The following is a 70,751-nucleotide window of genomic DNA, read 5'->3' as shown; positions in this document are numbered from 1 at the left end:
AAGGTTGCCTATCTCCACTTCATTTAGTTGTTTTTCTGGGGTTTTTTCTTGTTCCTTCATCTGGTACATAGCCCTCTGCCTTTTCATCTTCTCTATCTTTCTGTAACTGTGGTTTTTGGTCCACAGGCTGCAGGATTGTAGTTTTTCTTGCTTCTGCTGTCTGCCCTCTGGTGGTTGAGGCTATCTAAGAGGCTTGATGGGAGGCTCTGGTGGTGGGTAGAGCTGACTGTTGCTGTGGCGGTCAGAGCTCAGTAAAACCTTAATCCACTTGACTGTTGATGGGTGGGGCTGGGTTCCCTCCCTGTTGCTATGGCGGTCAGAGCTCAGTAAAACCTTAATCCACTTGACTGTTGATGGGTGGGGCTGGGTTCCCTCCCTGTTGGTTGTTTTGCCTGAGGCAATCCAACACTGGAGCCTACCCGTGCTCTATGGTGGGGTTAATGGCAGTCTCTGGGAGGGCTCACGCCAAGGAGAACTTCCCAGAACCTCTGCTGCCAGTGTCCTTATCCCCACAGTGAAACAGAGCCACCACTCGCTTCTGCAGGAGACCCCCCAACACCAGCAGGTAGGTCTGGTTCAGTCTCCCCCAGGGTCACTGCTCCTTCCCCTGGGTCCCGATGCACACATTACTTTGTGTGTGCCCTCCAAGAGTGGGGTCTCTGTTTCCCCCAGTCCTGTCAAAGTCCTGCAATCAATTCCCACTAGGCTTTAAAGTCTGATTCTCTAGGAATTCCTCCTCCCGTAGCCGGACCCCCAGGTTGGGAAGCCTGACGTGGGGCTCAGAACCTTCACTCCAGTGGGTGGACTTCTGTGGTATAAGTGTTCGCCAGTCTGTGAGCCACCCACCCAGCAGTTATGGGATTTGATTTTACTCTGATTGCGCCCCTCCTACCGTCTCACTGTGGCTTCTCCTCTGTCCTTGGACGTGGGGTATCCTCCTTGGTGAAGTCCAGGGGCTTCCTGTCAATGATTGTCCAGCAGCCAGTTGTGATTCTGGTGCTCTCGCAAGAGGGAGTGAGAGCACGTCCTTCTACTCCGCCATCTTGGTTAATCTCCGCTAACTTCATTCTTAATGGTTGCCTAGTATTCCACTGTTTGGTGAACTCTAGTTCACTGAAACCAGTTTCCTATTGTAAGGGCAGCACTTAGGTGGCTCTCAATCTTTAAAAATATGAGAAACTATGCTGCAATAAATATTCTTGAACTTACATACTTGAGTGGTTGTCTAGTTATTTCCTTAGGCTAAATTCCTAGAAGAGAATACTGAGTCAAAGGGTCAAAGGATAGACTTAAAATTTTTTTTGGCTTTGAGAAGAATTAGGACATATATCTACTTGTAAGTCCCCTCCATTTTTCAATACGACATATTTTAAACATTCACTGTAGTTAAATACACAGTGTCTAGCACTAGTTACATCTTTCTAAAACTACAGTCATTTGTGACCACCCGCCCCATACCTGCACACCACAAGTACTATAATTTGTTTTATATATTTAAACAGTCTACTCCCTTTTTTTTTGGCTTCGCTGCGCAGCTTGTGGGATCTTAATTCCCTGACCAGGGATCGAACCTGGGCCCTCGGCAGTGAAAGCGCCGAGTCCTAACAACTGGACCACCAGGGAATTCCGCCCATTTTTAAACTTAGATTTTAAAGGGAATCTTTTTCTGTCTGATTGTAAATAGAGAGTAGGCATCAAAAAACTTCAGTGAAAGCAAAACAATGTTAGTAAATTCCAGACTGATTCTCTTCCCTGCAGAAGGAGGCTCCAAGTGAGGACAGACTTATTTTTAAAGCTTTTGGTACCTAAGTGTCATTCTCCAGAAAGCAGTGCAGGGCTTTATATTCTTGGTAGTAGTGTCTGCACATGCCCTTACTCTCACCAACCCTGAGAATCAGGGTTGCCATCTTCCTGACCTCACACTTTTTGTGGAAAAGTAGGCTGGGGCACTAGGCTGGGACTTGAGAGAAAGAAGAGGAAATGGTAACGGAGCCAGAGAAGGAGTGGTTAGGTAGCAGGGGAATCCAGAGAGTGGTGGGCAGAAACTAAGTTTAAGGACAATGTCAGGAAGGTGCAGAGCCCACTTTGTGCCTTATCTCTGCCTAAGATCTTGGGTCAGACAATGATTTCTTACATATGACACCAAATGCACAAGCAACAAAATAAATTGGACTTCATCAAAATTAAAAACATTTGCTCTCCAAATGACACCTCAAGAAGGTGAAAAGACAAACAACAGAACGAGAGCAAATATTTGAAAATCATATATCAGATAAAGGACTTGTGTCCAGAATATATAAAGAACTCTTTTAACTTGGGACTTCCCTGGTGGCGCAGTGGTTAGGAGTCTGCCTGCCAACGCAGGGGACGCGGGTTCGAGCCCTGGTCCGGGAAGATCCCACATGCCGCGGAGCAACAAAGCCTGTGCACCACAACTACTGAGCCTGTGCTCTCCAGCCCGCGAAGCACAACTACTGAGACCGTGTGCCACAACTACTGAAGCCTGCGCACCTAGAGCCCATGCTCTGCAACAAGAGAAGCCACAGCAATGAGAGGCTCGTGCACCTCAACGAAGAGTAGGCCCCGCTCTCCGCAACTATAGAAAGCCCACACGCAGCAACGAAGACCCAACGCAGCCAAAAATAAATAAATATAAATTAAATTAAAAAAAAAGAACTCTTATAACTCAATAATGACAATTTAAAAATGGGTTACAGTCCCATAAATCTCTGAACCTCTGCTCATTTTTTAGTCTATTTTTTCTCAGTTGCCAAGATTGAGTAATTTCTGTTCATCTACCTTTAAGTTCACTGAATCTTTCCTCTGTCTTCTCCACTTTCCTGTTAAGCCAATCCATTGAGTTTTAAATTTTGATTATTGTATTTTTAAGTTCTAAAGTTTCTGTTTGGTTCTTCTTTATAACTTCTATTTCTTTGCTAAGACTATTAATTTTTTCATCTGTTTCAAGAAAGTTTGTCCTAGGGACTTCCCTGGTGGTCCAGTGGCTAAGACTCCACGCTCCCAATGCAGGGGGCCCGGGTTCGATCCCTGGTCAGGGAACTAGGTCCTACATGCTGCAGCAAAGAGTTTGCATGCCTCAGCTAAAGATCCTGCATGCTGCAACTAAAAAGATTCCACATGCCACAACTAAAAATCCCGCATGCCACAACGAAGATCCCGCATGCCGCAACTAAGACCCAATGTAGCCAAGTAAATATATAAATAAGTAAATAAATATTAAAAAAAAAGAGAGAGGTTGTCCTTGCTTGTTGCAGCATTTTTAGTACTTACTTTAAAATACTTGTCTGTTGTAAATATGTGTCATATATTCCAACATTTAGGTCATCTTGAGTGTTGGTGTCTGTTGAGTGTCTTTTCTTATTCAATTTGAGATTTTCCTGGTTCTTGGTATAAGTGCTTTTCTATTGTATCCTAGACATTTTGGGTATTACGTGATGAGACTCTGGATTTTATCTAAATCTATTTTAACAGATATCCTCTGATGCTGTGCCAGTGGGAGAAAGAGGGTGCTGCCTCATGGTTGTCAGGTGGAGGTAGAAGCCCAGTTTCCTCACTTGGCTTCTGTTGACATCTTGTTACTGCTGGATAGGGTTGGGAGTTCAGGCTCCCTGCTAGGCCTCTTCTAACACACATTGGCTGGGAGAGTGTGAAACACATTATTACTGCTTCCATTTGGTTTCCAGTGACATTGTGATGGAGAGCTGAAAGTCCCAGGTCAAAGTCCCAGCTCACCAACAGGGAATAAACCTACCTAAGGGGGTAAAAGACCTGTACACAGAAAACTATAAGACACTGATGACAAGAAATTGAAGACGACACAAATAAATGGAAAGGTATACTGTTCTCATGGATTGGAAGAATTAATGTTGTTAAAATGACCATACTCCCAAGGCAATCTACAGATTGCAATCTCTATCAAAATACCAATGGCATCTTTCACAGAACTAGAAAAAATAATTCTAGAAGTTGTAGAGAGACACAAAAGATCCTGAATATTCAAGACAATCTTGAGAAGGAAGAACAAGCTGGAGGTATCATAATCCTTGATTTCAGACTATACGACAAAGCTACAGTAATCAAAACATAATGATACTGGCACAAAAACAGACACCTAGATCAATGGAACAGCATAGAGACACCAGAAATAAACCTATGCTTATGTGATCAATTAAGCTATGACAAAGGAGGCAAGAACATACAATGGGGAAAAGGCAGTTTCTTCAATGAACTGGGGATAAGATGACACAGGAGTTACTGTTAATGCTGTGATCTGGACATTGTGATTATGTCAGAAAATTTACGATTTTTTAGAATAGTATACTGAAGTTTGTGGGGGTAAAATGACAAAATGACCAGGATTTGCTTTAAAATACTTCAGGGAAAAAAGAGGGATGGATAAAGCAAAAATAAGAAAGTTGAAAATTCTAGAATCTGGGTATGAAGAGTTGATTATATTGTTTTTATCTATTTTTATGTTAGAAAAATTTTTCATAATTATAAAAAGGAACCAGATTAGAAAGAACTCAGATACCAAAAATGTAGTTTTCAAACTAGCAGCATTGGCATCACCTGGGAGCAGGAATATCAGACTTAGCAAATAACAATACAGGATGCTCAGTAAAATTTGAATTTCAGGTAAACAATACATAATTTTTAGTATCAGTATGTATGTTCCATGCAATATTTTACTTACACTAAAAAATTGTGAAAATAGTTTGGCAGGTTTTTTTGGGTTTTTTAAATAAAACTAAACATGTAATTACAACCCAGAAATTGCACTCCTGGGCATTTATTCCAGAGAAATGGGGTCTTACTTACACTCACATAAAACCTGTACAAGAATGTTTATAGCAGAACTTCCTTGGTGGTCCAATGGTAAAGAATCCACCTTCCAATGCAGGGGATGCGGGTTCGATCCCTGGTTGGGGAACTAGTTTCCCACATGCTGCCGGGCAGGTAAGTCCGCGTGCCAGAACTATTGAGCTTGTGCGCCTCAACTAGAGAGCCCACGGGCCACAAACTACAGATTCCACACGCTCTGGAGCCCACGCACCACAAATAGAGAAGAGAAAACCCGCTCGCCACAGCTAGAGAGAAGCCTGCTCACCACAAGGAAGAGCCTGCGCGGTGCAACAAATGATCCCGCATGCCTCAATGAAGATCCCGCGTGCTGCAACAAAGACCCAACGCAGTCAAAAATAAATAAATAAAATAAATAAATTTTTTAAAAAAAGAAATACATTATTAAAAAAAAAAATCCAGTAGGAGGGGGAAGTGGGTGAGAGTAAATATGGTTGAAGCTGGGAGATGGGTAAGTGGCTATTTATTATACTGTCCTCTTTATACTATTCTGTCTACTTTTTACATGTTTAAAACATTTTATAATAAAGGTAAAATAAAGCAATCCAATACAATGATATAAATCTGATTTAAAAACTTCAAAAGGCTCTCCATCTCTCTGAGGACAAAAACTTCAGGCCATGAGGCGTAGAAAGCCCCCATCTTTGTGCCCGGGGCCCACCCAGACCAGTTAAGTCTGAATCTCTGTGGGTGCAAGCTTCAGCAGTGGTCCCCAAAGGGTGGTCCTCAGCCTAGCAGTATCAGCATCACCTTGAAACTTGTTAGAAATGCACATTCTTGCGCTCTGCCCCAGACCTGTTGAATCAGAACCTCTGGGGTTGGAGTCCAGCAACCTGGTTTTTCAAAAACTCTGCAGGTGATTTGGTTGCTGATGCAGAGCTGGAGGGTCCAAGAGTCAGGCCTGAGGAAGCTGACGGAGGTGGTCTTGAAGGACAAGCTGGTGAAGGAAGCGCAGGTCTGGGGTCCACAGATCCCGGGAGAGAGACTAAGGTCATGGCCCTGAGCCCTCTGCTCCCACCATTGTCAGTGTGGATGGTGGGGCCGGTGGGGCTGACTGGCTTGCACTCTCTTCAGAGAAGGAGGCTGGGTGTGCACAGGACTGTGGTGGGTTGGGGATCCCCATGGCCAAACAGGCTGGGAAAAAGAAGAGCGCCTTCTCCCCTGTGAAGGTTTATAGGGTGCTAATGAGACACCTCAGGGTGATGGCTCTCGCACCAGGTCCTAGAGCAATGAGCTGAAGGCCAGGGTTTGAACCTGAGTCTCCCGATTCCATGCCCAGGGCTGCTCCTCTCTGCATTCTTGTGCTTGTCTACTGGACCCCATTATTAGTACCCTCTACATCCTGTGTTCTGGTTTCAAGGGGAGTGGGATGGGGGTTCATGTGTCTGGGGACCTTAGATTTTTAAAAAACAACTCTAGGTTCACTCCACCCATCTTTTAATTTTACTTCTTTAATTTATTTATTTTTTATAAGTCTTTCCCACAGACAGATGTTTCCTTGCTGGTCTCCCCTTGGCTCTGCCCCCCACCTCTTTTTTCCATTTCTCCATTTTTGATGACTAAGTCTCTACTATGGAGACCACCTCTCTCTGGGGCATTGAGCCTTCCACAGAGGAGGTGGGAGCAGTGGAGAGACCCCTTCTCCCCAAAGGAGTGCTCTAGGCTGGACGTGGGCAGAGGTTTTCTGAATCTTGCTCCTTTGGGTGCAGGAGCTCCTTGGATGCATTTGAAGCCTGAGGACCCTCCCCTTCTGTGACTTGGAAGATTGGGGAGACCCCTAGGAAGGTTCTAGAAGACTTCCCACCCTCACTCCCATCCTATCCTTTGGTGAATGTGACCTGGCACCCACTCCCTGGGGGAAAGGCCTCTTTGATGTGTGGACACTGGACTTCCACCCACCTAGGATGTCCAACTCTTGGTTGTGGGAAGGGAGGAGCAGGCTGACCCCTTCCTGCCAGGAGGTGGAAGTGTGGCTCTTCAGGAGCGATGGCGGAGCCTCTCCCCTGGGAGAGGAGCTGCATACATGTGCTGGGTGCAGCTCCAGGGTGATACGGGACCGTCCCCTGCAGTGAGGAAAGCAAATGGGAAAGACCAAGGCCAGGGAAGGCCAGGTCGCCTTGGGGCGAGGCAGCCTGCTCTCCTGCATTTTTAGCCAAGGAGAAGGTATCACTTCCGAGGAGGGAAGGGATAGAGTGGGAAATGGTGACCAGGGGCAGTGGACAACTTGAACCTCTGGATGTGAACTAGAATTTTCTAGTACCCCTTTGGGTCTCCTACCTGACACCTGATAGCAGGGGGCTGAGGCACTGGGCTTCCCTGAGCAGGCAGGTGGGGCAGGGAAGTCCTCAGGTGACAGAGGGACACCTGCGGAGAGAAATGGGGAAGAGCCTGGGAGCTCACTGGAGTCAGCTATTCGGGGAAAGGAGTATGTCCATCTCTCTGTGGGGGGAGGGTTGTCTTCTGGCAGAAGCAATAGGTGGGTCACCTGGGAAGGTGCTTGTGGTAGAGACATCAGGGTGGGAATTCTCATGTTACCCCCTTCCCCAGGCCCCTTTGTCCTTTGTTGTGTTACTCTCCGCCTGCACCCCCCCCCCCCCAATCCTTTCTCACTTTTCCCTGCCCTGCTTTGTAACCTGGGAGACTGACCTCCTTGGATTGATCACTGGGAGGGGGATGAGGGAGGGGGGACTTGCTGGCGGCGTCTCATTGCGTTTGGCTAGTGGGAGGCACTAGGGGGAGACCTGCTGTGGAAGGAGAGAGGACGCGATGCTTCTCTCACATTCCTTCCCTGTCAGTGTCGGGGTCCTCCCCTTGTCCCCTCAGGTCTGGTGTGTGTGTGTGTGTGAGTTTACGGGGTAAAGGCTCCCCAGTGCCTCCGAATCCCCCGCTGTTCCCTTCACCCAGTCCTCACCCACATAAATAGCCCCCTGTTCACAGCTCTGTCCTGGAACCGGCTCAGTGGAATTCTGCTTCCCGCTGGGACCCTCCATCCCTCGTTCCTCTCTTCTCCTCCCTGTCCTCACAGGGGCTGGACGAGAACTGAGTTTCTCACGGGCTGGGGGCGCCGGGTGAGGGTGCGGTGGGGAGGCCCGCCCCCCGCTCAGGACCGTGCTCTTCCTCAGCGCAAGCTGGCGGGTGGAGTCTTCCGCTTCAGCCTCACCTTCCAGCCTCCTGGGAGTCAGCCTTCTACTCCTCCCTGTACCTTTGAACCGCTGGCTCCAGCTCTCTGAGTCAACGCCTTGTCAGCAAGGAAGACGTCTCCTCAGAGAGGTCAGGCTCCGACCAGCCATTTTCAGCTTCGTCCCAGGAATTCAGAATTTCCCCCGAGGAGCCAAAGCTGAACCTGAGGGCACTTCTCCAGCAACTGTGCCCAGGGCCTCCCTTAGCTGTGTTTTATCTTTTGTGTACCTGAGGGGGTCTCTTGTTTTGTGATTTTCTCCACTTCTTCTGTCCTGTCAGGTGGCCAGGCTGTGAGGCTGCCTGAAGCAAGAGACTTTCTTTTTCTTCCCGAGATGCTGGTCAATAAATGCCCACTGAACCAGTGAGCGTAGGGAGTGTCCTATAACCCTTTAGTACGGATGCCAGGAGAGGTGAAAGGGGAGGGGGCAGGTGGAGGAGGAAAGCTTTTGATTTGGGGGAAATGGCAGAGCCGAGGCTGGGCCTTTTGCAAAGTCAGGATGTGTGTGTGCGGGGGGTGGAGGGGTCCATGAAGGGGGAGATCCTCACCTTCTCAGGCTTCAGGGAGCAATGAGATTGGGGAGCGTCGTGGGATAGACGCGTGAGTGGGGTCTGGGCTGGGCGGAGATGCTGACGTTGTCCCAGCACTGTCCTGTGGGAACTCAGTTTTGTTCTTAAAACGAACACTATTTTATTAAATATAAATAAATAAAATAAAAATAATAGACAACATGAATAAGAGCTAACTCTTCAGTGAGTCAGTAAATATTTGAATTAAGTCCCCCACCCCAGGACCCTCTCTGGTGTCCCCTCCTGTCCTCACTACCCTTTAGCAAGGCAGGGAACCCCTCATCTGACTTCTGCCACCAGAGACTCATTTGCCTGTGCTTTAACTTTGTATATCAGGGATCCTGTAGCGTGCCGTCTTTTGCGTCTGGTTTCCTGTGTCCCGGTCCACTTTTCTAAGATTCCTTGTCTGCTTCTCCGTTCCTTCCCTCAGTGTCTCCACCCGGGAAGCGCTGTGCCAGTCCACCCCGCTGGCCACAAGGGGGCAGCAGAACCCGATGGAATCTGGGCGGACCCAGCGGGGCAAGCCTTCTCTTGGCCCCTGGGCTCCTCCTCCCACCCAGGTAGCACCCTCTTTCTGGGCTGCCTCCCAGGCAGCTGCTGCAGATGGTCCTGCTGCTTCCCTCTCTGACACCTGCTGCTTTAGAGAGGATTTCTGGACTGGAAGTTTGCAGCTTGGGTCTCCAAACTCTTTGGATCACCCACTCCTTCTGGTAATGTATTTTGAACATGCAGCTATCAAATACACACAAATGTTGTACAGATTATAAAAACAAACACAAGTAACACATGAAAAGAGATAAGACTAAAGCATTTATAACAGAACTTGGAATATTTCTTCTGCCTCCCCTCCTGCCCCCAGATCCTTGGAGCACCCCTGGGGCTGGTTCACCCCTACCTGGTGGCCCCTGTTTAGAGCTCAGCTGAGCTTTGTTGGTGGGGGGGTGTGTGTGTGTGTGTGGAGCCTGTGGGTTTGACACACAAAGGTCTGACCCTGGGCAGGTCCCCTCATATTGTTGAACCTCTATTTCCCAGCTGTAAAAGGAGGAAAGTTAAACTTTCCTCTGAGGATTATAATAAAGTATGTAACGTTCAGAGTAAAATGGCACTGGGTGAACAGCGTGCCTGAGTATTTGGTGACACTCATTAGAGAGCAGGGCCCGGCCTCAGGGCTTCAGCCTACAGCTCAGCCTGTGGAGACAAGTCTCCTGACACGAAGGAACAGGGCGGGCATCCTGGGGGCTGTTAGAATCGGCCTCTGAGGGTTGGTCAGGGCCTCTCCTGCCTTTACTGCCCAGGTCTCTCTCCTCGGATTCTCTCAGGGACAGAGGCCACAGTGCCAGAACTCCAGGCCTTTCCTGTAAGTTGGCACTCAAATCCCTCCGAGCAAGACTTGCCTGGTTAACTCTTGACTGTGGGTGGGCCTGACCTATGGGATTGAGAGAGTGAGTAAATACTTCCCAGGTTGCTGAGTGGGTCACCCATGTGGGCAGTACAGTAACTTTCTCTGCAAAATTCACTGCCATCTCAGTGACTGGGGAACGTGCTTGAGACACTCTGGGCAGATGTGTCCATTCAGATGTCTTGTCCCAGATGTGCCAGGGCTGAATGCTAGGGGGATCCTACCCCTTCCTTTTCCCCCCTCCCTCCCTTCCTTCCTTCCTTCCTTCCTTCTTTCCTTCCTTCCTTCTCTTTCCTTTCTTATACTATCTTTTTGTTTCCTTTCCTTTTAATCTCTTATTATCTTTTGTTTCTTCATTAATGTAATAAAATTTATTACATTTTCCGTAAGAATGTCTTTCTCCCCATTCTCCCTCCTTTACCTTTACACATCTCAGGGCTTGGGCGGGAGTGATGCCTCTTCATGTCCCCAGGAATCTCAGACTTTGGAAGCAGAGTGGATTGTCTACTCAGAGGGTGGTGGGGTAGGTGCTATGGTCCAGGTGGGCTCTGCAGCCAACCTCTGGGTGGGCCCGGGCAGCACCCACTCTTGGGAATGAGTAAGGGGCCTAAGGAAGTCTGTGAGCCACCTTTGGTTGGATATTTCAGTTTTGGAGATGACAGCCTATTCTGGGAGGGGCTGTCCTTCCTCAGCAGAGGGGCAGAAGTGCAGGTTCAGAGAAAGGTCATGGCCCCAATTGTGCCCTTGGGGGTCTGCTCAGCAGGCTTCCAGGGCAGAGCTTAGCCCACCAGCCAGGGTCATTGTGGTTAGAGAAGGAAGGAAGCACTTTAACGTTGAAAAAAAATCATTGCTTCGTGTGTGTGTATGTGTGTGTTCCTATTTTTCAAAAAAATAAGTATCAAAGGAGTTGTTTAAACTTTTCCTACAGTGTAAATTAATCCAGTGAACACTTCAACTTAACAGTGTCAAGTAAAATAAGCTTTACCAGATTGCATGTTTAAAAAAAAGGAGGTTAATTCTTTCCACCTACTGTGACATTTTTAAAATTAATTTTTATTGGAATATATTTACTTTACAATGTTGTGTTAGTTTCTTGCTGTACAGCAAAGTGAATCAGTCATACGTATACATATATCCATTCTTTTTTAGACTTCCTTCCCACTTAGGTCACTACAGAGTAATGAGTAGAGTTCCCTGTGCTATACAGCAGGTTCTCATTAGTTATCTATTTTGAACATAGTAGTATATGTATGTCAGTCCCAATCTCCCAGTTCATCTCACCCCGACTTCCCTTCTTGGTAACCATAAATGTATTCTCTACATCTGGGACTCTATTTCTGCTTTGCAAATAAGTTCATCTCTTACATATAAGCAATATTATACGATATTTGTTTTTCTCTTTCTGACTTACTTCACTCTGTATGACAATCTCTAGGTCCATCCATGTCTCTGCAAATGGCACTATTTCATTCCTTTTTATGGCTGAGTAATATTCCATTGTATATATGTACCACTTCTTCTTTATCCATTCATCTGTCGATGGACATTTAGGTTGCTTCCATGTCTTGGCTATTGTAAATAGTGCTGCAATGAACATTGGGGTACATGTATCCTTTCGGATTATGTTTTTCTCCGGATATGTGCCTAGGAGTGGGATTGCTGGATCATACAGTAATTCTATTTTTAGCTTTTTAAGGAACCTCCATACTGTTCTCCATAGTGGCTGTACCAATTTACATTCCCACCAACAGTGTAAGAGGGTTGCCTTTTCTCCACACCCTCTCCAGCATTTATTGTTTGTAGATTTTTTGATGATGGCCATTCTGAGCAGTGTGAGGTGATACCTCATTGTAGTTTTGATCTGCATTTCTCTAATAATTAGTGATGTTGAGCAGCTTTTCAGGTGCCTCTGGGATATCTGTATGTCTTCTTTAGAGAAATGTCTATTTAGGTCTTCCACCCATTTTTGGATTGGGTTGTTTGTTTTTTTGATATTGAGCTGCATGAGCTGCTTGTAAATTTTGGGGATTAATCCTTTGTCAGTTGCTTCATTTGCAAATATTTTCTCCCATTCTGAGGGTTGTCTTTTCCTCTTGTTTATGGTTTCCTTTGCTGTGCAAAAGCTTTGAAGTTTCATTAGGTCCCATTTGTTTATTTTTGTTTTTATTTTCATTACTCTAGGCAGTGGGTTGAAAAAGATCTTGCTGTGATTTATGCACTGTAACATTTTAAGAATCACAGTTCATTTTACATCACTGTGCTTTTATGGCTTAGGTGTTTATCTGAAACTCTTCTGAAAGCACTTGAAGCAAATAAAAGATAAGAGGTACCATGTGGCTGTTAAAGAAGAAAGTAAAATATTAAGCCCATTAGCATTAGGATAATTTATACTTTGAGAAAGAAAAATCATTTGTGGCTAGTGAGCTGTCTTTCTTGTTAAAGCAGCTGGAACATGACCCTGATGTCTGGGAGAGGGCAGTGAAGTATGTTGTGTGATATCCATCTTGCCAGTGTGTTCCAGTGTCCGTCCAGCGTGCTTCCAGAAAATCTTCCCTGTACTTTGTCATCCGTACTGCTCTTCCCCTCCCAGTATGGAATCAAAGGCTGGCGTTCAGGGTGAGATAAGCTTTCTGGCCAGATCATCTTGTGGCATTACGGAGTCCAAGGTCCCTTCTTGCTCCTGCTTCCTGTGGAGTTGTGTGTGGAGCTGGGGGCTGGGCTGGGCTGGGTTTGAGGGCTGGAGGTGGGGGCGGGGCAGCCTCCCTGCAGCTCTAGCCCCCCCTCCTCTGTGAGGGGCCTGGACTAAGTGTCCTCAGTGGCAGGGCTCTTGTCTTACTTCGTGTCTGTGTGCATGTGTGAAAATGAAGTGGCATAAATTTGATTTGTGTGGCTCAGTTCCTGGCACTTAGTAGGTATTCAGTAAAATGTAGTTTTCATCAAATTCCTCTAATGTTTCTCAGGCCTTGAAAAATCTCCTTGTGGGGAAGGGATTGGTGGAGGTAGTGGGGGGTGAAGGTTAGGCAGACCCGGAGGCTAATATCTGTTCTCGTCTAATTAGGTACTTTTGTGTTAATGTGGATTTTCCAAATATTCCCGAGTGTAAGTAGATATTAGCAAAAATGGGCTTTTGGGGGATGACAAAGTGCGCTGTGTTCGGGTATATCCAGAAGCTCCGGGTAGTGGCTCACGCCAGACTTCGGGCAGAAACCAAGCATCCCAGACATAAGCGGGTCGGTCAGTCCTTGTTCCATGAAGACAAATATAACAGGCCGTTCAGAACAAGCCAGAGTGAACACAGGTTGAGAGAGATTTGCTGGGTGTGTGGTTGTCAGTCTGGGATTCGATTTCCTCCACTGTAGAATGAGGCTAATAATGCCAACCACCAGGCAGAAGTGAGGTGGGAGAGACACTAGGAAAGTCACTTTACTGTGAAGCCCCGACACTGGGCAGGCTTGAGGAAGCATCAGAAGTGGTTGAAGCTGATGTTTCTGGCCAGGGCTGTACTCAGTGATGCGTTTATTTCTGGGGTAGGTAAGAAAAAAGAGGGGCAGATGGTGTGGCTCTTGCGTCTGCCCAGGGGCTGACTTTCAGGGTTAACAGTCTTTGTGTTTCTGTGGACTAAAATGTTTTCCGAAAGTGGGCGAGGCTGAGTAGCCCCTGCGCTGCTGAAGAGACTCCTGAAAATGAGCTCAAGTAATGTTTATTGAGTGTTTACTACGTGCTGGACAGGCGAACAGGACACCCAGTGGCTCCTCTCCTGGATTCCCCAGACATTCCTCACCTGAGCACAGGTCAGGGCTGTGGAGGAGACAGGGTGCCACCAAAACCCCAGAAGCATGTGTATGGGGCACATAATGGGGATCAGGAAGTCAGCAAAGGGTCCCCTGAGCAAGGTCAGTTTAGGTGAGAGCTGGGCAGTGAGGAGTTTGGGGGAGGAGGGGGAGGGCAGGAGCATCCAGTGGCAGGTGAGGAGGTCCTCGGCTGGGAAGGCTCGGGGAACTGGAGGATCTCACCTGAGGCCAGTGAGGGAGCACCTGAGGGAACCACGGGATGAGGTCAGGGAGGACGTTGGAGGCCTGGGAGCCACAGAGGAGAGGTTAAGCAGGGAGGTCCCTTGAGGGGTGAGCCAGAGAGTTGACAAAAGACGATGTGAGAGGATCATGACCTTGGAAGGCAAATGAACTGGAGGAGGTGAGGCTGGAGGTGGGGTGGGGAGACCCATGAGGAGACCACTGCTTGAGCCAGCTGAGAAATGAGGGTGGCTTGGAAGTCGGTGCTGGCCGTTGACGTGAATTTGTGAAAAATCTTGAACTTTTTGGAAGTAGACTGGGTGGGAGAGTGGGCTATGAAGAATGCCTCTCAAGTTTCTGGCAGAGGAAACTGGGTGAACACAGGTGCCCTTTACTAAGTAAGGAAGCTGCAGGTAAGGGAGGGGCAGGAGAGGAAGAGCCAGTCTTCTTGGCTTTTTTTTGGAGACCGGCCTTTCCTGGTGTTCACTGCAGCCTGTCGGGGAGGGGTCTGAATGGCTGTACCCAGGCCACGGGTGATATAAAACCTTAGCAAGCCTTAGGGCACTGTCCATTCAGCATGGGCAGGGCCAGGGTCCCGGAGCTGGTCGTGGAAGCTCCTGAGGCCTGGGGTTAACCCCTGGGTTGCCAGGTTGTGGGGAGCTCCTGGGCCATCTGTTGGGGAAGAAGAGGAAACAGCCACACTGGGGGCTGTGTTCCGGGGCAGTTTACCAGCTGACGTTGATGGTCTCCGCAGCGAGCCCCTGGTGCCGACAGGCCAGGCAGGGGGCCAGCGAGTAGTCCTGGCTGTGCCACACACATGGTCCCCGCTCCCGAGGTTAGGAGCCAACCTGGAGGGCAGCACTTGTCCAAAGTATGGTTATCGAGCCTGTGAGTCTATCTGTCCCCCTCAGGGTGGTTTCAGCTTACTTGTATCTACTCTCTTTTGCTGCTCTGATCCTGCTGTTTCCTTCTTGATCACTGGCTGACTGTCCAGAGGACAGGGCAGAGTCTGCTGGGATTGCTTTTTCCAAGTTTCACTTTCAAATAGTGGAAGGAACCAGAGAAAGGTGGACTCAGCTGTCTGGGATCGTTTCAGCGGGGTCCCCACGGTCTGGTCTCTGCAGACACCCCTGTGCCAGGCTCTGCTGCTTCTCCACTCTCCTGGGAGCCGCCTGCCCCTCAGACGGGAGGAACTCAGATTTGGATCTGGAATTAGGGTTTGGGGCTCAGAGTGACGAACTTCAGGTGCAAATTTTGAGGGCAGATTTGGGGTCTGCTGGGGTCCCTGCACCTTCTCACGCTGCCGAGTTTAGAGACGCTTCAGAAGCCCCAGCCTTTCAAAGCAGGTAGGTTGGTTTTGAAGACACTTGTGGGCCAAGAAGAGAAAGCAGGTTGCAGCTGGCGGTGAGGAGGCGGATGAGCAGGAGGTGGGGCTGGGGGCAGGGGTGGGCGGTGCTGGAGGACCGTGTGGTTCTAGGAAGACCCAGGACAACTGCGGTGAGGGGTGTGCCTTCCTTCCTTCACTTTAATGTTGTGTCTCTAGCACTTACTAGTAATAGGCCCTGTTCTAATTACATGTAGTGACTCTAGAAATATAAATTCATGTGATTCTCATTAAAACTCTGGGCTCTAGATGCTGTTAACATGCACATTTTGTAGATGAGGAAACAGGCAGAGAAGGTTGAGAAACTTGGTTAAGGTCGTCACACAGACAGTGCCCCAGCTTTCGGGGACTCAGCAGTCAGCCCCAAGAATCTGTCCTTCCCAGGACCCTAAGCTGCCTCGTCCCCCACCCTGAACACTAAGTCATTTCTCTGACCAGGACTCATTTATCTCCTCGGCTGCTCTGTTTCCACTGGGATCTTCTACCCCAATGCAGAAATCTTCTTCAAAGACAGTGAGGTTGAGGATGAAGCTGTCAGTGGGGATTGACTGGGCACCTGGGTGCAGGGCCATGTCCTTGGTCCCTCTCAGGAAAGGGCTGGGTGGGATTGAAGTTCAGGTCAACTAAACAAGCAGCAAAGGCAGCACAGGGTACCTGTGATGGACCCACAGTCTCCTTGAGGAGGACGTAGTTTGTCTCTGAGGTGTCTCAGTGACTCCTGGTCACTCTGGGGGCCACAGAAGGACAACAAGTGGGAGCTGGCCTGTGCTTCGTGGTGAGGGGCCCGAGGATGGGTCTCTGTCCCGGGGCATCACCGGTGGTGGTGAATAATGGGGAGATGGAGGACGTTTCCACCACGGGGCCCCTGGTGCTGAGAAAGGAAACACCTGGTTTTCTGGGCAGAGTGGGTTGTGCTGCAGGTGCCATTGGGGTGGGAAGGGAAGGACTGTGTTTTTCCCAAGCAAACCTAGTGGTTGTCTAGCCCCACAGAGGCCTGCTACAGGGGTGGGAAGCTCCAGACCCAGGGCTTTCTTGGTGTCAGGGCTGTGGGAGGCCATCACCTCACCAGCATAGTGATCCGGTAGGGGGGCTGTGCTCCTGGGGGGACTGTTGCTGGCCCTGAGCCCTGCCTCCCCTCTGGGCCCCCAGAGCTCCGGGCTGGCCCTGCCTCCTGCCCTGTCTCTCCAGCTCTGAGGAGATGGAGGATTTCTCCAGCTGCTGTGTGCTCTGCCACCTCACCTCCCTGCTCCTCCTCATCCAGCTGCCCACTGGGGGGTCCGCAGGTGAGTGTACCCCACCCCTCATCCTGTGTTCTCTTGGGTGAGTGGATCCCTGGGAGCTGGGCTGGTTCAACTCCACCAACCATCAGGAGTTGGTTGTGATTTGAGGAGTCCCTTGTCTAGAAAAATCATGATGCTTCCCCAACCAGTAATTGTTATTAAATATTTAACAAGAGTCTCTAAAGCATATAATAAGGGTAAGGGACCTTGACAGTCGTTCAGTTATGAACTTATGATGTTTTAAAACATCAACTGTCAAAAATATGACCATACTTTTCCATTTAACTTTTGTTTCCCAGCTTTATTGGTATTGAAGTTCTTATTCATCCATTAATTCATTTCATTCTACATATATTTATACGGTGTCGACTACGTGTTAGGTGCTATACTTGAATAAAACAGAGAGAATCCCTGTCTTTTTAGAGCTTACACTCTAGCAGGAGGCCATGAATAATAAATGCAAGAAACAGCTATACTAGACAGTTTGTTAAAAGAGATGAGAAGAGGACTTCCCCAGTGACACAGTGGTTAAGAACCTGCCTGCCAATGCAGGGGACTCGGGTTTGATCCCTGGTCCGGGAAGATCCCACATGCCGCGGAGCAACTAGGCCCGTGCACCACAACTACTGAGCCTGTGCTCTAGAGCCCACGAGCCACAACTACTGAAGCCCGTGCACCTAGAGCCTGTGCTCCGCAGCAAGAGAAGCCAACGCAGTGAGAAGCCCGTGCACATCAATGAAGAGTAGCCCCGCTTGCCGCAACTAGAGAAAGCCCGTGCTCAGCAACAAAGACCCAACGCAGCCAAAAATAAACAAAAAAAAGAAGAGATGAGAAGAGGGGGGCAGTGAAGCAGTGTGCGGGGGTGGGGGGGAGTCAGGGGTGTGGAGGTGGGTAGCAGGCAGCAGCGTGTTCAGTGAGGTGGTCAGTGAAGACGAGATGAGAGCAAAGACCTGGAGGAGGGTGTGAGCCTGTGAGGGGTCCCTTGGAAGGATGGTTTCTGCAGGAGAGAACAGCCAGTGCAAAGCTGCCCGTGTGCCTGGGATGTTCAAGGGACTGTGGAGGCAAGTGTTGGCTGGAACAGAGTGAGCGAGAGGGAGAGAAGCAGGAGTTGGGGTCAGAGAGGCCCTGGGGGTCCTCCCCACCCGGCCTGTGGTCCACTGGGGGGACGAGAAGCCATGGCAAGGCTTTGAGCAGAGTAAGGCCATGGTTTCCAGGTTGAAGAGCCGCAGACGTGGGAGTGGGGAGAGGAAGACACAGGGAGGGAGTCTACTGCCATCCTCCAGGTGAGAGACGATGGTGACTCAGACCAAGTCTGAGCAGCTCAGGAGTGAGAAGTCGTTCTTTGGAGATCCAGCGGGGCTGTGCTGCAGAAGGGTCATGCCGTGGCCCATCCACGAGGCCTCAGAAGGCCAATGGCTCTGAGAAGATATCGGTGGGGTGAATATGGGCTCCTGTGGGCGACGAGAGTAAAGGCAGGTTTTTAATGAAAATAGCATTTGCGTCCAGTTTTTAGTGCACTTGTAGTTCAGCGGAGGAGAAAGTCATGAGCACAAATAATAAAGTTAGGGGTGGCAGTGGGGATGTTTCTGGGTGCGGCTGAGTGATCAAGGAGTTCTGTCCTAGGCCACAGGTATTCTCTTTGGTCAGGGTTCAGTCCTGTCCAAGAGGGGCCAGGATAGAGCTATGGTTCTCAAAGTAAGGTCCCTGGAACATCAGTATCAGCATCTCGGGGAATTCTTTAGAAATGCAGATCCTTAGGCCCACCCCAGACCTATTGAATCAGAAGCTCAGGGCGGGGGTGAGGGGGCAGCACTGTGTGTTTTATAAGCCCTCTTGCTGATTTTGCTGCATGCTGAAGGTTGCCAACCACTGACTTGGAGTTTTCCATGAAAGAGTGTGAAAACAGCAGTACAGATGGATGAAGGATTCTCTGTGACATCACTTCTGGGTCATAAAATTGTGGTCAGAATGTCTTGCCGAAATTCAGAATCATCACAGCTCAGTCCCTCAGGTCATGATGGCTCATGTTATCCAACACCTGTCCCCAGCCTGCCCGGGCCTTCCCACCAGACTGTGTGTGTTTCCGGCCCTCACTCTGTGTCCCTCTGTCTTTCTCACTCCTATGTCTGGGTCCACAGAGGAGTTCTTCGTGACTGGCCCCTCGGATCCCATTGTGGCAGTGCTGGGCGGAGACACCGTGCTGCCCTGTCATGTATTCCCACCCATAAGTGCAGAAGACATGGAGCTGAGGTGGTTCCGCTCCAAGTTTTCAGAAGCCGTGTTCATCTATCAAAACCGAGTCGAGCGGAATGAGGAGCAGATTGCTCGTTACGTAGGGCGGACCTCGCTGGTGAGGGACTTCCTTGCCCAGGGGGAGGCTGCCGTACGCATCCAGAAGGTCCAGGTCTCAGACAATGGGCTGTACACCTGCTTCTTCAGAAAGGGAGGCTTCTACGAAGAGGCGAGTTTGGAGCTGAAGGTGGCAGGTTGGTGACTTGAGTTATGTTTTTGATCCTGGAATATTGGAGTTGGGAGGAACTTCAGGGACCATGTAAATCGGCCCCTCATTTTACAGATAACAGGAGGCTCATCCACTCATTCCGTTATTCAGTACAAATATATCGAAAGCCTACTCTGTGCCACATCCTATTTTGGGCACCTGGGATACATCAGTGAACCAAACAATGTTCCCTGCTCTGTGGAGTTTATATTCTAGAGGCAATCCATAAATACTAGATAAATAGGTTTTAGAGGATATTAGGAAGTGGTAAGTATTTAGGATAAGAGGCCAGGAAAAAAGTGGAAGGGGACCAGGGGTGAGGAGGGCTTCAGTGTTGCATGGGGCCTCAGGCTGGGCTTTTTTGACAATTTGAGCAGAAGCTCAAAGGAAGTAGGAATTTAGCCATGTGGATATCTGTGGGACCAGAGTTCCCAGCAGAGGAAACACCCGGCGTGAAACCCTGAGGTGGGAGTGTGGCTGGTGTGTTCTGAGCACACAAGCCGGCCCTCATGGTGGATAAGATGAGTGAATGGGAGGGTGGTAAGAGGTGACGATAATGGAACGAAGAGATGTTCCTGGCCGAGGGTGCACAGAGAAGGGGTTGGTTAATGCTCTCTGGGGCGATCAGGAGGAGTTCATAGGTAATACACACTTGAGCAGGCACTTGAGTTCACCAGACCAGGCTCCAAAAAGCCCTTGATGCTGATGGACTGGAACATGAGAAGGCAGGGGCCACAGAGAGCATGGTGATCGCAGTTACTAGCAGTTAATCAAAGGGTCCTTGGGGCTGGAGTGTGTGGTCCCTGAGGGGCATAGGTAGTGGAAATTGGGGGGAAGAGGAGAGGAGTCTGGGGGGGAAGGCAAATTCCAGATCATAGAAGAGTTTGCATGCTGTGCTATGGGATGTTGATGGATTGCTGAGGAAATTTTAAACAGAGCAGTGCCTGGAACGTTCCCTTTGTCAGCTGTGAGGAGGATGGATGAAAGGTGAGCCAGGCTGGAGGCATGGGTGCAGTGATGAGGTCAAGAGGATGACCTCACATAGAGGCAATGGGATCACATAGAGGGACCGGGGGATCAGACATCAGTGGGGTTTAGAAAGCCGACCCAACTGAGTGAGTGGATTTGGGGACACAGTTTGGAGGGGAAGAGGGGACTGCAGAAGCTCCCAGGGTTTTGCCTTGGCTGTTTGTTGTTTAGTGGTAGGAATATTGAAAATTTTGTGTGTCGACTGAAGAAACACACACAACCTAAGAGCTGTGAGCTGAGTTTTATTCAGGGTCTTACTGAGGGCTATATAATCCGGGAAACAGTCTCTCAGTAGCTCTGAGAAACTGCTCCAAAGAGGTAGGAGGAGAAGCCAGTTTATACAGGATTTTGGCCATGAAATGTGTGCAGACAAGCATACATCTCGGTGAACGTTTACTGCTAGTCACGAGGATCAGACACCTCAGTTAATGATTTTAGTGCTTTTCTATGTGTGAGAAGATGCAAGAACTTGGGTTCATTAAATTTTTTTTCCCTGAGATATCTCTAACTATCTAAGGGACCTGTTTTTCCAAAGCACAGAGTGCCTTATCCTATTTTTTTTGTCCTGAATTCCTTTTGGGGTGTACTGTCAGTGAGTGGCTACAGTGCTAATGACTTGATCCTTGTAGAATTGCGTGGTGGGCAACATTCTTTGTTTTACATGTGTTATCTGTTGCCATGATAATGCTGTGTAACAAACAGCCACAAAAATCACAGTGGCATATAACAATAACCATTTATGTAATTCAGGCATGAAAGGAGTACAGCTAATCTGGACTGTAATTGACTAATCTTACTTGGGATTATTTATACACCTTTGGTGATGTTGGGGAAATACAATTAAAAACAAAATCTCCCAAACCAGAAATCATCCTCACAAAGTTAGTAGAGAAAGAATACAGTTTTATTACTGAATGGGCATTAAACCAGAGTCTGATACACATCACAGGACAGATACACAATCTACTAAGAGATCGCAAAGACAAGAGAGAAAGCTCCCCCTTTTATAAAGTCAAGCAGATACATCCCATTACATACATGTTTTCAAGGTAAACACTAACTAATCCTCAGGTCAGAGGACTTGATAGCACCATCTGTCACATAGTTCACCCTAAATTTTCCTGGTAATTGAGGTGACTATCTATGTTAGCTAATTGGCTTTATCCAGAGGAAAAACAATTTCTTATGCCTTTATGACAGAAGGTGGTTTTACAGCTTGGAGTTCAGTGTCCACTGAAGTTAGGCTCCTACCCTTCCACAGGGCAGGCAAAAATTGGGTGCTATCTCCCTTAACGTTTCTATTTCAAAGAGATGGCTCCCAGGTCCTAGAGAAAGGCATTCGTGGGTCCCAAAGCTGGCAAGAGGCCTATCTAGTTTTCAAAAAGGATTTATACACATTTCAAAGTGGAGGGGGGGACTTCCCTGGCGGTCCAGAGGTTAGAACTCCACCCTTCAAATGGAGGGGCTGCAGGTTCGATCCTGGGTTGGTGAACTAGGATCCCACATGCCACGTGGCGTGTGGCCAAAAAATTAAAAAAAGAAAAAAAAAAAGGAAGTAGGGAGAAAATACCTACAATGACAGGTTTTCTAAAGCAAGTGTTCTAAGGAAAAGGATGGGAGAGGAATCTCTTCCTTTATTTTCAACGCGGAGAATGACGCCTCTTAATTTTAATTCTTATTTGTCCTTACAGTCAGCTGAGGAGGTCACCATAAGGACCTTTGCTGGGTTTGTTCAAATGGGTATTGGTTGATCTAGGAAAGCTTCAGCTGGAAAGGCTGCACCAGACCAAACATGTCCTCCCTGTGGCAGAGGGTAGCCCAATGGCACAAGGATGTTACAACCTCTGCTTGAGTCACATGGCCTAGTCTCTCACTGGCTAGTTGAGTCACCTGACCCGGCCCAGAGGCAGAGTGTGAGGGCATCAAAAAGTGTGTGGCCGAGGGCCAGCTGGATATAAAGAGGGAGTGAAGATTTGGGAATCTTTTTACAATCCATCTATCACAGATGGGGCAAAATCATGTATTCAGTTCTGGAATTTTAAGTTGGAAATGTATGTGAGGAATCCTGGCGGAAATAACCCACTGGATGTGGATATACGGGAGGGGAGTTCAGGGGATAGGGTTGTCATCTGATCTAATTTTGGTGGTGATTTTCAAAGAGAGGCAGTGGGTGTGGAAGCCGGTGCCCTGGGAGAGTGTGTGAGGTGAGGAGAGTCGAGGATAAGGATGGGACCTGGGACCACATTTCTCCTGTTTCCACTGGGCGTCAGCCCTTGCACCTGCATGACTGGGGAGAAGAGCCCCAGCCCTCTGAGCCCCCAGAGGTCCCCACACTCCTTCCTTGTGTTCCCCGTGGCAGGGCGGCTGCCTTTCTCCCTGCAGGGGACAGCCTCCCCCAGAGCCCCAGAATGCAAGGCGAAGGGCTCCCACTGGAGTTGTGCACACGTAGGCACTGCTGGGGCCCCAGGACCCAGGCGGCCCCCCTGGGCTCTACATCTTGCCTCCCGCAGGTGTGGGCTCTGCCCCTCAGGTGCGCATCACAGGGCCCGAGGAGGATGGGGTCCGTGTGGTGTGCACGTCCTCAGGGTGGTTCCCGAAGCCCCAGGTGCGGTGGAGAGACCTCAGCGGAGAGAAGTCCCTGGCGTTCTCCGAGACGCACACCCAGGACGCTGAAGGGCTGTTCGGCGTGGAGGTGGCTCTGGTGGTGAGAGACAGCTCTGCAGGGAACGTGACCTGCTCCGTCCTCAACACTGTCCTGGGCCAGGAGAAGGCCATGGCCATCTTCATCCCAGGTCAGCGCTGCTCGCTGGTCCCCGCAGGGCTGGGGGAGCGGGCCGGGCGCTCCTGAGTGTCCTGGGCTTGGGTGTCCCGGGTGGTGGCCCTGACGGGGTCTCTGGCCGGGCCGCAGAGCCCTTCTTCCCCCAGGCCTCTCCCTGGAAGCTGGCTTTCTCAGTGAGCCTGTCTGTGCTGATGGTCCTGCTGCTTGGGGCTGGATGTTACACCAAGAGAGAACATTCCATGAAGTTGCTGGCGATGCGAGCAAAGGAGAGTCTGCGCCTGGTGAAGGAGCAGCACCGGCGGGCAAAGGAGGAGGTGCTGAAGGACGCAGGTAAGGCAGGACAGTGGCCAGGGCTGGAGAGCACGGCAGCCGCGCTGAGATGGATGACCGACCGCAGGGCCTGCCTGAGTCCAGGGCTCCGGGGAAATCCGGGCCCAGGGCCGGCGGCTGGGGAGACCCAGGGTGGATGGCTGGAGCCAGGGAGGCCCCGATGGGTCTGGGGTTGGAAGCTCCTCCAGGTTACACACAGAGAGGTGGTATTTTGTGGACTCTTTTTCTTAGGGATGGGAGCTCATGCTTCTTCTGCACTCTCTTTCAGATGAACTCCGGGCAGAACTCGGTAAGTTCTGCTTTTCCCCCTGAGCTCTCTGCATGCCCTCCGTAGGAGACATTCTGGTTCTTAGTTCACCCGCTTCCTGTGTGTTGCCTTTCAGACTGGAGGAAGTCGGCTTACCTGGCTGGTGAGTGACTCTCCTGATGTCCTTGGGTTTCCTGTCCTCCTGTGACAAGGCGTCCCTCTCCTTGCTTCTGTCCAGACACAGCCGTGTGGACCCCCTCCCTGGGGCGGAAGTGAAGGCTGCTGGGAGGCCGAACCCAGCTGCAAAGGCTCTCCCAGATCTGGGCCGCTGATTCCCACCCAGTGCTTGGGAGCCTGGGTGTGACGGTGACCCCAGGGTCCATCATGCACCCTGGGTCTTATTCCAGCCATGACTGACCCACTATATTGATAGTTTTCTAGCCTTGAATGCCCCTGGTTTTCAGACAGTACCTGGAAGCAAAAGTCATGTGCTCTGAGATTGCATTAAAGGAGCTATCCAAATCAGCGGGGTGATTCAGTTTAGGAGTGGGACCTCCTGTCTCCACCCCAAAACAGCATCCAAAGAGGGTCTGTTCCCTCTAGTTTCTTTGGGTGATGATCAAAAAGTTATGGGGGCATAGCTGGGCTGACCATGCGTGGGAATGTGATGGGAAGGGCTGTCAATGCCCCAGAATAGTGATGTTTATCTCTAGAAATATTTCATCTGAGAAAGATTAACCACTTTTATCCCAGAACTCATCTCACATTCCTGTCCTTAAATAGTTCCCATTTCAAGTTATTTCCCAAATATATCTTTGCCAGAAAAAAACTGAATATGATGATGCTTTCTTAAAATTATAGAATAATTTATATTGTATTCCCTAAAATGTTTTCACACATAGTAGAAGTTTTGATCCTTAGCGGCAAAAGTCAACGTAAGTAGAATAAGAATTTTTGAGGTTTTTGAGGCACAGAACAGCTAAGTGACTTGCCAAACATCACACAGCAGCAGCGGGACAGTGGTGTAAGTCAGCCTGTAATGCAGGGCTCCTGACCTGTGGTCCAGGAAAATTCCCACAACACCCGCTGTCTGCACATAGCAGGGGGTCACCTCCTCTCCAGCCTCTCCACGACTGTAGTTAGTCTCACCTGCAGAGCAGAGGGGAGGCTCGGGCCAGTGGATTCACAGCACGCAGGCTTGTTCTGGCTGAGGTCTCACCAGGGTGTGTTCCCTTTCAGCCTGGAGGAAGGCCCAGCTGTATGCAGGTAAGTGGCTCTGAGTTCCTGCAGCCTCCCTTCCCCAACCTGGACTCTGCCTTCTTCTCCATCAGGGGACACATGAGGGTGGGCTTGGTGTCCCTGGTCTCCTTGTCACTTTTGTAACCTCCATCCAGAGACCGCAGGGACTCCTCCTTGGAACACAGATCTGCCTCCATTCCGGCCTGTCCTCTACTGCAGGGCACTGTCAGGGTTAGCCACGCCCTCCCCAAACACCTGGCCCAACTGGAACTGCTCACTGGTGCAGTGACCATGGAGAGGTCAGTTGTGAGGAGGGACGGCAGCAGGGAATGACTGTGTGGATCAGGGATCGCTCAGCCCTGGAAGATTTCAGAAGTCATGCTTGCCTGCTTAGGACTCAGGCCTTCCCAAGGGGGCCCTTGGTTCTTGATCCCTCTTGCTCCCAAACTCCTACCCCTTTCGGCTCTAGTTTTGGTTTTCCCGCTTCTTCCTGGTCCTCTGGGATATTGGTCTTCTCTCTGCTTCCCCGTGCTCTGACTCCCTGTCCAGACTCAGTTTCTTCCTCCAAGCCTCCTTGGTTGCTGAGGAATTAGTTGCTCTAGAGCAGGTGTTCTGGATCTGGGGTCCAGAACTTCTGGGATGTTGATGGACTCCTGGGGTGAGGGTCTGTGAAAGATCTGAAATTATATGAAAAATCCTGTGTATACGTTTGTGTAATAGGAACAAAAATGTAACAACCATTATCTCTCCTTTTCGGAGAACTCTGTGTTTGCTGATAGGCTCATTCGTGGTTAGGTTTATTAGGGGCAATGTGTGAAGAAACATAGAGGAGTCACAATTGTTTCCCAGAGAAAGGGTGTGGAGCAAATCAAGGAAGACAAGACCAGGAGGAGGAAGAGAGGAGGAGATGAGGAGGAAATAGTGTGTTTGAGATTTGTCTTATAGAGATTGGGGTTGCTTGTAGTGGTGGAAGAGAGACCGCAAGGCACAACCATGGTGGTTTGAGTTGGGGAGCACACAGAGGTTGTGCAAGTTATTGGGGTGCATGAAGTGTAATCTACTCCTTGATACCGCTTTGAGAAATTTCAGTCAAGACACATTTATTTTTAAGCCATTTTGAGTTAACCCTCGAATTGAGTTGGCCCCTGATAACGAGACCATCTCAACCTTCCCGTAGTGGTCAGGGCAGGAGTGTGGTATGGGACATCCTAGTGCAATGTAAGGTTGTCCCAAGGACCCTTTAGCTTTGGGGTGAGTTAAAGATCTATACCCTCAAAGCCTGTGTAACATGCCCTTTCCCTGCTTGGAATGTTTTTGTTTACAGTCAGGAATATAGATCGTGAGAGACAGAGAGGGGTAAACCAAGGAGTGAAAAAAGCATGAGGAGTGAGGATGTCGTCTTAGGGATTCTTACCGATTCTCCCTGGGATTTATATGTTAAACATGAGGATCAGATAGTCCTCTTTTACCATCTCCCCCTTACCTGCTAGATTGAAGAGCATGTGTTTTAATGTATATCTTGTATACCCTTCTATTTTGTAAGGACAAATCCCATTACACTAGAATCAACATTTTCATATTGACAGGTTCATAGTGTGAGGTGGACAAATGTTTGATCTCTTTTTATTCATAAAATTGGAAAAACAATTTGTAATTTAATGATTTGCTGTGGAAATTAAGTGAAGAATAGCATCACACTCGATACATTGTGGAGTCTCACAATTAAATGCCAACTCTCTTTTCCCCTCCTTCCCCTTCTTCTTGTTAATCTCGATCCCTTGTGATACAGAAATTTCTAGCTGGGTGTCAACTAGTGTCTTGGTGAAGAGCAAGTAAATTAAAGTTCATTTTTTTTCTCAAAGGGTCACATGGGTCAGGCCAGTTTTTGTGATCTTATTTCCATCAACCAAATCAACAGAGACGGAAATGCCAATTTCTGCATGAACCTGTATTACATGGGGATGGTGGTCACAAATATGCACCCCAAATGTGCATGGAAATGTCATTTACTTACTTCTACAAATGTTCTAATCTTGTTCCCACGTCTTCACCCTGTTGGAGGCAACAGCTCTCCCTGTGCAGACATTTCAGGGTCCCATGACTCATATAGGCTCTGCTTTGGCTGGCGGCGAGCTTCCTTTCTTCTTCCCAAAAGGGAGTATGGAGGTTGGAAGAGATTATGTGGCCTTGGGTCAGTGGAGAAAGGGGTCCCTCTGCTCTCCCTTAGTCATATCAGGCCATCACCCTGGAGGGACTAGCCTGACCTGGTCCTTAAGATCCTTGGTCTGGGGTCAGCTGAGGAGCGGCAGGTCCTGTCTAGCTATTTAGGCACTGTTGTTTCCCACCTACCCTTGACCCCATCCCAAGGTTCTTAATACATCCATAAAGTTCCCTTTACCACAAGATATTTACACATTTTGGGGTTTAGAACATGGACATCTTTGGGGGCCTCTCACTGAGGTTCTCCTGGAAGCTTACAACCTCTCTGGGTAAGTATAGGGGGAAGCAGATGACTAGATCCAGTATTTTGGGTTCTCCCTCACATATAGGGATGTTTTTGCTTCACTAACCCTGTGAAAAGGGGGAAGAGAATTCATTAGTGTCTTTCCTCTTACTGAATGTATGTCTTCCTCACTTTGAACACCTGTCTCCCTTCCTTGAAACCTTTCCGTTGCCTCCTAACTGGGCAAGATTTCTCTGATGCTGTATCCCGAATTCTCTCCACTAATGGTTTATAGTCATCCTTTGAGTTCAGTTAAGCCAAGTTGTATTCTCTCTACCGCTGGCTTGGAGGTAACCTGCATGTTCGGCTCAATTAACCCTTTTTTTTTTTTAATTATGCTGTATTTTACTTCATAAAAATAAAATACTTCCCTCATCAAAACACCATAATACAACAACAAAATACAAACAAACAAAAATGGCAAAAAGGAAGAATACTTGCCCTGGATGTGATATACAAAGGCTTAAAATGCTAAATAGAGAAAGACCTAGTGTAAGTCAGTATAAAATTACCCCCCCGCACTGGAACTGGCACAAACATACAATTCATAAGAGAAGAAATTCCAAATCAATAAACACATGAAGAAACATATATCTTCACTACCTATTAAAAGATGGGATGAAAAGGCAGTTTTATAACTGACGACAGGTTAAGTACAACATTCTAGAGGGAAACTTGACATTCCATGTCATAAGCTCTGTTTTTTAAATTTTTATTGGGGTATAGTTGTTTTACAATGTTGTGTTAGTTTCTACTGTAGCTCAATTAACTCTTTTTTTTAAAATTAATTAATTTATTTTTGGCTGTGTTGGTTTTTCGTCTCTGTGTGCAGGCTTTTGTTGCAGCGAGCAGGTGCTACTCTTCCTTTCTGTGTGCGGGCTTCTCATTGCAGTGCCGTCTCTTCTTGCAGAGCACAGGCTGTAGGTGTGCGGGCTTTGTTAGCTGTGGAACATGGGCTCAGTAGTTGTGACTCGTGGGTTCTAGAGCACAGGCTCAGTAGTTGTGGTGCACGGGCTTAGTTGCTCCGTGGCATGTGGGATCTTCCCGGACCAGGGCTCGAACCTGTGTCCCCTTCATTGGCAGGAGGATTCTTAACCACTGTGCCACCAGGGAAGCCCCTCAATTAATTCTTGGTAATTACATGAAAGCCTTGGAGATTTTGATATCCCCAATTCTTTCTCCAGAAAACCTAGTTTTCAGGATGGATGAGTGGCTAGGGACTTGAGAAAGCTTTATTTTATAGTGAAATCTGGGCAGTGACCTTTATGTTCAAAATAATATCAAGCCTCTGAATCCCTCAGTATTAAGGTCTATGGCTTAGCCTTCAAGGGAGGCTGAAGCATGATGGTTCTGTGTGTGTGTGTGTGTGTGTGTGTGTGTGTGTGAGAGAGAGAGAGAGAGAGAGAGAGAGAGAGAGAGAGAAAGAGAAGAAATACATGCATCAGTTGAAAGTTTCCAAAACATTTTCCTCTATAACTCTCACATCAGTATGCTTCAGAAGACTAAGCACTGACCCTGATATGTACAGTCTCTGCAAACCCCTGATATGAAACGTGTGGTTCTCTTGTAGATTGGCGGAAGGAGAAGTTCCAGGCCTGTGAGTGACTTCGTGTTCTTTCTGGATGTTCCTACTGCTGCCCCTGTGGCTTCTCCTTCAGTTCTCAGTGGTGATGTAGATGCTGGCACCATCAATGGTGGTGGGGCATCGTGGTGCTGATAGTCACATAGGTGGGGCTGGTGGGTGTGGCTGATATTGGATGCTAAATAGATATTTTTCAGTCTTTGAAGTCCAGGCTGGTCCTCAGGGCCCTGTGACATATGTAACTCTGAAATTATCTTGTGGATCCGTTTCCTGCTTGGAAGACTGTGAACTTGAGTCACAAGTTTCTAATCTTGGGGGGCTTAGCCTTCTCCCCATGCAGCTGAGAGTCCAGGTTGTGGGGTGGTTGTGTGCTCTTATTATGGGGCAGGGGAGGGCCTTGCATGATAGGCAACTTTCTCTGCAGGTCCTGTCACTCTGGATCCAGGATCTGCCCATTCAGACCTTGTCGTCTCTCATGAAAACACGACTGTGGCCTGGAAGGACACCAGTGAGAACTTAGGAGGCACCTGCAGCGTATTGGGCTTTGAGAGCATCACGTCAGGGTGCTGTTACTGGGAGGTGGAGATCAGGGATGCAGACCGAAGCGAGTGGGCTCTGGGGGTCTGTAGGGAAAATGTGAACAGGAACGGCTGGTATGTAGAATCCCCAGAAAAGGGGTTCTGGGTTGTGGGGCAGTTTGAAGCTGGATATTGTGCCCGTACTCTACCTCTGACTCAGCTATCCCTCAGACAGGTTCCCCGCAGGGTAGGGGTGTTCCTGGACCACAAGGAAGGGGATGTCTCCTTCTACAACATGACTGATGGCTCCCACATTTTCTCCTTCCCTCGGGCTTCCTTCTTTGGGACCGTCTTTCCATACTTCATGATCAGGTCAGGAGATGTGTCCCTGACCGTCTGTTCCAAGGAGGGATGGTCTGAGGGGCACCCTGTGCCCCATAAGAGTTCTTTTCTGGAGGAGCCTGTGAGCCTCCCAGGGGAGGGGTTCAGCTCAGGCTCAGGTGCTAATGCTCCCCCAGTGGCTGAGTCTCCATTACTCCCCTGCAAACCGGAGGCTGTGTCCCCATAGGGCCCGTCACTGCCCTGGACCCCTCGCTGTGGGTCTTCATGGAGCTGCAGACTCCATGTGACAGAGGCCTCTGCGATGGGTCCTGGATGGCTGGGAGTCTTGCCCTGTTGCTGTGGAGGCAGACTCCTGGGTGTGTGGTTACGAGAACCATCAGTTCCTGCCTTGTGCTCAGGAAGCAGATGATAAAAGCTGACCCTGGGCGCGTTTCGGGGTAGCCTGAATTTTACTATGGGAAGTTGTTTTTCTTTCGGTAATAAAAAATATTTCATGAGGTTTTTATACTGTTTGGATGTGATAGATGGAATTACTCTGCAGAATAAAGTGGTGTTTACTTTATCCAATGTGAGTTTGTGCAGAAGAACCCAGAGGCTGATGGTTGGTCCCCAGATCTGTTTTGGGGGATCTGTACTATTAAGCCAGAAAAGGTGGTCATCCAAAAATTTCCAGGGAAATGGGTGGCTGATGGACTTCTAAGAAGTCTAGTATTTTATTTTATGTATTTCATATTCTGAGATGGATAAAACACACCCATTTTTCCAAACCTCAGTAAATTTCTGTTACCTGTGAAAAACTTGTGTTGTGTTCATTTAAGGAATTAAGGAGAAGGATCTGGGTTTTTCATTTCTGCCAACAGCAGATGGAAATAAAAGAATTGCTATCTGAATTAAGATGTAAATGAAGAAGAGAATTTCCAGGGTCAGGATGAATTGTAGAAAGCTTTGACTATGAGCATGGAGCTGGTTATCAATGTATTGCCTCTCAGTACTTCCAAGTCCAATGGTAAAGGTTAATGGAAAACCACAGCAAACGAAAGGAAGCAGGACTATTAAGGACCCAGACCTTTGGGAATGAAGTTGCGGTCACTCGACCAGGTAGAGAATCTGACCTGTGGTCCTGGGTGAGAAGACAGAGAGTAAGAAGTGGAAGAAGGCAGTCATGGATATTGATCTACCCTGTGATCAATTACAGAAAGAGGACTTTAATAGCTTTGCATATTTTCTCTTTCTTGTCATATGTATGTGTGCGTGTGTGTGTTGATTTCTATTTATTATCCATTTTCTTCCTCTTTCTTCTTCTTACCATTGTGTTTTTATTCAAGTTGTTGGAGGTTATGTTTGTAAAACAGTCTTCAGGTAACAGAAGAGTCAAAGGTATTATGATTGCATTTGAGGAGCAGTGTGGATCCAATGTCTGGGACCGTCTGTCTCCTCGTCTGGGGGAAAGGGTGAGAACATCTTCCCTTGCAAGGCTAGCTTTGTCTTGCCGGGTGAGAAGGCAGAGCTGTGGTGCAGTTACGTGGAAGTTCAACTGTGTATAAAACGGTGTGCGGGGAAGCTGAGTGGCCAAAGGTGCAGGGTCTGCCTCAGCCCTAGAGGTAGTGTGTTTTCCCCATATCTGCTATTTCTGTGTTCCTTAGAGCTTTCTTTCACTTCTTTATAAGCTAACTACCTTTTGGTAGTTAATAGTTCTTTATCTCAATTTTCCCCTTTCAATGACTGATGTGGTTTTTGTCTCCTGACTGGACTCTGATATAAACATCTCAACTGCAGTGTGGCTTGGAGGAGGGCCCTGCCCCGCCCCCAGTGTGTGGGAAAGAGTAGTTGAGGCATTGGCAGATTCATTATAATGGTTACCCCAACACTGAAGTCACGCAAATGTACTCTTTGGGGTTCTCATGTGGATTTTAAGTATCCTTTACGTTAATATATTTTCTGTTATATTTATCCCCACTTCTATTTATCTTACACCTTTACGACACTATATTACTTTTGGATGAGCTACGGGCATATTTCCTTTGAAATGGAGAGAAAAGGAAGGTGTTCCTGTGATACGAATTATCCACACAACAGAGGAGTAATTTTTTAAACAAGGGGACCGGCTGCCTAAGTATTTCCAGAAAGAATGATTAAGGTCATCAGTATGGTAGAGCTTTGTCAGAATTGACTGATATAAATGTTATGTAGATGTATAATTTTGTTATCAGAGTTTTTGAAGTTATATTGGTCAAAGTTGCCAAGTGCTTTTCTGGGCCTTTTATTATGTTGTTTAGGAAGACATTTAATTAAACAGAAAGGGGTTTTCTTTCTTGGTTAATTAAAAAAAAAAATTTATTTGTTTTTGGTAGCGTTGGGTCTTTGTTGCTGCGCGCGGGCTTTCTCTAGTTGAGGCCAGTGGGGGCTACTTTTTGTTGCGATGCACAGGCTTCTCATTGCGGTGGCTTCTCTTGTTGTGGAGCATGGGCTCTAGGCCGTGTGGGCTTCAGTAGTTGTGGCACGCAGGCTCAGTAGTTGTGGCTCGTGGGCTCTAGAGCGCAGGCTCAGTAGTTGTGGTACACGGGCTTAGTTGCTCCGTGGCATGTGGGATCTTCCCAGACCAGGGTTCGAACACGTGTCCCCTGCATTGGCAGGCAGACTCTTAACCACTGCACCACCAGGGAAGTCGGAGCTAACTTCATTCTTTTTTTTTTTTTTTTTATTTAACCATTTATTTTGGAGATCATTTGTTCTCAGCACACTTATAATGATCTCAGTCTTACAATGGTTGGTTGCATATTTCTTACTGCATGGAAATATATTATTTATGATATTAGTCTCCATTGCTGGGCTTTTGGGCTCCAGTGACAGTAAATCATAAAGGCGAGCCTTGCTCTAGTCCTAGTCTATGAATTTTTTTTTTTTTTTTCACACACACACACTGTATTTTATTTTTACAAGAGATAAATAGACTGACACCAAGCATTGTACATGGATGACCACAACAAAAGCAACACTGATTGCAATTACCAAACATGAAACACACTCATACTATGTCATAATATTGACATTCAGTCCAGTAATCCTCCACTGTAACAGCTCCTTTACTTTGCAGTGAAAATTGATTTGTATATTCTTTGCCTCTGAGTCCTTGTGGGATTTTTTTTTTTTTTTTTTTAAATTCAGACAGAAAGTCACACAAATTATACTCATCCTCATCAGTTCACTCAGTCCCATGTAATTAATTTTTTTTTTTTCATCTTCATCTTTTGTTAGTACTTTTATGAGTTCATCAGTTTTTCATTAGAGTTCTGAAAATGCTTATTCATTCAGTTCAGCAGTACAGTTACCAGAAACCTGTACTTGTCAGAGTCTTTTCCATGAATTTCTTGAAGATGAAACCCTTTTATAGGAACATATTTGCAAAATCATCAGAGTACACCCAGAACTGTCTGTAAATGACAAAAGACTTAAAAATGACCACGGTTAAAGATTTGATGAAAGTTCATAATAATGCAGTTGACAAGAAAATTAGTTATTTCTGAGATATACATTTTAAAGTAATAACTAGGATTATTACTTATAACATTATACCAGAACATATAAGATTTTTAGAAATTTCATGCAATGTCTGAAACATTTATATTAACATATTTCCATACATATTTCCATACAAATACAAATATAAGATTTTTAGAAATTTCATGTAATGTCTAAAACATTTATATTAACATATTTCCATACAAATACAAATATAAGATTTTTAGAAATTTCATGTAATGTCTGAAACATTTATATTAACATATTTCCATACAAATAACCCAATGAAAGTTTAGTATTAGTTGTTTTGTTTGTTTTTTTATACTGCAGGTTCTTATTAGGCATCAATTTTATACACATCAGTGTATACATGTCAATCCCAATCGCCCAATTCAGCACACCACCATCCCCACCTCACCGCAGTTTTCCCCCCTTGGTGTCCATATGTCCATTCTCTACATCTGTGTCTCAACTTCTGCCCTGCAAACTGGCTCATCTGTACCATTTTTCTAGGTTCCACATACATGCGTTAATATACGATATTTGTTTTTCTCTTTCTGACTTACTTCACTCTGTATGACAGTCTCTAGATCCATCCACGTCTCAACAAATGACTCAATTTCGTTCCTTTTTATGGCTGAGTAATATTCCATTGTATATATGTACCACAACTTCTTTATCCATTCGTCTGTTGATGGGCATTTAGGTTGTTTCCATGACCTGGCTATTGTAAATAGTGCTGCAATGAACATTCGGGTGCATGTGTCTTTTTGAATTATGGTTTTCTCTGGGTATATGCCCAGTAGTGGGATTGCTGGGTCATATGGTAATTCTATTTTTAGTTTTTTAAGGAACCTCCATATTGTTCTCCATAGTGGCTGTATCAATTTACATTCCCACCAACAGTGCAAGAGGGTTCCCTTTTCTCCACACCCTCTCCAGCATTTGTTGTTTGTAGATTTTCTGATGATGCCCATTCTAACAGGAGTGAGGTGATACCTCATTGTAGTTTTGATTTGCATTTCTCTAATAATTAGTGATGTTGAGCATCTTTTCATGTGCTTCGTGGCCGTCTGTATGTCTTCTTTGGAGAAATGTCTATTTAGGTCTTCTGCCCATTTTTGGATTGGGGTGTTTGTTTCTTTGATATTGAGCTGAATGAGCTGTTTATATATTTTGGAGATTAATCCTTTGTCCGTTGATTCATTTGCAAATATTTTCTCCCATTCTGAGGGTTGTCTTTTCGTCTTGTTTATGGTTTCCTTTGCTGTGCAAAAGCTTTGAAGTTTCATTAGGTCCCACTTGTTTATTTTTGTTTTTATTTCCATTACTCTAGGAGGTGGATCCAAAAAGATCTTGCTGTGATTTATGTCAAAGAGTGTTCTTCCTATGTTTTCCTCTAAGAGTTTTATAGTGTCCAGTCTTATATTTAGGTCTCTAATCCATTTTGAGTTTATTTTTGTGTATGGTGTTAGGGAGTATTCTAATTTCATTCTTTTACATGTAGCTGTCCAGTTTTCCCAGCACCACTTATTGAAGAGACTGTCTTTTCTCCATTGTATATCTTTGCCTCCTTTGTCATAGATTAGTTGACCATAGGTGCGTGGGTTAATCTCTGGGCTTTCTATCTTGTTCCATTGATCTATGTTTCTGTTTTTGTGCCAGTACCATATTGTCTTGATTACTGTAGCTTTGTAGTATAGTCTGAAGTCAGGGAGTCTGATTCCTCCAGCTCCATTTTTTTGCCTCAAGACAACTTTGGCTATTCGGGGTCTTTTGTGTCTCCATACAAATTTTAAGATGATTTGTTCTAGCTCCGTAAAAAATGCCATTGGTAATTTGATAGGGATTGCATTGAATCTGTAGATTGCTTTGGGTAGTATACTCATTTTCACAATGTTGATTCTTCCAATCCAAGAACATGGTATATCTCTCCATCTGTTGGTATCATCTTTAATTTCTTTCATCAGTGTCTTATAGTTTTCTGCATACAGGTCTTTTGTCTCCCTAGGTAGGTTTATTCCTAGGTATTGTATTCTTTTTGTTGCAATGGTAAATGGGAGTGTTTCCATAATTTCTCTTTCAGATTTTTCATCATTAGTGTATAGGAATGCAAGAGATTTCTGTGCATTAATTTTGTATCCTGCAACTTTACCATATTCATTAATTAGCTCTAGCAGTTTTCTGGTGGCAGTTTTAGGATTCTTTATGTATAGTATCATGTCATCCGCAAACAGTGACAGTTTTACTTCTTCCTTTCCAATTTGTATTCCTTTTATTTCTTTTTCTTCTCTGATTGCCGTGGCTAGGACTTCCAGAACTATGTTGAATAATAGTGGTGAGAGTGGACATCCTTGTCTCGTTCCTGATCTTAGAGGAAATGCTTTCAGTTTTTCACCATTGAGAATGATGTTTGCTGTGGGTTTGTCATATATGGCCTTTATTATGTTGAGGTAGGTTCCCTCTATGCCCACTTTCTGGAGAGTTTTTATCAGAAATGGGTGTTGAATTTTGTCAAAAGCTTTTTCTGCATCTATTGAGATGATCATATGGTTTTTATTCTTCAATTTGTTAATATGGTGTATCACATTGATTGATTTGCGTATATTGAAGAATCCTTGCATCCCTGGGATAAATCCCACTTGATCGTGGTGTATGATCCTTTTAATGTGTTGTTGGATTCTGTTTGCTAGTATTTTGTTGAGGATTTTTGCATCTATATTCATCAGTGATATTGGTCTGTAATTTTCTTTTTTTGTAGTGTCTTTGTCTGGTTTTGGTATCAGGGTGATGGTGGCCTCATAGAATGAGTTTGGGAGTGTTCCTTCCTCTGCAATTTTTTGGAAGAGTTTGAGAAGGATGGGTGTTAGCTCTTCTCTAAATGTTTGATAGAATTCACCTGTGAAGCCATCTGGTCCTGGACTTTTGTTTGTTGGAAGATTTTTAATCACAGTTTCAATTTCATTACTTGTGATTGGTCTGTTCATATTTTCTGTTTCTTCCTGGTTCAGTCTTGGAAGGTTATACCTTTCTAAGAATTTGTCCATTTCTTCCAGGTTGTCCATTTTATTGGCATAAAGTTGCTTGTAGTAGTCTCTTAGGATGCTTTGTATTTCTGCGGTGTCTGTTGTAACTTCTCCTTTTTCATTTCTAATTTTATTGATTTGAGTCCTCTCCCTCTTTTTCTTGATGAGTCTGGTTAATGGCTTATCAATTTTGTTTATCTTCTCAAAGAACCAACTTTTAGTTTTATTGATCTTTGCTATTGTTTTCTTTGTTTCTATTTCATTTATTTCTGCTCTGATCTTTATGATTTCTTTCCTTCTGCTAACTTTGGGTTTTGTTTGTTCTTCTTTCTCTAGTTTCTTTAGGTGTAGGGTTAGATTGTTTACTTGAGATTTTTCTTGTTTCTTTAGGTAGGCTTGTATAGCTATAAACTTCCCTCTTAGAACCGCTTTTGCTGCATCCCATAGGTTTTGGGTCATTGTGTTTTCATTGTCATTTGTCTCTAGGTATTTTTTTATTTCCTCTTTGATTTCTTCAGTGATCTCTTGGTTATTTAGTAACGTATTGTTTAGCCTCCATGTGTTTGTCTTTTTTACGTTTTTTTCCCTGTAATTCATTTCTAATCTCATAGCATTGTGGTCAGAAAAGATGCTTGATATGATTTCAATTTTCTTAAATTTACTGAGGCTTGATTTGTGACCCAAGATGTGATCTATCCTGGAGAATGTTCCGTGCGCACTTGAGAAGAACGTGTAATCTGCTGTTTTTGGATGGAATGTCCTATATATATTAATTAAATCTATCTGGTCTATTGTGTCATTTAAAGCTTCTGTTTCCTTATTTATTTTCATTTTGGATGATCTGTCCATTGGTGTAAGTGGAGTGTTAAAGTCCCCCACTATTATTGTGTTACTGTCGATTTCCTCTTTTAGAGCTGTTAGCAGTTGCCTTATGTATTGAGGTGCTCCTATGTTGGGTGCATATATATTTATAATTGTTATATCTTCTTCATGGATTGATCCCTGGATCATTATGTAGTGTCCTTCCTTGTCTCTTTTAACATTCTTTATTTTAAAGTCTATTTTATCTGATATGAGTATAGCTACTCCAGCTTTCTTTTGATTTCCATTTGCATGGAATATCTTTTTCCATCCCCTCACTTTCAGTCTGTATGTGTCCCTAGGTCTAAAGTGGGTCTCTTGTAGACAGCATATATATGGGTCTTGTTTTTGTATCCATTCAGCCAGTCTATGTCTTTTGGTTGGGGCATTTAATCCATTCACGTTTAAGGTAATTATCGATATGTATGTTCCTATGACCATTTTCTTAATTGTTTTGGGTTTGTTTTTGTAGGTCCTTTTCTTCTCTTGTGTTTCCCACTTAGAGAAGTTCCTTTAGCATTTGTTGTAGAGCTGGTTTGGTGGTGCTGAATTCTCTTAGCTTTTGCTTGTCTGTAAAGCTTTTGATTTCTCCATCGAATCTAAATGAGATCCTTGCTGGGTAGAGTAATCTTTGTTGTAGGTTCTTCCCTTTCATCACTTTAAGTATATCATGCCACTCCCTTCTGGCTTGCAGAGTTTCTGCTGAGAAATCAGCTGTTAACCTTATGGGAGTTCCCTTGTATGTTATTTGTCGTTTTTCCCTTGCTGCTTTCAATAATTTTTCTTTGTCTTTAATTTTTGCCACTTTGATTACTATGTGTCTCGGCGTGTTTCTCCTTGGGTTTATTCTGTATGGGACTCTCTGCGCTTCCTGGACTTGGGTGGCTATTTCCTTTCCCATGTTAGGGAAGTTTTCGACTATAATGTCTTCAAATATTTTCTCTGGTCCTTTCTCTCTCTCTTCTCCTTCTGGGACCCCTATAATGCGAATGTTGTTGCGTTTAATGTTGTCCCAGAGGTCTCTTAGGCTGTCTTCATTTCTTTTCATTCTTTTTTCTTTAGTCTGTTCCGCAGCAGTGAATTCCACCATTCTGTCTTCCAGGTCACTTATCCGTTCTTCTGCCTCAGTTATTCTGCTATTGATTCCTTCTAGTGTAGTTTTCATTTCAGTTATTGTATTGGTCATCTCTGTTTGTTTGTTCTTTAATTCTTCTAGGTCTTTGTTAATCGTTTCTTGCATCTTCTCAATCTTTGCCTCCATTCTTATTCCGAGGTCCTGGATCATCTTCACTATCATTATTCTGAATTCTTTTTCTGGAAGGTTGCCTATCTCCACTTCATTTAGTTGTTTTTCTGGGGTTTTTTCTTGTTCCTTCATCTGGTACATAGCCCTCTGCCTTTTCATCTTCTCTATCTTTCTGTAACTGTGGTTTTTGGTCCACAGGCTGCAGGATTGTAGTTTTTCTTGCTTCTGCTGTCTGCCCTCTGGTGGTTGAGGCTATCTAAGAGGCTTGATGGGAGGCTCTGGTGGTGGGTAGAGCTGACTGTTGCTGTGGCGGTCAGAGCTCAGTAAAACCTTAATCCACTTGACTGTTGATGGGTGGGGCTGGGTTCCCTCCCTGTTGCTATGGCGGTCAGAGCTCAGTAAAACCTTAATCCACTTGACTGTTGATGGGTGGGGCTGGGTTCCCTCCCTGTTGGTTGTTTTGCCTGAGGCAATCCAACACTGGAGCCTACCCGTGCTCTATGGTGGGGTTAATGGCAGTCTCTGGGAGGGCTCACGCCAAGGAGAACTTCCCAGAACCTCTGCTGCCAGTGTCCTTATCCCCACAGTGAAACAGAGCCACCACTCGCTTCTGCAGGAGACCCCCCAACACCAGCAGGTAGGTCTGGTTCAGTCTCCCCCAGGGTCACTGCTCCTTCCCCTGGGTCCCGATGCACACATTACTTTGTGTGTGCCCTCCAAGAGTGGGGTCTCTGTTTCCCCCAGTCCTGTCAAAGTCCTGCAATCAATTCCCACTAGGCTTTAAAGTCTGATTCTCTAGGAATTCCTCCTCCCGTAGCCGGACCCCCAGGTTGGGAAGCCTGACGTGGGGCTCAGAACCTTCACTCCAGTGGGTGGACTTCTGTGGTATAAGTGTTCGCCAGTCTGTGAGCCACCCACCCAGCAGTTATGGGATTTGATTTTACTCTGATTGCGCCCCTCCTACCGTCTCACTGTGGCTTCTCCTCTGTCCTTGGACGTGGGGTATCCTCCTTGGTGAAGTCCAGGGGCTTCCTGTCAATGATTGTCCAGCAGCCAGTTGTGATTCTGGTGCTCTCGCAAGAGGGAGTGAGAGCACGTCCTTCTACTCCGCCATCTTGGTTAATCTCCGCTAACTTCATTCTTAATGGTTGCCTAGTATTCCACTGTTTGGTGAACTCTAGTTCACTGAAACCAGTTTCCTATTGTAAGGGCGGCACTTAGGTGGCTCTCAATCTTTAAAAATATGAGAAACTATGCTGCAATAAATATTCTTGAACTTACATACTTGAGTGGTTGTCTAGTTATTTCCTTAGGCTAAATTCCTAGAAGAGAATACTGAGTCAAAGGGTCAAAGGATAGACTTAAAATTTTTTTTGGCTTTGAGAAGAATTAGGACATATATCTACTTGTAAGTCCCCTCCATTTTTCAATACGACATATTTTAAACATTCACTGTAGTTAAATACACAGTGTCTAGCACTAGTTACATCTTTCTAAAACTACAGTCATTTGTGACCACCCGCCCCATACCTGCACACCACAAGTACTATAATTTGTTTTATATATTTAAACAGTCTACTCCCTTTTTTTTTGGCTTCGCTGCGCAGCTTGTGGGATCTTAATTCCCTGACCAGGGATCGAACCTGGGCCCTCGGCAGTGAAAGCGCCGAGTCCTAACAACTGGACCACCAGGGAATTCCGCCCATTTTTAAACTTAGATTTTAAAGGGAATCTTTTTCTGTCTGATTGTAAATAGAGAGTAGGCATCAAAAAACTTCAGTGAAAGCAAAACAATGTTAGTAAATTCCAGACTGATTCTCTTCCCTGCAGAAGGAGGCTCCAAGTGAGGACAGACTTATTTTTAAAGCTTTTGGTACCTAAGTGTCATTCTCCAGAAAGCAGTGCAGGGCTTTATATTCTTGGTAGTAGTGTCTGCACATGCCCTTACTCTCACCAACCCTGAGAATCAGGGTTGCCATCTTCCTGACCTCACACTTTTTGTGGAAAAGTAGGCTGGGGCACTAGGCTGGGACTTGAGAGAAAGAAGAGGAAATGGTAACGGAGCCAGAGAAGGAGTGGTTAGGTAGCAGGGGAATCCAGAGAGTGGTGGGCAGAAACTAAGTTTAAGGACAATGTCAGGAAGGTGCAGAGCCCACTTTGTGCCTTATCTCTGCCTAAGATCTTGGGTCAGACAATGATTTCTTACATATGACACCAAATGCACAAGCAACAAAATAAATTGGACTTCATCAAAATTAAAAACATTTGCTCTCCAAATGACACCTCAAGAAGGTGAAAAGACAAACAACAGAACGAGAGCAAATATTTGAAAATCATATATCAGATAAAGGACTTGTGTCCAGAATATATAAAGAACTCTTTTAACTTGGGACTTCCCTGGTGGCGCAGTGGTTAGGAGTCTGCCTGCCAACGCAGGGGACGCGGGTTCGAGCCCTGGTCCGGGAAGATCCCACATGCCGCGGAGCAACAAAGCCTGTGCACCACAACTACTGAGCCTGTGCTCTCCAGCCCGCGAACCACAACTACTGAGACCGTGTGCCACAACTACTGAAGCCTGCGCACCTAGAGCCCATGCTCTGCAACAGGAGAAGCCACAGCAGTGAGAGGCTCGTGCACCTCAACGAAGAGTAGGCCCCGCTCTCCGCAACTATAGAAAGCCCACACGCAGCAACGAAGACCCAACACAGCCAAAAATAAATAAATATAAATTAAATTAAAAGAAAAGAACTCTTATAACTCAATAATGACAATTTAAAAATGGGTTACAGTCCCATAAATCTCTGAACCTCTGCTCATTTTTTAGTCTATTTTTTCTCAGTTGCCAAGATTGAGTAATTTCTGTTCATCTACCTTTAAGTTCACTGAATCTTTCCTCTGTCTTCTCCACTTTCCTGTTAAGCCAATCCATTGAGTTTTAAATTTTGATTATTGTATTTTTAAGTTCTAAAGTTTCTGTTTGGTTCTTCTTTATAACTTCTATTTCTTTGCTAAGACTATTAATTTTTTCATCTGTTTCAAGAAAGTTTGTCCTAGGGACTTCCCTGGTGGTCCAGTGGCTAAGACTCCACGCTCCCAATGCAGGGGGCCCGGGTTCGATCCCTGGTCAGGGAACTAGGTCCTACATGCTGCAGCAAAGAGTTTGCATGCCTCAGCTAAAGATCCTGCATGCTGCAACTAAAAAGATTCCACATGCCACAACTAAAAATCCCGCATGCCACAACGAAGATCCCGCATGCCGCAACTAAGACCCAATGTAGCCAAGTAAATATATAAATAAGTAAATAAATATTAAAAAAAAAGAGAGAGGTTGTCCTTGCTTGTTGCAGCATTTTTAGTACTTACTTTAAAATACTTGTCTGTTGTAAATATGTGTCATATATTCCAACATTTAGGTCATCTTGAGTGTTGGTGTCTGTTGAGTGTCTTTTCTTATTCAATTTGAGATTTTCCTGGTTCTTGGTATAAGTGCTTTTCTATTGTATCCTAGACATTTTGGGTATTACGTGATGAGACTCTGGATTTTATCTAAATCTATTTTAACAGATATCCTCTGATGCTGTGCCAGTGGGAGAAAGAGGGTGCTGCCTCATGGTTGTCAGGTGGAGGTAGAAGCCCAGTTTCCTCACTTGGCTTCTGTTGACATCTTGTTACTGCTGGATAGGGTTGGGAGTTCAGGCTCCCTGCTAGGCCTCTTCTAACACACATTGGCTGGGAGAGTGTGAAACACATTATTACTGCTTCCATTTGGTTTCCAGTGACATTGTGATGGAGAGCTGAAAGTCCCAGGTCAAAGTCCCAGCTCACCAACAGGGAATAAACCTACCTAAGGGGGTAAAAGACCTGTACACAGAAAACTATAAGACACTGATGACAAGAAATTGAAGACGACACAAATAAATGGAAAGGTATACTGTTCTCATGGATTGGAAGAATTAATGTTGTTAAAATGACCATACTCCCAAGGCAATCTACAGATTGCAATCTCTATCAAAATACCAATGGCATCTTTCACAGAACTAGAAAAAATAATTCTAGAAGTTGTAGAGAGACACAAAAGATCCTGAATATTCAAGACAATCTTGAGAAGGAAGAACAAGCTGGAGGTATCATAATCCTTGATTTCAGACTATACGACAAAGCTACAGTAATCAAAACATAATGGTACTGGCACAAAAACAGACACCTAGATCAATGGAACAGCATAGAGACACCAGAAATAAACCTATGCTTATGTGATCAATTAAGCTATGACAAAGGAGGCAAGAACATACAATGGGGAAAAGGCAGTTTCTTCAATGAACTGGGGATAAGATGACACAGGAGTTACTGTTAATGCTGTGATCTGGACATTGTGATTATGTCAGAAAATTTACGATTTTTTAGAATAGTATACTGAAGTTTGTGGGGGTAAAATGACAAAATGACCAGGATTTGCTTTAAAATACTTCAGGGAAAAAAGAGGGATGGATAAAGCAAAAATAAGAAAGTTGAAAATTCTAGAATCTGGGTATGAAGAGTTGATTATATTGTTTTTATCTATTTTTATGTTAGAAAAATTTTTCATAATTATAAAAAGGAACCAGATTAGAAAGAACTCAGATACCAAAAATGTAGTTTTCAAACTAGCAGCATTGGCATCACCTGGGAGCAGGAATATCAGACTTAGCAAATAACAATACAGGATGCTCAGTAAAATTTGAATTTCAGGTAAACAATACATAATTTTTAGTATCAGTATGTATGTTCCATGCAATATTTTACTTACACTAAAAAATTGTGAAAATAGTTTGGCAGGTTTTTTTGGGTTTTTTAAATAAAACTAAACATGTAATTACAACCCAGAAATTGCACTCCTGGGCATTTATTCCAGAGAAATGGGGTCTTACTTACACTCACATAAAACCTGTACAAGAATGTTTATAGCAGAACTTCCCTGGTGGTCCAATGGTAAAGAATCCACCTTCCAATGCAGGGGATGCGGGTTCGATCCCTGGTTGGGGAACTAGTTTCCCACATGCTGCCGGGCAGGTAAGTCCGCGTGCCAGAACTATTGAGCTTGTGCGCCTCAATTAGAGAGCCCACGGGCCACAAACTACAGATTCCACGCGCTCTGGAGCCCACGCACCACAAATAGAGAAGAGAAAACCCGCTCGCCACAGCTAGAGAGAAGCCTGCTCACCACAAGGAAGAGCCTGCGCGGTGCAACAAATGATCCCGCATGCCTCAATGAAGATCCTGCGTGCTGCAACAAAGACCCAACGCAGTCAAAAATAAATAAATAAAATAAATAAATTTTTTAAAAAAAGAAATACATTATTAAAAAAAAAAATCCAGTAGGAGGGGGAAGTGGGTGAGAGTAAATATGGTTGAAGCTGGGAGATGGGTAAGTGGCTATTTATTATACTGTCCTCTTTATACTATTCTGTCTACTTTTTACATGTTTAAAACATTTTATAATAAAGGTAAAATAAAGCAATCCAATACAATGATATAAATCTGATTTAAAAACTTCAAAAGGCTCTCCATCTCTCTGAGGACAAAAACTTCAGGCCATGAGGCGTAGAAAGCCCCTATCTTTGTGCCCGGGGCCCACCCAGACCAGTTAAGTCTGAATCTCTGTGGGTGCAAGCTTCAGCAGTGGTCCCCAAAGGGTGGTCCTCAGCCTAGCAGTATCAGCATCACCTTGAAACTTGTTAGAAATGCACATTCTTGCGCTCTGCCCCAGACCTGTTGAATCAGAACCTCTGGGGTTGGAGTCCAGCAACCTGGTTTTTCAAAAACTCTGCAGGTGATTTGGTTGCTGATGCAGAGCTGGAGGGTCCAAGAGTCAGGCCTGAGGAAGCTGACGGAGGTGGTCTTGAAGGACAAGCTGGTGAAGGAAGCGCAGGTCTGGGGTCCACAGATCCCGGGAGAGAGACTAAGGTCATGGCCCTGAGCCCTCTGCTCCCACCATTGTCAGTGTGGATGGTGGGGCCGGTGGGGCTGACTGGCTTGCACTCTCTTCAGAGAAGGAGGCTGGGTGTGCACAGGACTGTGGTGGGTTGGGGATCCCCATGGCCAAACAGGCTGGGAAAAAGAAGAGCGCCTTCTCCCCTGTGAAGGTTTATAGGGTGCTAATGAGACACCTCAGGGTGATGGCTCTCGCACCAGGTCCTAGAGCAATGAGCTGAAGGCCAGGGTTTGAACCTGAGTCTCCCGATTCCATGCCCAGGGCTGCTCCTCTCTGCATTCTTGTGCTTGTCTACTGGACCCCATTATTAGTACCCTCTACATCCTGTGTTCTGGTTTCAAGGGGAGTGGGATGGGGGTTCATGTGTCTGGGGACCTTAGATTTTTAAAAAACAACTCTAGGTTCACTCCACCCATCTTTTAATTTTACTTCTTTAATTTATTTATTTTTTATAAGTCTTTCCCACAGACAGATGTTTCCTTGCTGGTCTCCCCTTGGCTCTGCCCCCCACCTCTTTTTTCCATTTCTCCATTTTTGATGACTAAGTCTCTACTATGGAGACCACCTCTCTCTGGGGCATTGAGCCTTCCACAGAGGAGGTGGGAGCAGTGGAGAGACCCCTTCTCCCCAAAGGAGTGCTCTAGGCTGGACGTGGGCAGAGGTTTTCTGAATCTTGCTCCTTTGGGTGCAGGAGCTCCTTGGATGCATTTGAAGCCTGAGGACCCTCCCCTTCTGTGACTTGGAAGATTGGGGAGACCCCTAGGAAGGTTCTAGAAGACTTCCCACCCTCACTCCCATCCTATCCTTTGGTGAATGTGACCTGGCACCCACTCCCTGGGGGAAAGGCCTCTTTGATGTGTGGACACTGGACTTCCACCCACCTAGGATGTCCAACTCTTGGTTGTGGGAAGGGAGGAGCAGGCTGACCCCTTCCTGCCAGGAGGTGGAAGTGTGGCTCTTCAGGAGCGATGGCGGAGCCTCTCCCCTGGGAGAGGAGCTGCATACATGTGCTGGGTGCAGCTCCAGGGTGATACGGGACCGTCCCCTGCAGTGAGGAAAGCAAATGGGAAAGACCAAGGCCAGGGAAGGCCAGGTCGCCTTGGGGCGAGGCAGCCTGCTCTCCTGCATTTTTAGCCAAGGAGAAGGTATCACTTCCGAGGAGGGAAGGGATAGAGTGGGAAATGGTGACCAGGGGCAGTGGACAACTTGAACCTCTGGATGTGAACTAGAATTTTCTAGTACCCCTTTGGGTCTCCTACCTGACACCTGATAGCAGGGGGCTGAGGCACTGGGCTTCCCTGAGCAGGCAGGTGGGGCAGGGAAGTCCTCAGGTGACAGAGGGACACCTGCGGAGAGAAATGGGGAAGAGCCTGGGAGCTCACTGGAGTCAGCTATTCGGGGAAAGGAGTATGTCCATCTCTCTGTGGGGGGAGGGTTGTCTTCTGGCAGAAGCAATAGGTGGGTCACCTGGGAAGGTGCTTGTGGTAGAGACATCAGGGTGGGAATTCTCATGTTACCCCCTTCCCCAGGCCCCTTTGTCCTTTGTTGTGTTACTCTCCGCCTGCACCCCCCCCCCCCCAATCCTTTCTCACTTTTCCCTGCCCTGCTTTGTAACCTGGGAGACTGACCTCCTTGGATTGATCACTGGGAGGGGGATGAGGGAGGGGGGACTTGCTGGCGGCGTCTCATTGCGTTTGGCTAGTGGGAGGCACTAGGGGGAGACCTGCTGTGGAAGGAGAGAGGACGCGATGCTTCTCTCACATTCCTTCCCTGTCAGTGTCGGGGTCCTCCCCTTGTCCCCTCAGGTCTGGTGTGTGTGTGTGTGTGTGTGTTTACGGGGTAAAGGCTCCCCAGTGCCTCCGAATCCCCCGCTGTTCCCTTCACCCAGTCCTCACCCACATAAATAGCCCCCTGTTCACAGCTCTGTCCTGGAACCGGCTCAGTGGAATTCTGCTTCCCGCTGGGACCCTCCATCCCTCGTTCCTCTCTTCTCCTCCCTGTCCTCACAGGGGCTGGACGAGAACTGAGTTTCTCACGGGCTGGGGGCGCCGGGTGAGGGTGCGGTGGGGAGGCCCGCCCCCCGCTCAGGACCGTGCTCTTCCTCAGCGCAAGCTGGCGGGTGGAGTCTTCCGCTTCAGCCTCACCTTCCAGCCTCCTGGGAGTCAGCCTTCAACTCCTCCCTGTACCTTTGAACCGCTGGCTCCAGCTCTCTGAGTCAACGCCTTGTCAGCAAGGAAGACGTCTCCTCAGAGAGGTCAGGCTCCGACCAGCCATTTTCAGCTTCGTCCCAGGAATTCAGAATTTCCCCCGAGGAGCCAAAGCTGAACCTGAGGGCACTTCTCCAGCAACTGTGCCCAGGGCCTCCCTTAGCTGTGTTTTATCTTTGGTGTACCTGAGGGGGTCTCTTGTTTTGTGATTTTCTCCACTTCTTCTGTCCTGTCAGGTGGCCAGGCTGTGAGGCTGCCTGAAGCAAGAGACTTTCTTTTTCTTCCCGAGATGCTGGTCAATAAATGCCCACTGAACCAGTGAGCGTAGGGAGTGCCCTATAACCCTTTAGTACGGATGCCAGGAGAGGTGAAAGGGGAGGGGGCAGGTGGAGGAGGAAAGCTTTTGATTTGGGGGAAATGGCAGAGCCGAGGCTGGGCCTTTTGCAAAGTCAGGATGTGTGTGTGCGGGGGGTGGAGGGGTCCATGAAGGGGGAGATCCTCACCTTCTCAGGCTTCAGGGAGCAATGAGATTGGGGAGCGTCGTGGGATAGACGCGTGAGTGGGGTCTGGGCTGGGCGGAGATGCTGACGTTGTCCCAGCACTGTCCTGTGGGAACTCAGTTTTGTTCTTAAAACGAACACTATTTTATTAAAAATAAATAAATAAAATAAAAATAATAGACAACATGAATAAGAGCTAACTCTTCAGTAAGTCAGTAAATATTTGAATTAAGTCCCCCACCCCAGGACCCTCCCTGGTGTCCCCTCCTGTCCTCACTACCCTTTAGCAAGGCAGGGAACCCCTCATCTGACTTCTGCCGCCACGGACGCATTTGCCTGTGCTTTAACTTTGTATATCAGGGATCCTGTAGCGTGCCGTCTTTTGCGTCTGGTTTCCTGTGTCCCGGTCCACTTTTCTAGGATTCCTTGTCTGCTTCTCCGTTCCTCCCCTCAGTGTCTCCACCCGGGAAGCGCTGTGCCAGTCCACGCCGCTGGCCACCAGGGGGCAGCAGAACTCGATGGAATCTGGGCGGACCCAGCGGGGCAAGCCTTCTCTTGGCCCCTGGGCTCCTCCTCCCACCCAGGTAGCACCCTCTTTCTGGGCTGCCTCCCAGGCAGCTGCTGCAGATGGTCCTGCTGCTTCCCTCTCTGACACCTGCTGCTTTAGAGAGGATTTCTGGACTGGAAGTTTGCAGCTTGGGTCTCCAAACTCTTTGGATCACCCACTCCTTCTGGTAATGTATTTTGAACATGCAGCTATCAAATACACACAAATGTACAGATTATAAAAACAAACACAAGTAACACATGAAAAGAGATAAGACTAAAGCATTTATAACAGAACTTGGAATATTTCTTCTGCCTCCCCTCCTGCCCCCAGATCCTTGGAGCACCCCTAGGGCTGGTTCACCCCTACCTGGTGGCCCCTGTTTAGAGCTCAGCTGAGCTTTGTTGGTGGGGGGGGGGTGTGTGTGTGTGGAGCCTGTGGGTTTGACACACAAAGGTCTGACCCTGGGCAGGTCCCCTCATATTGTTGAACCTCTATTTCCCAGCTGTAAAAGGAGGAAAGTTAAACTTTCCTCTGAGGATTATAATAAAGTATGTAACGTTCAGAGTAAAATGGCACTGGGTGAACAGCGTGCCTGAGTATTTGGTGACACTCATTAGAGAGCAGGGCCCGGCCTCAGGGCTTCAGCCTACAGCTCAGCCTGTGGAGACAAGTCTCCTGACACGAAGGAACAGGGCGGGCATCCTGGGGGCTGTTAGAATCGGCCTCTGAGGGTTGGTCAGGGCCTCTCCTGCCTTTACTGCCCAGGTCTCTCTCCTCGGATTCTCTCAGGGACAGAGGCCACAGTGCCAGAACTCCAGGCCTTTCCTGTAAGTTGGCACTCAAATCCCTCCGAGCAAGACTTGCCTGGTTAACTCTTGACTATGGGTGGGCCTGACCTATGGGATTGAGAGAGTGAGTAAATACTTCCCAGGTTGCTGAGTGGGTCACCCATGTGGGCAGTACAGTAACTTTCTCTGCAAAATTCACTGCCATCTCAGTGACTGGGGAACGTGCTTGAGACACTCTGGGCAGATGTGTCCATTCAGATGTCTTGTCCCAGATGTGCCAGGGCTGAATGCTAGGGGGATCCTACCCCTTCCTTTTCCCCCCTCCCTCCCTTCCTTCCTTCCTTCCTTCCTTCTTTCCTTCCTTCCTTCTCTTTCCTTTCTTATACTATCTTTTTGTTTCCTTTCCTTTTAATCTCTTATTATCTTCTTTTTATTCATTAATGTAATAAAATTTATTACATTTTCCGTAAGAATGTCTTTCTCCCCAGTCTCCCTCCTTTACCTTTACACATCTCAGGGCTTGGGCGGGAGTGATGACTCTTCATGTCCCCAGGAATCTCAGACTTTGGAAGCAGAGTGGATTGTCTACTCAGAGGGTGGTGGGGTAGGTGCTATGGTCCAGGTGGGCTCTGCAGCCAACCTCTGGGTGGGCCCGGGCAGCACCCACTCTTGGGAATGAGTAAGGGACCTAAGGAAGTCTGTGAGCCACCTTTGGTTGGATATTTCAGTTTTGGAGATGACAGCCTATTCTGGGAGGGGCTGTCCTTCCTCAGCAGAGGGGCAGAAGTGCAGGTTCAGAGGAAGGTCATGGCCCCAATTGTGCCCTTGGGGCTCTGCTCAGCAGGCTTCCAGGGCAGAGCTTAGCCCACCAGCCAGGGTCATTGTGGTTAGAGAAGGAAGGAAGCACTTTAATGTTGAAAAAAAATCATTGCTTCGTGTGTGTGTATGTGTGTGTTCCTATTTTTCAAAAAAATAAGTATCAAAGGAGTTGTTTAAACTTTTCCTACAGTGTAAATTAATCCAGTGAACACTTCAACTTAACAGTGTCAAGTAAAATAAGCTTTACCAGATTGCATGTTCAAAAAAAAGGGGATTAATTCTTTCCATCTACTGTGACATTTTTTAAATTAATTTTTATTGGAATATATTTACTTTACAATGTTGTGTTAGTTTCTTGCTGTACAGCAAAGTGAATCAGTCATACGTATACATATATGCACTCTTTTTTAGACTTCCTTCCCACTTAGGTCACTACAGAGTAATGAGTAGAGTTCCCTGTGCTATACAGCAGGTTCTCATTAGTTATCTGTTTTGAACATAGTAGTATATATATGTCAGTCCCAATCTCCCAGTTCATCTCACCCCGACTTCCCTTCTTGGTAACCATAAATGTATTCTCTACATCTGGGACTCTATTTCTGCTTTGCAAATAAGTTCATCTCTTACATATAAGCAATATTATACGATATTTGTTTTTCTCTTTCTGACTTACTTCACTCTGTATGACAATCTCTAGGTCCATCCATGTCTCTGCAAATGGCACTATTTCATTCCTTTTTATGGCTGAGTAATATTCCATTGTATATATGTACCACTTCTTCTTTATCCATTCATCTGTCGATGGACATTTAGGTTGCTTCCATGTCTTGGCTATTGTAAATAGTGCTGCAATGAACATTGGGGTACATGTATCCTTTCGGATTATGTTTTTCTCCGGATATGTGCCTAGGAGTGGGATTGATGGATCATACAGTAATTCTATTTTTAGCTTTTTAAGGAACCTCCATACTGTTCTCCATAGTGGCTGTACCAATTTACATTCCCACCAACAGTGTAAGAGGGTTGCCTTTTCTCCACACCCTCTCCAGCATTTATTGTTTGTAGATTTTTTGATGATGGCCATTCTGAGCAGTGTGAGGTGATACCTCATTGTAGTTTTGATCTGCATTTCTCTAATAATTAGTGATGTTGAGCAGCTTTTCAGGTGCCTCTGGGATATCTGTATGTCTTCTTTAGAGAAATGTCTATTTAGGTCTTCCACCCATTTTTGGATTGGGTTGTTTGTTTTTTTGATATTGAGCTGCATGAGCTGCTTGTAAATTTTGGGGATTAATCCTTTGTCAGTTGCTTCATTTGCAAATATTTTCTCCCATTCTGAGGGTTGTCTTTTCCTCTTGTTTATGGTTTCCTTTGCTGTGCAAAAGCTTTGAAGTTTCATTAGGTCCCATTTGTTTATTTTTGTTTTTATTTTCATTACTCTAGGCAGTGGGTTGAAAAAGATCTTGCTGTGATTTATGCACTGTAACATTTTAAGAATCACAGTTCATTTTACATCACTGTGCTTTTATGGCTTAGGTGTTTATCTGAAACTCTTCTGAAAGCACTTGAAGCAAATAAAAGATAAGAGGTACCATGTGGCTGTTAAAGAAGAAAGTAAAATATTAAGCCCATTAGCATTAGGATAATTTATACTTTGAGAAAGAAAAATCATTTGTGGCTAGTGAGCTGTCTTTCTTGTTAAAGCAGCTGGAACATGACCCTGATGTCTGGGAGAGGGCAGTGAAGTATGTTGTGTGATATCCATCTTGCCAGTGTGTTCCAGTGTCCGTCCAGCGTGCTTCCAGAAAATCTTCCCTGTACTTTGTCATCCGTACTGCTCTTCCCCTCCCAGTATGGAATCAAAGGCTGGCGTTCAGGGTGAGATAAGCTTTCTGGCCAGATCATCTTGTGGCATTACGGAGTCCAAGGTCCCTTCTTGCTCCTGCTTCCTGTGGAGTTGTGTGTGGAGCTGGGGGCTGGGCTGGGCTGGGTTTGAGGGCTGGAGGTGGGGGCGGGGCAGCCTCCCTGCAGCTCTAGCCCCCCCTCCTCTGTGAGGGGCCTGGACTAAGTGTCCTCAGTGGCAGGGCTCTTGTCTTACTTCGTGTCTGTGTGCATGTGTGAAAATGAAGTGGCATAAATTTGATTTGTGTGGCTCAGTTCCTGGCACTTAGTAGGTATTCAGTAAAATGTAGTTTTCATCAAATTCCTCTAATGTTTCTCAGGCCTTGAAAAATCTCCTTGTGGGGAAGGGATTGGTGGAGGTAGTGGGGGGTGAAGGTTAGGCAGACCCGGAGGCTAATATCTGTTCTCGTCTAATTAGGTACTTTTGTGTTAATGTGGATTTTCCAAATATTCCCGAGTGTAAGTAGATATTAGCAAAAATGGGCTTTTGGGGGATGACAAAGTGCGCTGTGTTCGGGTATATCCAGAAGCTCCGGGTAGTGGCTCACGCCAGACTTCGGGCAGAAACCAAGCATCCCAGACATAAGCGGGTCGGTCAGTCCTTGTTCCATGAAGACAAATATAACAGGCCGTTCAGAACAAGCCAGAGTGAACACAGGTTGAGAGAGATTTGCTGGGTGTGTGGTTGTCAGTCTGAGATTTGATTTCCTCCACTGTAGAATGAGGCTAATAATGCCAACCACCAGGCAGAAGTGAGGTGGGAGAGACACTAGGAAAGTCACTTTACTGTGAAGCCCCGACACTGGGCAGGCTTGAGGAAGCATCAGAAGTGGTTGAAGCTGATGTTTCTGGCCAGGGCTGTACTCAGTGATGCGTTTATTTCTGGGGTAGGTAAGAAAAAAGAGGGGCAGATGGTGTGGCTCTTGCGTCTGCCCAGGGGCTGACTTTCAGGGTTAACAGTCTTTGTGTTTCTGTGGACTAAAATGTTTTCCGAAAGTGGGCGAGGCTGAGTAGCCCCTGCGCTGCTGAAGAGACTCCTGAAAATGAGCTCAAGTAATGTTTATTGAGTGTTTACTACGTGCTGGACAGGCGAACAGGACACCCAGTGGCTCCTCTCCTGGATTCCCCAGACATTCCTCACCTGAGCACAGGTCAGGGCTGTGGAGGAGACAGGGTGCCACCAAAACCCCAGAAGCATGTGTATGGGGCACATAATGGGGATCAGGAAGTCAGCAAAGGGTCCCCTGAGCAAGGTCAGTTTAGGTGAGAGCTGGGCAGTGAGGAGTTTGGGGGAGGAGGGGGAGGGCAGGAGCATCCAGTGGCAGGTGAGGAGGTCCTCGGCTGGGAAGGCTCGGGGAACTGGAGGATCTCACCTGAGGCCAGTGAGGGAGCACCTGAGGGAACCACGGGATGAGGTCAGGGAGGACGTTGGAGGCCTGGGAGCCACAGAGGAGAGGTTAAGCAGGGAGGTCCCTTGAGGGGTGAGCCAGAGAGTTGACAAAAGACGATGTGAGAGGATCATGACCTTGGAAGGCAAATGAACTGGAGGAGGTGAGGCTGGAGGTGGGGTGGGGAGACCCATGAGGAGAACACTGCTTGAGCCAGCTGAGAAATGAGGGTGGCTTGGAAGTCGGTGCTGGCCGTTGACGTGAATTTGTGAAAAATCTTGAACTTTTTGGAAGTAGACTGGATGGGAGAGTGGGCTATGAAGAATGCCTCTCAAGTTTCTGGCAGAGGAAACTGGGTGAACACAGGTGCCCTTTACTAAGTAAGGAAGCTGCAGGTAAGGGAGGGGCAGGAGAGGAAGAGCCAGTCTTCTTGGCTTTTTTTTGGAGACCGGCCTTTCCTGGTGTTCACTGCAGCCTGTCGGGGAGGGGTCTGAATGGCTGTACCCAGGCCACGGGTGATATAAAACCTTAGCAAGCCTTAGGGCACTGTCCATTCAGCATGGGCAGGGCCAGGGTCCCGGAGCTGGTCGTGGAAGCTCCTGAGGCCTGGGGTTAACCCCTGGGTTGCCAGGTTGTGGGGAGCTCCTGGGCCATCTGTTGGGGAAGAAGAGGAAACAGCCACACTGGGGGCTGTGTTCCGGGGCAGTTTACCAGCTGACGTTGATCGTCTCCGCAGCGAGCCCCTGGTGCCGACAGGCCAGGCAGGGGGCCCGCGAGTAGTCCTGGCTGTGCCACACACATGGTCCCCGCTCCCGAGGTTAGGAGCCAACCTGGAGGGCAGCACTTGTCCAAATTATGGTTATCGAGCCTGTGAGTCTATCTGTCCCCCTCAGGGTGGTTTCAGCTTACTTGTATCTACTCTCTTTTGCTGCTCTGATCATGCTGTTTCCTTCTTGATCACTGGCTGACTGTCCACAGGGCAGAGTCTGCTAGGATTGCTTTTTCCAAGTTTCACTTTCAAATAGTGGAAGGAACCAGAGAAAGGTGGACTCAGCTGTCTGGGATCGTTTCAGCGGGGTCCCCACGGTCTGGTCTCTGCAGACACCCCTGTGCTAGGCTCTGCTGCTTCTCCACTCTCCTGGGAGCCGCCTGCCCCTCAGACGGGAGGAACTCAGATTTGGATCTGGAATTAGGGTTTGGGGCCCAGAGTGACTAATTTCACGTGCAAATTTTGAGGGCAGATTTGGGGTCTGCTGGGGTCCCTGCACCTTCTCACGCTGCCAAGTTTAGAGACGCTTCAGAAGCCCCAGCCTTTCAAAGCAGGTAGGTTGGTTTTGAAGACACTTGTGGGCCAAGAAGAGAAAGCAGGTTGCAGCTGGCGGTGAGGAGGCGGATGAGCAGGAGGTGGGGCTGGGGGCAGGGGTGGGCGGTGCTGGAGGACCGTGTGGTTCTAGGAAGACCCAGGACAACTGCAGTGAGGGGTGTGCCTTCCTTCCTTCACTTTAATGTTGTGTCTCTAGCACTTACTAGTAATAGGCCCTGTTCTAATTACATGTAGTGACTCTAGAAATATAAATTCATGTGATTCTCATTAAAACTCTGGGCTCTAGATGCTGTTAACATGCACATTTTGTAGATGAGGAAACAGGCAGAGAAGGTTGAGAAACTTGGTTAAGGTCGTCACACAGACAGTGCCCCAGCTTTCGGGGACTCAGCAGTCAGCCCCAAGAATCTGTCCTTCCCAGGACCCTAAGCTGCCTCGTCCCCCACCCTGAACACTAAGTCATTTCTCTGACCAGGACTCATTTATCTCCTCGGCTGCTCTGTTTCCACTGGGATCTTCTACCCCAATGCAGAAATCTTCTTCAAAGACAGTGAGGTTGAGGATGAAGCTGTCAGTGGGGATTGACTGGGCACCTGGGTGCAGGGCCATGTCCTTGGTCCCTCTCAGGAAAGGGCTGGGTGGGATTGAAGTTCAGGTCAACTAAACAAGCAGCAAAGGCAGCACAGGGTACCTGTGATGGACCCACAGTCTCCTTGAGGAGGACGTAGTTTGTCTCTGAGGTGTCTCAGTGATTCCTGGTCACTCTGGGGGCCACAGAAGGACAACAAGTGGGAGCTGGCCTGTGCTTCGTGGTGAGGGGCCCGAGGATGGGTCTCTGTCCCGGGGCATCACCGGTGGTGGTGAATAATGGGGAGATGGAGGACGTTTCCACCACGGGGCCCCTGGTGCTGAGAAAGGAAACACCTGGTTTTCTGGGCAGAGTGGGTTGTGCTGCAGGTGCCATTGGGGTGGGAAGGGAAGGACTGTGTTTTTCCCAAGCAAACCTAGTGGTTGTCTAGCCCCACAGAGGCCTGCTACACGGGTGGGAAGCTCCAGACCCAGGGCTTTCTTGGTGTCAGGGCTGTGGGAGGCCATCACCTCACCAGCATAGTGATCCGGTAGGGGGGCTGTGCTCCTGGGGGGACTGTTGCTGGCCCTGAGCCCTGCCTCCCCTCTGGGCCCCCAGAGCTCCGGGCTGGCCCTGCCTCCTGCCCTGTCTCTCCAGCTCTGAGGAGATGGAGGATTTCTCCAGCTGCTGTGTGCTCTGCCACCTCACCTTCCTGCTCCTCCTCATCCAGCTGCCCACTGGGGGGTCCGCAGGTGAGTGTACCCCACCCCTCATCCTGTGTTCTCTTGGGTGAGTGGATCCCTGGGAGCTGGGCTGGTTCAACTCCACCAACCATCAGGAGTTGGTTGTGATTTGAGGAGTCCCTTGTCTAGAAAAATCATGATGCTTCCCCAACCAGTAATTGTTATTAAATATTTAACAAGAGTCTCTAAAGCATATAATAAGGGTAAGGGACCTTGACAGTCGTTCAGTTATGAACTTATGATGTTTTAAAACATCAACTGTCAAAAATATGACCATACTTTTCCATTTAACTTTTGTTTCCCAGCTTTATTGGTATTGAAGTTCTTATTCATTCATTAATTCATTTCATTCTACATATATTTATAAGGTGTCGACTACGTGTTAGCTGCTATACTTGAATAAAACAGAGAGAATCCCTGTCTTTTTAGAGCTTACACTCTAGCAGGAGGCCATGAATAATAAATGCAAGAAACAGCTATACTAGACAGTTTGTTAAAAGAGATGAGAAGAGGACTTCCCCGGTGACACAGTGGTTAAGAACCTGCCTGCCAATGCAGGGGACTCGGGTTTGATCCCTGGTCTGGGAAGATCCCACATGCCGCGGAGCAACTAAGCCCATGCACCACAACTACTGAGCCTGTGCTCTAGAGCCCACGAGTCACAACTACTGAAGCCAGTGCACCTAGAGCCTGTGCTCCGCAGCAAGAGAAGCCAACGCAATGAGAAGCCCGCGCACATCAATGAAGAGTAGCCCCGCTTGCCGCAACTAGAGAAAGCCCGTGCTCAGCAACAAAGACCCAACGTAGCCAAAAATAAACCAAAAAAAGAAGAGATGAGAAGAGGGGGGCAGTGAAGCAGTGTGCGGGGGTGGGGGGGAGTCAGGGGTGTGGAGGTGGGTAGCGGGCAGCAGCGTGTTCAGTGAGGTGGTCAGTGAAGACGAGATGAGAGCAAAGACCTGGAGGAGGGTGTGAGCCTGTGAGGGGTCCCTTGGAAGGATGGTTTCTGCAGGAGAGAACAGCCAGTGCAAAGCTGCCCGTGTGCCTGGGATGTTCAAGGGACTGTGGAGGCAAGTGTTGGCTGGAACAGAGTGAGCGAGAGGGAGAGAAGCAGGAGTTGGGGTCAGAGAGGCCCTGGGGGTCCTCCCCACCCGGCCTGTGGTCCACTGGGGGGACGAGAAGCCATGGCAAGGCTTTGAGCAGAGTAAGGCCATGGTTTCCAGGTTGAAGAGCCGCAGACGTGGGAGTGGGGAGAGGAAGACACAGGGAGGGAGTCTACTGCCATCCTCCAGGTGAGAGACGATGGTGACTCAGACCAAGTCTGAGCAGCTCAGGAGTGAGAAGTCGTTCTTTGGAGATCCAGGGGGGCTGTGCTGCAGAAGGGTCATGCCGTGGCCCATCCACGAGGCCTCAGAAGGCCAATGGCTCTGAGAAGATATCGGTGGGGTGAATATGGGCTCCTGTGGGTGACGAGAGTAAAGGCAGGTTTTTAATGAAAATAGCATTTGCGTCTAGTTTTCAGTGCACTTGTAGTTCAGCGGAGGAGAAAGTCATGAGCACAAATAATAAAGTTAGGGGTGGCAGTGGGGATCTTTCTGGGTGCGGCTGAGTGATCAAGGAGTTCTGTCCTAGGCCACAGGTATTCTCTTTGGTCAGGGTTCAGTCCTGTCCAAGAGGGGCCAGGATAGAGCTATGGTTCTCAAAGTGATGTCCCTGGAACATCAATATTAGCATCTCGGGGAATTCTTTAGAAATGCAGATCCTTGGGCCCACCCCAGACCTATTGAATCAGAAGCTCAGGGCGGGGGTGAGGGGGCAGCACTGTGTGTTTTATAAGCCCTCTTGCTGATTTTGCTGCATGCTGAAGGTTGCCAACCACCGACTTAGAGTTTTCCATGAAAGAGTGTGAAAACAGCAGTACAGATGGATGAAGGATTCTCTGTGACATCACTTCTGGGTCATAAAATTGTGGTCAGAATGTCTTGCCGAAATTCAGAATCATCACAGCTCAGTCCCTCAGGTCATGATGGCTCATGTTATCCAACACCTGTCCCCAGCCTGCCCGGACCTTCCCACCAGACTGTGTGTGTTTCCGGCCCTCACTCTGTGTCCCTCTGTCTTTCTCACTCCTATGTCTGGGTCCACAGAGGAGTTCTTCGTGATTGGCCCCTCGGATCCCATTGTGGCAGTGCTGGGCGGAGACACCGTGCTGCCCTGTCGTGTGTCCCCACCCATAAGTGCAGAAGACATGGAGCTGAGGTGGTTCCGCTCCAAGTTTTCAGAAGCCGTGTTCATCTATCAAAACCGAGTCGAGCGGAATGAGGAGCAGATTGCTCGTTACGTAGGGCGGACCTCGCTGGTGAGGGACTTCCTTGCCCAGGGGGTGGCTGCCGTACGCATCCAGAAGGTCCAGGTCTCAGACAATGGGCTGTACACCTGCTTCTTCAGAAAGGGAGGCTTCTACAAAGAGGCGAGTTTGGAGCTGAAGGTGGCAGGTTAGTGACTTGAGTTATGTTTTTGATCCTGGAATATTGGAGTTGGGAGGAACTTCAGGGACCATGTAAATCGGCCCCTCATTTTACAGATAACAGGAGGCTCATCCACTCATTCCATTATTCAGTACAAATATATCGAAAGCCTACTCTGTGCCACATCCTATTTTGGGCACCTGGGATACATCAGTGAACCAAACAATGTTCCCTGCTCTGTGGAGTTTATATTCTAGAGGCAATCCATAAATACCAGATAAATAGGTTATAGAGGATGTTAGGAAGTGGTAAGTATTTAGGATAAGAGGCCAGGAAAAAAGTGGAAGGGGACCAGGGGTGAGGAGGGCTTCAGTGTTGCATGGGGCCTCAGGCTGGGCTTTTTTGACAATTTAAGCAGAAGCTCAAAGGAAGTAGGAATTTAGCCATGTGGATATCTGTGGGACCAGAGTTCCCAGCAGAGGAAACACCCGGCGTGAAACCCTGAGGTGGGAGTGTGGCTGGTGTGTTCTGAGCACACAAGCCGGCCCTCATGGTGGATAAGATGAGTGAACGGGAGGGTGGTAAGAGGTGACGATAATGGAACGAAGAGATGTTCCTGGCCGAGGGTGCACAGAGAAGGGGTTGGCTAATGCTCTTTGGGGCGATCAGGAGGAGTTCATAGGTAATACACACTTGAGCAGGCACTTGAGTTCACCAGACCAGGCTCCAAAAAGCCCTTGATGCTGATGGACTGGAACATGAGAAGGCAGGGGCCACAGAGAGCATGGTGATCGCAGTTACTAGCAGTTAATCAAAGGGTCCTTGGGGCTGGAGTGTGTGGTCCCTGAGGGGCATAGGTAGTGGAAATTGGGGGGAAGAGGAGAGGAGTCTGGGGGGGAAGGCAAATTCCAGATCATAGAAGAGTTTGCATGCTGTGCTATGGGGTGTTGATGGATTGCTGAGGAAATTTTAAACAGAGCAGTGCCTGGAACGTTCCCTTTGTCAGCTGTGAGGAGGATGGATGAAAGGTGAGCCAGGCTGGAGGCATGGGTGCAGTGATGAGGTCAAGAGGATGACCTCACATAGAGGCAATGGGATCACATAGAGGGACCGGGGGATCAGACATCAGTGGGGTTTAGAAAGCCGACCCAACTGAGTGAGTGGATTTGGGGGCACAGTTTGGAGGGGAAGAGGGGACTGCAGGAGCTCCCAGGGTTTTGCCTTGGCTGTTTGTTGTTTAGTGGTAGGAATATTGAAAATTTTGTGTGTCGACTGAAGAAACACACACAACCTAAGAGCTGTGAGCTGAGTTTTATTCAGGGTCTTACTGAGGGCTATATAATCCGGGAAACAGTCTCTCAGTAGCTCTGAGAAACTGCTCCAAAGAGGTAGGAGGAGAAGCCAGTTTATACAGGATTTTGGCTATGAAATGTGTGCAGACAAGCATACATCTCGGTGAACGTTTACTGCTAGTCACGAGGATCCGACACCTCAGTTAATGATTTTAGTGCTTTTCTATGTGTGAGAAGATGCAAGAACCTGGGTTCATTAAATTTTTTTTCCCTGAGATATCTCTAACTATCTAAGGGGCCTGTTTTTCCAAGGCACAGAGTGCCTTATCCTATTTTTTTGTCCTGAATTCCTTTTGGGGTGTACTGTCAGTGAGTGGCTACAGTGCTAATGACTTGATCCTTGTAGAATTGCGTGGTGGGCAACATTCTTTGTTTTACATGTGTTATCTGTTGCCATGATAATGCTGTGTAACAAACAGCCACAAAAATCACAGTGGCATATAACAATGACCATTTATTTAATTCAGGCATGAAGGGAGTACAGCTAATCTGGACTGTATTTGACTAATCTTACTTGGGATTATTTATACATCTTTGGTGATGTTGGGGAAATACAATTAAAAACAAAATCTCCCAAACCAGAAATCGTCCTCACAAAGTTAGTAGAGAAAGAATACAGTTTTATTACTGAATGGGCATTAAACCAGAGTCTGATACACATCACAGGCAATCTACTAAGAGATCGCAAAGACAGAGAGAAAGCTCCCCCTTTTATAAAGTCAGGCAGATACATCCCATTATATACATGTTTTCAAGGTAAACACTAACTAATCCTCAGGTCAGAGGACTTGATAGCACCATCTGTCACATAGTTCACCCTAAATTTTCCTGGTAATTGAGGTGACTATCTATGTTAGCTAATTGGCTTTATCCAGAGGAAAAACAATTTCTTATGCCTTTATGACAGAAGGTGGTTTTACAGCTTGGAGTTCAGTGTCCACTGAAGTTAGGCTCCTACCCTTCCACAGGGCAGGCAAAAGTTGGGTGCTATCTCCCTTAACGTTTCTATTTCAAAGAGATGGCTCCCAGGTCCTAGAGAAAGGCATTCGTGGGTCCCAAAGCTGGCAAGAGGCCTATCTAGTTTTCAAAAAGGATTTATACACATTTCAAAGTGGAGGGGGGGACTTCCCTGGCGGTCCAGAGGTTAGAACTCCACCCTTCAAATGGAGGGGCTGCAGGTTCGATCCTGGGTTGGTGAACTAGGATCCCACATGCCGCGTGGCGTGTGGCCAAAAAATTAAAAAAAGAAAAAAAAAAAGGAAGTAGGGAGAAAATACCTACAATGACAGGTTTTCTAAAGCAAGTGTTCTAAGGAAAAGGATGGGAGAGGAATCTCTTCCTTTATTTTCAACGCGGAGAATGACGCCTCTTAATTTTAATTCTTATTTGTCCTTACAGTCAGCTGAGGCGTTCACCATAAGGACCTTTGCTGGGTTTGTTCAACTGGGTATTGGTTGATCTAGGAAAGCTTCAGCTGGAAAGGCTGCACCAGACGAAACATGTCCTCCCTGTGGCAGAGGGTAGCCCAATGGCACAAGGATGTTACAACCTCTGCTTGAGTCACATGACCTAGTCTCTCACTGGCTAGTTGAGTCACCTGACCCGGCCCAGAGGCAGAGTGTGAGGGCATCAAAAAGTGTGTGGCCGAGGGCCAGCTGGATATAAAGAGGGAGTGAAGATTTGGGAATCTTTTTACAATCAATCTATCACAGATGGGGCAAAATCACGTATTCAGTTCTGGAATTTTAAGTTTGAAATGTATGTGAGGAATCCTGGCGGAAATAACCCACTGGATGCGGATATACGGGAGGGGAGTTCAGGGGATAGGGTTGTCATCTGATCTAATTTTGGTGGTGATTTTCAAAGAGAGGCAGTGGATGTGGAAGCCGGTGCCCTGGGAGAGTGTGTGAGGTGAGGAGAGTCGAGGATAAGGATGGGACCTGGGACCACATTCCTCCTGTTTCCACTGGGCGTCAGCCCTTGCACCTGCATGACTGGGGAGAAGAGCCCCAGCCCTCTGAGCCCCCGGAGGTTCCCACACTCCTTCCTTGTGTTCCCCGTGGCAGGGCGGCTGCCTTTCTCCCTGCAGGGGACAGCCTCCCCCAGAGCCCCAGAATGCAAGGCGAAGGGCTCCCACTGGAGTTGTGCACACGTAGGCACTGCTGGGGCCCCCAGGACCCAGGCGGCCCCCCTGGGCTCTACATCTTGCCTCCCGCAGGTGTGGGCTCTGCCCCTCAGGTGCGCATCACAGGGCCCGAGGAGGATGGGGTCCGTGTGGTGTGCACGTCCTCAGGGTGGTTCCCGAAGCCCCAGGTGCGGTGGAGAGACCTCAGCGGAGAGAAGTCCCTGGCGTTCTCCGAGACGCACACCCAGGACGCTGAAGGGCTGTTCGGCGTGGAGGTGGCTCTGGTGGTGAGAGACAGCTCTGCAGGGAACGTGACCTGCTCCGTCCTCAACACTGTCCTGGGCCAGGAGAAGGCCATGGCCATCTTCATCCCAGGTCAGCGCTGCTCGCTGGTCCCCGCAGGGCTGGGGGAGCGGGCCGGGCGCTCCTGAGTGTGCTGGGCTTGGGTGTCCCGGGTGGTGGCCCTGACGGGGTCTCTGGCCGGGCCGCAGAGCCCTTCTTCCCCCAGGCCTCTCCCTGGAAGCTGGCTTTCTCAGTGAGCCTGTCTGTGCTGATGGTCCTGCTGCTTGGGGCTGGATGTTACACCAAGAGAGAACATTCCATGAAGTTGCTGGCGATGCGAGCAAAGGAGAGTCTGCGCCTGGTGAAGGAGCAGCACCGGTGGGCAAAGGAGGAGGTGCTGAAGGACGCAGGTAAGGCAGGACAGTGGCCAGGGCTGGAGAGCACAGCAGCCGCGCTGAGATGGATGACCGACCGCAGGGCCTGCCTGAGTCCAGGGCTCCGGGGAAATCCGGGCCCAGGGCCGGCGGCTGGGGAGACCCAGGGTGGATGGCTGGAACCAGGGAGGCCCCGATGGGTCTGGGGTTGGAAGCTCCGCCAGGTTACACACAGAGAGGTGGTATTTTGTGGACTCTTTTTCTTAGGGATGGGAGCTCATGCTTCTTCTGCACTCTCTTTCAGATGAACTCCGGGCAGAACTCGGTAAGTTCTGCTTTTCCCCCTGAGCTCTCTGCATGCCCTCCGTAGGAGACATTCTGGTTCTTAGTTCACCCGCTTCCTGTGTGTTGCCTTTCAGACTGGAGGAAGTCGGCTTACCTGGCTGGTGAGTGACTCTCCTGATGTCCTTGGGTTTCCTGTCCTCCTGTGACAAGGCGTCCCTCTCCTTGCTTCTGTCCAGACACAGCCGTGTGGACCCCCTCCCTGGGGCGGAAGTGAAGGCTGCTGGGAGGCCGAACCCAGCTGCAAAGGCTCTCCCAGATCTGGGCCGCTGATTCCCACCCAGTGCTTGGGAGCCTGGGTGTGACGGTGACCCCAGGGTCCATCATGCACCCTGGGCTTATTCCAGCCTTGACTGACCCACTATATTGATAGTTTTCTAGCCTTGAATGCCCCTGGTTTTCAGACAGTACCTGGAAGCAAAAGTCATGTGCTCTGAGATTGCATTAAAGGAGCTATCCAAATCAGCGGGGTGATTCAGTTTAGGAGTGTGACCTCCTGTCTCTACCCCAAAACAGCATCCAAAGAGGGTCTATTCCCTCTAGTTTCTTTGGGTGATGATCAAAAAGTTATGGGGGCATAGCTGGGCTGACCATGCGTGGGAATGTGATGGGAAGGGCTGTCAATGCCCCAGAATAGTGATGTTTATCTCTAGAAATATTTCATCTGAGAAAGATTAACCACTTTTATCCCAGAACTCATCTCACATTCCTGTCCTTAAATAGTTCCCATTTCAAGTTATTTCCCAAATACATCTTTGCCAGAAAAAAACTGAATATGATGATGCTTTCTTAAAATTATAGAATAATTTATATTGTATTCCCTAAAATGTTTTCACACATAGTAGAAGTTTTGATCCTTAGCGGCAAAAGTCAACGTAAGTAGAATAAGAACTTTTGAGGCTTTTGAGGCACAGAACAGCTAAGTGACTTGCCAAACATCACACAACAGCAGCGGGACAGTGGTGTAAGTCAGCCTGTAATGCAGGGCTCCTGACCTGTGGTCCAGGGAAATTCCCACAACACCCGCTGTCTGCACATAGCAGGGGGTCACCTCCTCTCCAGCCTCTCCACGACTGTAGTTAGTCTCACCTGCAGAGCAGAGGGGAGGCTCGGGCCAGTGGATTCACAGCGCGCAGGCTTGTTCTGGCTGAGGTCTCACCAGGGTGTGTTCCCTTTCAGCCTGGAGGAAGGCCCAGCTGTATGCAGGTAAGTGGCTCTGAGTTCCTGCAGCCTCCCTTCCCCAACCTGGACCCTGCCTTCTTCTCCATCAGGGGACACATGAGGGTGGGCTTGGTGTCCCTGGTCTCCTTGTCACTTTTGTAACCTCCATCCAGAGACCGCAGGGACTCCTCCTTGGAACACAGATCTGCCTCCATTCCGGCCTGTCCTCTACTGCAGGGCACTGTCAGGGTTAGCCACGCCCTCCCCAAACACCTGGCCCAACTGGAACTGCTCACTGGTGCAGTGACCATGGAGGGGTCAGTTGTGAGGAGGGACGGCAGCAGGGAACGACTGTGTGGATCAGGGATCGCTCAGCCCTGGAAGATTTCAGAAGTCATGCTTGCCTGCTTAGGACTCAGGCCTTCCCAAGGGGGCCCTTGGTTCTTGATCCCTCTTGCTCCCAAACTCCTACCCCTTTCGGCTCTAGCTTTGGTTTTCCCGCTTCTTCCTGGTCCTCTGGGATATTGGTCTTCTCTCTGCTTCCCCGTGCTCTGACTCCCTGTCCAGACTCAGTTTCTTCCTCCAAACCTCCTTGGTTGCTGAGGAATTAGTTGCTCTAGAGCAGGTGTTCTGGATCTGGGGTCCAGAACTTCTGGGATGTTGATGGACTCCTGGGGTGAGGGTCTGTCAAAGATCTGAAATTATATGAAAAATCCTGTGTAATAGGAACAAAAATGTAATAAACATTATCTCTCCTTTTCAGAGAACTCTGTGTTTGCTGATAGGCCCATTCCTGGTTAGATTTATTAGGGGCAATGTGTGAAGAAACATAGAGGAGTCACAATTGTTTCCCAGAGAAAGGGTGTGGAGCAAATCAAGGAAGACAAGACCAGGAGGAGGAAGAGTGGAGGAGATGAGGAGGAAATAGTGTGTCTGAGATTTGTCTGATAGAGATTGGGGTTGCTTGTAGTGGTGGAAGAGAGACCACAAGGCACAACCATGGTGGTTTGAGTTGGGGGGCACACAGAGGTTGTGCAAGTTATTGGGGTGCATGAAGTGTAATCAACTCCTTGATACCGCTTTGAGAAATTTCAGTCAAGACATTTATTTTTAAGCCATTTTGAGGTAACCCTCGAATTGAGTTGGCCTCTGATAACGAGACCATCTCAACCTTCCCGTAGTGGTCAGGGCAGGAGTGTGGTATGGGACATCCTAGTGCAATGTAAGGTTGTCCCAAGGACCCTTTAGCTTTGGGGTGAGTTAAAGATCTATACCCTCAAAGCCTGTGTAACATGCCCTTTCCCTGCTTGGAATGTTTTTGTTTACAGTCAGGAATATAGATCGTGAGAGACAGAGAGGGGTAAACCAAGGGGTGAAAAAAGCATGAGGAGTGAGGATGTCGTCTTAGGGATTCTTACCGATTCTCCCTGGGATTTAAATGTTAAACATGAGGATCAGATAGTCCTCTTTTACCATCTCCCCCTTACCTGCTAGATTGAAGAGCATGTGTGTTAATGTATATCTTATATACCCTTCTATTTTGTAAGGACAAATCCCATTACACTAGAATCAACATTTCCATATTGACAGGTTCATAGTGTGAGGTGGACAAATGTTTGATCTCTTTTTATTCATAAAATTGGAAAAACAATTTATAATTTAATGATTTGTTGTGGAAATTAAGTGAAGAATAGCATCACACTCGATACATTGTGGAGTCTCACAAATGCCCACTCTCTTTTCTCCTCCTCCCCCTTCTTCTTGTTAATCTTGTTAATCTCGATCACTTGTGATACAGAAATTTATAGCTGGGTGTCAACTAGTGTCTTGGGGAAGAGCAAGTAAATTAAAGTTCATTTTTTTTCTCAAAGGGTCACATGGGTCAGGCCAGTTTTTGTGATCTTATTTCCATCAACCAAATCAACAGAGACGGAAATGTCAACTTCTGCATGAACCTGTATGACCACGTGGGGATGGTGGTCACAAATATGCACCCCAAATGTGCATGGAAATGTCATTTACTTACTTCTACAAATGTTCTAATCTTGTTCCCACGTCTTCACCCTGTTGGAGGCAACAGCTCTCCCTGTGCAGACATTTCAGGGTCCCATGGCTCATATAGGCTCTGCTTTGGCTGGCAGCGAGCTTCCTTTCTTCTTCCCAAAAGGGAGTATGGAGGTTGGAAGAGATTATGTGGCCTTGGGTCAGTGGAGAAAGGGGTCCCTCTGCTCTCCCTTAGTCATATCAGGCCATCACCCTGGAGGGACTAGCCTGACCTGGTCCTTAAGATCCTTGGTCTGGGGTCAGCTGAGGAGCGGCAGGTCCTGTCTAGCTATTTAGGCACTGTTGTTTCCCACCTACCCTTGACCCCATCCCAAGGTTCTTAATACATCCATAAAGTTCCCTTTACCACAAGATATTTACACATTTTGGGGTTTAGAACATGGACATCTTTGGGGGCCTCTCACTGAGGTTCTCCTGGAAGCTTACAACCTCTCTGGGTAAGTATAGGGGGAAGCAGATGACTAGATCCAGTATTTTGGGTTCTCCCTCACATATAGGGATGTTTTTGCTTCACTAACCCTGTGAAAAGGGGGAAGAGAATTCATTAGTGTCTTTCCTCTTACTGAATGTATGTCTTCCTCACTTTGAACACCTGTCTCCCTTCCTTGAAACCTTTCTGTTGCCTCCTAACTGGGCAAGATTTCTCTGATGCTGTATCCCAAATTCTCTCCACTCATGGTTTATAGTCAGCCTTTGAGTTCAGTTAAGCCAAGTTGTATTCTCTCTACCGCTGGCTTGGAGGTAACCTGCATGTTCGGCTCAATTAACCCTTTTTTTTTTTTTAATTATGCTGTATTTTACTTCATAAAAATAAAATACTTCCCTCATCAAAACACCATAATACAACAACAAAATACAAACAAACAAAAATGGCAAAAAGGAAGAATACTTGCCCTGGATGTGATATACAAAGGCTTAAAATGCTAAATAGAGAAAGACCTAGTGTAAGTCAGTATAAAATTACCCCCCCGCACTGGAACTGGCACAAACATACAATTCATAAAAGAAGAAATTCCAAATCAATAAACACATGAACAAACATATATCTTCACTACCTATCAAAAGATGGGATGAAAAGGCAGTTTTATAACTGACGAAAGGAAATAATTAAGTACAACATTCTAGAGGGAAACTTGACATTCCATGTCATAAGCTCTGTTTTTTAAATTTTTATTGGGGTATAGTTGTTTTACAATGTTGTGTTAGTTTCTACTGTAGCTCAATTAACTCTTTTTTTTAAAATTAATTAATTTATTTTTGGCTGTGTTGGTTTTTCGTCTCTGTGTGCAGGCTTTTGTTGCAGCGAGCAGGTGCTACTCTTCCTTTCTGTGTGCGGGCTTCTCATTGCAGTGCCGTCTCTTCTTGCAGAGCACAGGCTCTAGGTGCACGGGCTTTGTTAGCTGTGGAACATGGGCTCAGTAGTTGTGACTCGTGGGTTCTAGAGCACAGGCTCAGTAGTTGTGGTGCACGGGCTTAGTTGCTCCGTGGCATGTGGGATCTTCCCAGACCAGGGCTCGAAACTGTGTCCCCTTCATTGGCAGGAGGATTCTTAACCACTGTGCCACCAGGGAAGCCCCTCAATTAATTCTTGATAATTACATGAAAGCCTTGGAGATTTTGATATCCCCAATTCTTTCTCCAGAAAACCTAGTTTTCAGGATGGATGAGTGGCTAGGGACTTGAGAAAGCTTTATTTTATAGTGAAATCTGGGCAGTGACCTTTATGTTCAAATTGATATCAAGCCTCTGAATCCCTCAGTATTAAGGTCTATGGCTTAGCCTTCAAGGGAGGCTGAAGAATGATGGTTCTGTGTGTGTGTGTGTGTGTGTGTGTGTGTGTGTGTGTGTGTGAGAGAGAGAGAGAGAGAGAGAGAGAGAAAAGAAATACATGCATCAGTTGAAAGTTTCCAAAACATTTTCCTCTATAACTCTCACATCAGTATGCTTCAGAAGACTAAGCACTGACCCTGATATGTACAGTCTCTGCAAACCCCTGATATGAAACGTGTGGTTCTCTTGTAGATTGGCGGAAGGAGAAGTTCCAGGCCTGTGAGTGACTTCGTGTTCTTTCTGGATGTTCCTACTGCTGCCCCTGTGGCTTCTCGTTCAGTTCTCAGTGGTGATGTAGATGCTGGCACCATCAATGGTGGTGGGGCGTTGTGGTGCTGATAGTCACATAGGTGGGGCTGGTGGGTGTGGCTGATATTGGATGCTAAATAGATATTTTTCAGTCTTTGAAGTCCAGGCTGGTCCTCAGGGCCCTGTGACATATGTAACTCTGAAATTATCTTGTGGATCCGTTTCCTGCTTGGAAGACTGTGAACTTGAGTCACAAGTTTCTAATCTTGGGGGGCTTAGCCTTCTCCCCATGCAGCTGAGAGTCCAGGTTGCGGGGTGGTTGTGTGCTCTTATTATGGGGCAGGGGAGGGCCTTGCATGATAGGCAACTTTCTCTGCAGGGCCTGTCACTCTGGATCCAGGATCTGCCCATTCAGACCTTGTCGTCTCTCATGAAAACACGACTGTGGCCTGGAAGGACACCAGTGAGAACTTAGGAGGCACCTGCAGCGTATTGGGCTTTGAGAGCATCACGTCAGGGTGCTGTTACTGGGAGGTGGAGATCAGGGATGCAGACCGAAGCGATTGGGCTCTGGGGGTCTGTAGGGAAAATGTGAACAGGAACGGCTGGTATGTAGAATCCCCAGAAAAGGGGTTCTGGGTTGTGGGGCAGCATGAAGCTGGATATTGTGCCCGTACTCTACCTCTGACTCAGCTATCCCTCAGACAGGTTCCCCGCAGGGTAGGGGTGTTCCTGGACCACAAGGAAGGGGATGTCTCCTTCTACAACATGACTGATGGCTCCCACATTTTCTCCTTCCCTCGGGCTTCCTTCTTTGGGACCGTCTTTCCATACTTCATGATCAGGTCAGGAGATGTGTCCCTGACCGTCTGTTCCAAGGAGGGATGGTCTGAGGGGCACCCTGTGCCCCATAAGAGTTCTTTTCTGGAGGAGCCTGTGAGCCTCCCAGGGGAGGGGTTCAGCTCAGGCTCAGGTGCTAATGCTCCCCCAGTGGCTGAGTCTCCATTACTCCCCTGCAAACCGGAGGCTGTGTCCCCATAGGGCCCATCACTGTCCTGGACCCCTCGCTGTGGGTCTTCATGGAGCTGCAGACTCCATGTGACAGAGGCCTCTGCGGTGGGTCCTGGATGGCTGGGAGTCTTGCCCTGTTGCTGTGGAGGCAGACTCCTGGGTGTGTGGTTACGAGAACCATCAGTTCCTGCCTTGTGCTCAGGAAGCAGATGATAAAAGCTGACCCTGGGCGCGTTTCGGGGTAGCCTGAATTTTACTATGGGAAGTTGTTTTTCTTTCGGTAATAAAAAATATTTCATGAGGTTTTTATACTGTTTGGATGTGATAGATGGAATTACTCTGCAGAATAAAGTGGTGTTTACTTTATCCAATGTGAGTTTGTGCAGAAGAACCCAGAGGCTGATGGTTGGTCCCCAGATCTGTTTCGGGGGATCTGTACTATTAAGCCAGAAAAGTGGTCATCCAAAAATTTCCAGGGAAATGGGTGGCTGATGGACTTCTAAGAAGTCTAGTATTTTATTTTATGTATTTCATATTCTGAGATGGATAAAACACACCCATTTTTCCAAACCTCAGTAAATTTCTGTTACCTGTGAAAAACTTGTGTTGTGTTCATTTAAGGAATTAAGGAGAAGGATCTGGGTTTTTCATTTCTGCCAACAGCAGATGGAAATAAAAGAATTGATATCCGAGTTAAGATGTAAATGAAGAAGAGAATTTCCAGGGTCAGGGTGAATTGTAGAAAGCTTTGACCATGAGCATGGAGCTGGTTATCAATGTATTGCCTCTCAGTACTTCCAAGTCCAATGGTAAAGGTTAATGGAAAACCACAGTAAACGAAAGGAAGCAGGACTATTAAGGACCCAGACCTTTGGGAATGAAGTTGCGGTCACTCGACCAGGTAGAGAATCTGACCTGTGGTCCTGGGTGAGAAGACAGAGAGTAAGAAATGGAAGAAGGCAGTCATGGATATTGATCTACCCTGTGATCAATTACAGAAAGAGGACTTTAATAGCTTTGCATATTTTCTCTTTCTTGTCATGTGTATGTGTGCGTGTGTGTGTTGATTTCTATTTATTATCCATTTTCTTCCTCTTTCTTCTTCTTACCCTTGTGTTTTTATTCAAGTTGTTGGAGGTTATGTTTGTAAAACAGTCTTCAGGTAACAGAAGAGTCAAAGGTATTATGACTGCGTTTGAGGAGCAGTGTGGATCCAATGTCTGGGACCGTCTGTCTCCTCGTCTGGGGGAAAGGGTGAGAACATCTTCCCTTGCAAGGCTAGCTTTTTCTTGCCGGGTGAGAAGGCAGAGCTGTGGTGCTGTTACGTGGAAGTTCAACTGTGTATAAAACGGTGTGCGGGGAAGCTGAGTGGCCAAAGGTGCAGGGTCTGCCTCAGCCCTAGAGGTAGTGTGTTTTCCCCATATCTGCTATTTCTGTGTTCCTTAGAGCTTTCTTTCACTTCTTTATAAGCTAACTACCTTTTGGTAGTTAATAGTTCTTTATCTCAATTTTCCCCTTTCAATGACTGATGTGGTTTTTGTCTCCTGACTGGACTCTGATATAAACATCTCAACTGCAGTGTGGCTTGGAGGAGGGCCCTGCCCCGCCCCCAGTGTGTGGGAAAGAGTAGTTGAGGCATTGGCAGATTCATTATAATGGTTACCCCAACACTGAAGTCACACAAATATACTCTTTGGGGTCCTCATGTGGATTTTAAGTACTCTTTATGTTAATATATTTTCTGTTATATTTATCCCCACTTCCATTTATCTTACACCTTTACGACACTATATTACTTTTGGATGAGCTACGGGCATATTTCCTTTGAAATGGAGAGAAAAGGAAGGTGTTCCTGTGATACGAATTATCCACACAACAGAGGAGTAATTTTTTAAACAAGGGGACCGGCTGCCTAAGTATTTCCAGAAAGAATGATTAAGGTCATCAGTATGGTAGAGCTTTGCCAGAATTGACTGATATAAATGTTATGTAGATGAATAATTTTGTTATCAGATTTTTTGAAGTTATATTGGTCAAAGTTGCAAAGTGCTTTTCTGGGCTTTTTATTATGTTGTTTAGGAAGACATTTAATTAAACAGAAAGGGGTTTTTTTCTTGGCTAATTTAAAAAAAAATTTATTTGTTTTTGGTAGCGTTGGGTCTTCGTTGCTGAGCGCGGGCTTTCTCTAGTTGAGGCGAGTGGGGGCTACTTTTAGTTGCGATTCACAGGCTTCTCATTGCGGTGGCTTCTCTTGTTGCGGAGCACGGGCTCTAGGCCGCGTGGGCTTCAGTAGTTGTGGCACACAGGCTCAGTA

General features: G+C 47.2%; 2 protein-coding genes across 2 annotated transcripts; both read left to right on the top strand.

Annotated features, from left to right (window-relative positions):
• Positions 1–13,390: 13,390 nt before the first annotated feature.
• Positions 13,391–29,996, top strand: LOC309608035 (butyrophilin-like protein 1; the record flags this gene model as incomplete). Its single annotated transcript, XM_082347266.1, has 10 exons — positions 13,391–15,383; positions 16,571–16,704; positions 18,840–19,187; positions 22,741–23,022; positions 23,139–23,339; positions 23,608–23,628; positions 23,723–23,749; positions 24,826–24,852; positions 28,899–28,925; positions 29,335–29,996. The coding sequence occupies exons 2-10, from the start codon at positions 16,620–16,622 to the stop codon at positions 29,994–29,996; spliced, it is 1,680 nt and encodes a 559-aa protein (XP_082203392.1). The 5' UTR covers positions 13,391–15,383; positions 16,571–16,619.
• Positions 29,997–55,106: 25,110 nt separating this feature from the next.
• On the top strand, positions 55,107–68,502 carry LOC309607363 (butyrophilin subfamily 1 member A1-like; the record flags this gene model as incomplete). The annotated part of the gene is made up of 9 exons (XM_082345808.1): positions 55,107–55,191; positions 57,327–57,674; positions 61,218–61,499; positions 61,616–61,816; positions 62,085–62,105; positions 62,200–62,226; positions 63,302–63,328; positions 67,370–67,396; positions 67,806–68,502. 9 exons carry the CDS (start codon positions 55,107–55,109, stop codon positions 68,465–68,467), a joined length of 1,680 nt encoding a protein of 559 aa, XP_082201934.1. The 3' UTR covers positions 68,468–68,502.
• Between the last annotated feature and the right edge of the window lie 2,249 nt (positions 68,503–70,751).

The sequence above is a fragment of the Balaenoptera borealis genome (genome assembly GCF_965194805.1).
Source record: "Balaenoptera borealis genome assembly, chromosome: 12".
NCBI classification, from domain to species: Eukaryota; Metazoa; Chordata; class Mammalia; order Artiodactyla; family Balaenopteridae; genus Balaenoptera; species Balaenoptera borealis.
Note: the sequence above shows the minus strand (reverse complement) of the source record. Positions and strands in the feature narration are given on the sequence as shown.